At 41.2% G+C, this 72,089-nt stretch overlaps 2 protein-coding genes across 4 annotated transcripts in view; one reads left to right on the top strand and one right to left on the bottom strand.

Annotated features, from left to right (window-relative positions):
* LOC111155299 (proteasome 26S subunit, ATPase 2) overlaps positions 1–12,469 on the top strand; it is a 15,215-nt gene extending 2,746 nt beyond the window's left edge. The window contains exons 3-12 of the mRNA XM_022515439.1: positions 373–454; positions 1,188–1,287; positions 6,034–6,165; positions 6,554–6,626; positions 7,011–7,106; positions 7,958–8,122; positions 9,334–9,421; positions 11,668–11,870; positions 11,979–12,075; positions 12,164–12,469. Coding sequence (XP_022371147.1) covers positions 373–454; positions 1,188–1,287; positions 6,034–6,165; positions 6,554–6,626; positions 7,011–7,106; positions 7,958–8,122; positions 9,334–9,421; positions 11,668–11,870; positions 11,979–12,075; positions 12,164–12,321 — 1,194 coding nt within the window. The 3' untranslated portion in view covers positions 12,322–12,469. The remainder of the gene's footprint in view (positions 1–372; positions 455–1,187; positions 1,288–6,033; positions 6,166–6,553; positions 6,627–7,010; positions 7,107–7,957; positions 8,123–9,333; positions 9,422–11,667; positions 11,871–11,978; positions 12,076–12,163) is intronic.
* A 7,129-nt stretch (positions 12,470–19,598) lies between these two features.
* LOC111155272 (solute carrier family 26 member 5) lies at positions 19,599–49,152 on the bottom strand. 3 transcript variants are annotated; one of them, XM_022515398.1, is made up of 18 exons: positions 49,001–49,152; positions 46,643–46,782; positions 41,363–41,473; positions 40,086–40,252; positions 39,356–39,520; positions 36,821–36,973; positions 35,485–35,567; positions 30,692–30,839; positions 28,979–29,092; positions 27,579–27,656; positions 26,793–26,888; positions 26,464–26,570; positions 25,103–25,172; positions 23,819–23,911; positions 22,894–23,001; positions 22,029–22,229; positions 21,372–21,426; positions 19,599–19,783 (listed from the first exon to the last, which is right to left on the bottom strand). In XM_022515398.1, the coding sequence occupies exons 1-18, from the start codon at positions 49,150–49,152 to the stop codon at positions 19,599–19,601; spliced, it is 2,226 nt and encodes a 741-aa protein (XP_022371106.1). The 3 variants fall into 3 exon arrangements, with proteins under 3 accessions (XP_022371106.1, XP_022371107.1, XP_022371108.1); XM_022515399.1 differs by having other exon boundaries at positions 22,897–23,001; XM_022515400.1 differs by lacking the exon at positions 26,793–26,888.
* Positions 49,153–72,089: the final 22,937 nt, after the last annotated feature.

The following is a 72,089-nucleotide window of genomic DNA, read 5'->3' as shown; positions in this document are numbered from 1 at the left end:
GTATATTTTTTTATACTATTTGTAAGTAAGTATGGTCCTACATTGGAAGATACTTGAACTAACATACACCAGTGTGTACTACATTTAAAATGTATGCAACTGAATTAAATCTGAAATGGAAAGTTTAATGCATGGAAATGGACTTGTAGTTTTCGTTAGTTTCAGGCATGATTTTCGTTTGTTAGCCTACATAATGGTGTGTTGTTTGAGGGAAAATACTGGCTCAGGAATACTTCTGAAAGATACTCTCTATTTCCACTTCACAAGCTTTGGGTCAATAATAGCTATTAAGATTGTAACTGTTAACACTTTGTCTGCAGTTTAATACATTGATGTCTTAATGGTCTAATTCAAGTGATCTTTATCTCCTAGGGTCAAAGCACTTACTCCAGGCAGATAAAGCAGGTTGAAGATGACATTCAACAACTTCTCAAGAAAATTAATGAGCTCACTGGTATATATTTCATTATTCTTATCTCTTTAAATGTCCTGTATTAATTATATCAAAAGAGTGTATACAAAACTCTTTCATGAATTATAGATTAAAACAATTATTACTCTCCTGTTTAGAAATTAGAACTCCTTTAATAATTTTTCACTACCTTTTACAACCAAGATCAGTGCTTAAGCAGGTAAGCAACCTCATCCTTTAAGCAAATAATGTTTCTGTTGCTCAGAGCCAAGTTCAATAAACCATTAAAGAATTAAATGTTTCAAAAAAAAAAAAAGGAAGTAAATGTTTCTTAGTGAATAAAAATATGGTCTCCCAGGGTATTGCTTGAAGTAAGCACACTATTGCCCAGTGGTTGGAAACTTTTCTTCTCAGTAATTTGAGTGGTGAAGTTTTACAGTATTTGACCTGCACAAATTTGTGAAATATGGTATTGCATTTTGGCTTGTGACTGCTTTAGGGCAGTGGTTTTCAGATGGGGTGTTACCCCTGTGCCCTCTTCTTCCAGGACATTTGGCAGTGACTAGAGATACTCTTGATGCTCATGACTTGATGGGGAGGTGGTGCTGGTGGCATCTAGTGGTGAGCGGCCAAGAATGTTGCCCGCTACCCAGAAATGCACAGGACACCCCCCACAGCAGATTACTCCATCCAGAATGTTAGTGGTGCTGAGCTTGAGAATGCTTGCTTACAGGTGATGCATTACATTTCAGTGGGTTTTGTTCTCTTTATTTAGGTATTAAAGAGTCTGATACTGGCCTGGCCCCACCAGCACTCTGGGATTTGGCTGCAGATAAACAAACACTGCAGAGTGAACAGCCTTTGCAGGTTGCAAGGTATGCATAGCATGCTGGAAATTCATTTTTATCTGTACTTTTAAGCACTTTTTAGAATCTAGGTGTATGCAGTAGTTCATAAAAATTTCTTATTCCTAGTTTGAAGTAAACAAAGTTTTTATAGAAGTATCTGGGGTTAAATTTTATGCTTTCAACAATTACTCAAGAAGTAGGTGAAGATATAATCATATAAAAGATTCGAAAGATTCAGATGGTACCAAAAAGATCAGATGAAAACCGGAAAACCTCCCTTCTCATCTTTGCTGTCCCATATCCCCTCATTAGCTGTGACTGAAAATAGTTTGGTCCTCTTAGCCCTCCTGTGTATCTTCATATATATATTTGCATGCAAAGAAACATGTCCTGATTTTTTTTAGTACTTCTTTTTTTCTTTCTCTTGTTTTTTTAAAAATTACTCATATTCTGTAGATTTTGGTTTATTTACAATTTTGTTACTGTACAACTGTACTACTGTACAGTTGCTATACTGAACGTTCATGTTAAATATTTCTCTATGTGCATACACTTCTGTAGTATAGCTTACTAGCAGTGGAATTGGGAGGTCAAAGGCATTTACAGTTTTGAAAATCTGGAAAAAGGTAGTTTGACCAATTTATACTTCCTAACATGAGGCTTTGAGGCAAATATCTGTTTCCCTGATCAATACAAGACATGTGATCATCTATTTTTACACTTTTACTATTTGGGGGGAAATAAAAATCTCATTTTAATTTGCATTATGCTGATTACTAGTGTGACAGCTTCTTATACTGACTAAACATTTGTATTTCTTTAAAGATTATTTATTTATTTATTTATTTGACAGAGAGAGAGAGAGAAAGAGAAAGATCACAAGCAGGCAGAGAGGCAGGCAGAGAGAGAGGGGGAAGCAGGCTCCCCACTGAGCAGAGAGCCCGATACGGGGCTTGATCCCAGGATCATGACCTGAGCCGAAGGCAGAGCTTTAACTCACTGAGCCACCCATGTGCCCCAACATTTGTATTTGTGTGTCTATTCATGTTTTGTTCTATTGGGTTCTTTTTGTGAATTTTTAGGAGCACTTCCTATATTGTACATACTAATCTTTTCTTCAATATGCTACAATTATCTTTTTTCCCATTCTGTCACTTAACTTCTTGGTATCTTTTGTTGTACTAATGTGTAAAATAAATATAATAAATAAATAAATATAAAATAAATAAAATAAAAATTAAAAATTTAATTTAATTTAAAATTTTTAATAAAATAAAATTTAATTTTAAATTTAATTTTAAATTAAAATAAAAAATAAAATTAATATATTTTCACTATACCTCTTGGGTTTGATTGTTGCTTATGAAGGCTTAGCTTAATCCAAGATTATATTCTCCTGTGTTTTATTCTAATCATTGAACATTTTGTTTCAGTTTTAACTCTTTACTACAGCTAAAGGTTATTTTTCCTTTCCTCTTTTCCTTCCTCCCTCACTCCTTTTTTTTCTGTCTCCCCTTCTTTCCATTTATTGGTTTACATTTCCGTTTTATCATGGTTTTAAAGAGTTAAACAGTGCTTGGACAATAGTTGTCTCTCCCAATTCCTCTACCCTTAGAAATACCTATTTTCAAAAGTCTTAACTAGTGGTTTGGTTTCTACCTTCATGATTCTTTTTTTTTTTTTTTTTAAGATTTTATTTATTTATTTGACAGAGAGAGATCACAAGCAGGCAGAGAGGCAGGCAGAGAGACAGGAGGAAGCAGGCTCCCTGCTGAGCAGAGAGCCCGATGCGGGACTCGATCCCAGGACTCCGAGATCATGACCTGAGCCAAAGGCAGCGGCTTAACCCACTGAGCCACCCAGGCGCCCTACCTTCGTGATTCTTAAGGACACAGTTCTTGCATATTGTAGATTGTGTCTTGTTTTTTTAACTTTAGGTATTGTTTGCTGGCTTGAGGATTTTGTTTTGTTTCCTCTGCCTTCATCCCCAAAACATACCTGTCCTATCCCTACATCCTCCTGATGTAATTACAGTAAACTTTTGGTAAGGTCAGTAGTCACTGTTTTCATAACTGGCTAAGTAACGCTGTTCACTAAGAGGCAAGTAGTAAACCGTGATTATTTTCTTTCTTGTACCGTTTTTTGTTTTCCTTGTCATAATCGTCTTTTCTCATTTGCCGGTTTTCTATATATATAAAAACAACCCTCCAGGTTTTCCTGATTGTCTAAAATTGCTCTTCAGATGTGTTAGGTCCAGCAGGTTTTTTCTCACACATACCTCAGGTGTGTCAGCTGCACCTCAGGTTCTCTCGGGTCCATTGTCCTAAAGAAGTCTTTCCCAGCACTTGCTCACCTGCTTCAGTATTGCACCATGGCCCTTTGCACATGCTAAATCACAACCATCCTTGACCTCTGACCCTGGAGGTTCCCTTTGCTGCTCTCCTATTGCTTGCGTACCATGAGTTTCTCGTATTGGTTTATGCATACCTGCTTTAGGTGTAAGTAGCTCTGTAGTAGCTTCCTGGAAGAAGCAAGTTGGGAGGCAATATTTTGAGACCATGTATGTCCAAAAATGTCTTGGTATAATGTTCCTTCTTCAGAATTTTGAAGGCAGCATTCCACGGTCTTCCCCCTCCCAATGTTGTTGATCTGAAGCTCTTCTGATTCCCAGTCCTGTACATGTGACCTGTTTTTAATCTGAAAGTTGTAGAGTCTCCTCATTCTCAGGATTCTGAGATTTCATAATGACATGCCTCAGTATTGGTGAATTTTCATCCATGGTGCTTGGCTCTCATGGCCTTCACTATGGCAGTTTTTATTGAAATTATTTGTTAATTTCTTTCTATTTTCTTGGTCCTCTATTCCAGACTTTTGTTACTTGGATCTCCTGGATATCTCTGCTAATATGCTAATCTTCCCTGTGCAGTGGTTTTTTGTTTGTTTGTTTTGGTCTTTTTGCTCTACTTTTGAGATTTTCTTTTTTTTTTTTATTTTTTTATTTTTTATTTTTTTTTAAAGATTTTATTTATTTATTTGAGAGAGAGACAGTGAGAGAGAGCATGAGCGAGGAGAAGGTCAGAGGGAGAAGCAGACTCCCCATGGAGCTGGGAGCCTGATGCGGGACTCGATCCCGGAACTCCGGGATCATGACCTGAGCCAAAGGCAGTCGTCCAACCAACTGAGCCACCCAGGCGTCCCTACTTTTGAGATTTTCTTAATGTTAAGTCCTTTTATTCCTTTTTTGTTCCTTCCTGTTTCTCTTTTCAAGCTTTTAATTTCTAAGAGCTCTTTATTCTTTCAGTATAGGTGTTTGTTGGTTTTTTGAATGTCCTCTATATTTGAATCATGGTTATAAGATGTTCTCATCACTAAGGAAATGAATGATAACTGCAAGGTTTGTACTTTATCCAAGGTGCTTTTTTCCCCTTCACTTGTTTGGAGTCTATCTTTTATGCTAGATGTCTGGTAATCATACATTGATTTTAGGTGGAGACCTAAGAACTGAGAGAAACTCAAGTTCATTCTGAAAGTCGACGTCCTTACATATATGTACTTTCTCAGCTTTGGATTTAAAAAAATCCTTATTTGTGCAGACACTGTGGACATGGTTTGTCAGAGGAACTAGTGATCGGTACTTTATATGTAATCTTCCCTGATAGACCTTGACTGGTAACAGAAAACAGAGTCCTGTCACACAGTTTTGCTGTAGGAATAAAGCATTTTTTTTTTCTTTTTGTAAAGATTTTATTTATTTGAGAGAGAAACAGGGACAGGGAGGGAGAACATGAGAGGGGAGAGGGAGAAGCAGGTTCCCCACTTCCCCAATGATCAGGGAGCCCAATTTGGGTCTTGATCCCAGGACCCCAGGATCATGAGCTGAGCCACACCATGCTCAAGACTGGACAAAGCATTCTTGAGCTTACTTTGGGCTCTACCTTTACGTACACTCTAGACTATTTTGTATTTCCCCGTATTAGTGCTACAGCTTATGACATGGATTTGTCCTATAGTGAGTTCTGTTTTTTGTTTTTCTTCCATAGACAGAAGAGAAAGGGCAGTAGACTGCTTTTTACTATGATGTACGTGGTATTACACATTTGCCTTTACCATGTCACACAGAAAAATACATTTGAGTTAAAAATAGCTGCAATGATAAACATGGATTTGCAGTATAAACTCAGAAAAGAAGGTAAACACATTTATTACTTAACTTGTTATGAGACAAGATGACCATCTTCCTAAAGGGACAATAAAATGGAGAGTAACTTAAGATATAGAGGAGTATCACTAAGGAATGTACTTAAGAAAATCAAGAAATTGGAGCACGTGGGTGGCTCAGTCAGTTAAGCATCTGCCTTCGGCTCAGGTCCTGATTCTGGGGTCTTGGGATCAAGCCCTGCATCAGGCTCCCTGCTCAGTGGGGAGCTTGCTTCTCCCTCTCCCGGCTCGTGCTCTCTTCCAGTCTCTCTCTCTCTCTCAAATAAATAAATAAAATCTTTAAAAAATTTTTAAGAAATTAGAGAACTTCTTAATAATGAAATATTTGGGTTTAACTTTCTAGGGGAATGTGTCTTTTGAAAAATTTACAGCTTAGCTTAATTTGAGTGGACCCTTGGGTTTCTATAGTAAAGGATCATTAGCAGTGATCTAATTTCTGCAGTTCTAGTTTTTACTTGCTCATGAGTATACTGCTTGCCCAGGAGAGAATCTAGTTACTTGAATTCATTATTAGTAGTTTAGGTTCCTTACTCTAACCAAGCCTTTTGCTGTTAGGTGTACGAAGATAATCAATGCTGACTCGGAGGACCCAAAGTACATTATCAATGTGAAGCAGTTTGCCAAGTTTGTGGTGGACCTCAGTGATCAGGTAGCACCTACCGACATTGAAGAAGGGATGAGAGTTGGGTAAGACTGTATTTAAAGTAAATACTCTTCTTTCATTAAAGATACCATGTCACATCCACATCCTTGGCTTCTTTGGAATGAATGAACTGGGTTCCGTAGAATACGAAGCAATACCCTGTGGTAGAGTACTACCGTTGAACACCCTTTCTTCCACATCTGCTTCTTTCCTTTACCCCACTCGGGCTTTTTGTGAATGGCTTTAAACGTCAGACTCAAGTGCAGGATTTGAGAGTTGAGTTTGATGGTGTACTTAAGGTAACGTGGTGTGAGTGGAGGAAGCACTTGCTCTAAGATAGTCAGAATTAAGTAAGTTAATGTATATACAATACATGATGATTAACTAAGTTTTTTGAATGTGTTGAATGATGATCTTTTTTACAATCCTTAGGGTGGACAGAAATAAGTATCAGATTCACATTCCGCTGCCTCCCAAGATTGACCCAACAGTTACCATGATGCAGGTGAGAAAATACGGGAGGGAAAATGAATGGCATGACTCTGAATACAATTGCATCCATCTCAAAGAATTTTGAAACTTTGACTTGTAAACTGTCAATATGTGGGCGTATACTGGAGAGTTAAAAATGTTTTAAACAGTTTTTCAGATGAGAAAGTTTTTATCAGTCTTTTCTTTTTACTGGTTTGTCTCTCACTTAGTGTCATAGCAAGTAGTATTGCAAGTGGTGGTAGGACACTGGACAATGGATTCCATTTTTATGTTATTCTTATTTGCTATGAGTCTCATTTTTCTTTTTGGGTGTTGGGTCTGCTGTAGTGAATAGAACATTTGAACTAGTATTCAAAAGCCTATGGCTGTATGTTACACATTTTCATCTTTCTTTTAGGTGGAAGAAAAACCTGATGTCACATACAGTGATGTGGGTGGCTGTAAGGAACAGATTGAGAAACTTCGAGAAGTAGTTGAAACCCCATTACTTCATGTAAGTGGCTGAGTCTGTGGACTAAGTTACCTATTATTAGATAGCTTTGAAAATTTTATGTTTTCCTTAGTGAAAACTTTTGAGCGAGTAGAGGATAGAGGTGTGCTGAGTTGGTACATTCCAGAAGAGAGGAAGCAAAAGGATTGGTCAGACGTATTAAAAAACAGATCTGCTATCTTGAGTGACAGAGGAGATTGAGGTATAACTTTTAGCAATATGTTAGAATTTACTATAAGTTACTGTAGAAGAAACCACGTGTTTTAATGATACCAAGAGGATGTAGGCTTAAATTGAGTCAAAATAAGCTTGGGAGGATAATGGAAAACTGGAATATTAAACACCAGATAATACCTTTGTTTTTTAAAACACTGTAATTGGGCGCCTGGGTGGCTCAGTGGGTTAAGCCGCTGCCTTCGGCTCAGGTCATGATCTCAGGGTCCTGGGATCGAGTCCCACATCGGGCTCTCTGCTTAGCAGGAAGCCTGCTTCCTCCTCTCTCTCTCTCTCTGCCTGCCTCTCCGTCTACTTGTGATCTCTCTCTGTCGAATAAATAAATAAAATCTTTAAAAAAAAACCAAAAAAACACTGTAATTTTTTTAAAACGGGGGGAAAATATTTTGTTAAGCCTGGATAAGAAAAACACCGTTAAAAGCCGTTCAGTATTATATATTGATGTGAGTCTATTTAGATTTTGTGTCTTAGAATAAGCAAAATTCTTATTTAGATCAAGTGTATACATGTGGACTTAATGATTTTTGGTTTAAATAAATGATATTTACAGATATGATACAAGTAGTACTGTGTTTATTACACAGAAATGATAAATGTAAAAATCATGTCTCCCACCACAGCCAGAGAGGTTTGTTAACCTTGGCATTGAGCCTCCCAAGGGTGTGCTGCTCTTTGGTCCACCTGGTACAGGCAAGACCCTCTGTGCTCGGGCAGTTGCTAACAGGACTGATGCTTGCTTCATCCGGGTTATTGGATCTGAACTTGTACAGAAGTACGTCGGTGAGGTAAAGTACATTGATCAGAATCAACTATTACGTAGCCCTGTGAAAGGTTTATGATGTGGAATAACAGTTCCACACTGAAGAACTGAGACATGAAATTTCTTGACTGATGTAATTAGTAGCTCAGAAGCCACTGGCCTTCCCTTGGTCATTGGACAACAACAGTTGCCTAAAACTTGTAATCAGTGTGCTTCCTCTTCAGAAGGATGGCCTTTCTACAGATTTGGTTTCTGAGACCCCAGAAATGTAGTGAGTGCATTCAAAAGTGTACTTTTTCAGGGGCAGCATTTCATATGCTATTATGAAAAGAGAACATAATCGTCTGTATACGTATGAGGGTGTACACACATACACACACGTATACATACGATGTATTTTTTCATTACAATTAGGTCTAGGGCTGTGTATATCACATCTGAAACAGTAATGATTACTATACTTAGAATAAGACTCAGTAAAGGAGCTGCATGAGTTGATCTGTTCCTTGATCAAAACTTTTTAAAGCAGGGAGCCTGGGTGGCTCAGTTGGTTAAGCATCTGCCTTTGGCTCAGGTCATGATCTCAGGGTCCTGGGATCAAGCCCGCATTGGGCTCCTTGCTCAGCAGGGAGCCTGCTTCTCCCTCTCCCTCTTCTCCTCCTCCTGCTTATTCTCTCTCTCAAATAAATAAATAAAATCTTAAAAAAAAGTACACAGTGAAATTAGTGCTCACAAATGCTAATGATAAATCAGAAGCTTTCTTTCTTCAATTTTAACTGATTGTTATGGTGCCTTTATTCAAGTGTTCATTTGACCTCTTCAGATCTTGAAGTATTGGCTATTTAATAGGTATAGAATCATGAAATTAATACTGTTTGGAGGGTAATAAGATTAATTTGATGGAATAGGTACCAACTTCAGTTTTTTTTAAAAATCATGGGGCACCTGGGTGGCTCAGTGGGTTAAGCCGCTGCCTTTGGCTCAGGTCATGATCTCAGGGTCCTGGGATCGAGCCCCACATCGGGCTCTCTGCTCAGCAGGGAGCCTGCTTCCTCCTCTCTCTCTACCTGCCTCTCTGCCTACTTGTGATCTCTGTCAAATAAATAAATAAAATCTTTAAAAAAAAAAAATCTTTAGGTATTACTAATACTTAAGAATACTGTTAGGAATATTGAAAAGTTATTTACTGTGTTTAAAAAATGTTTTAAACCAACTCTGAATCATTTTTCTCATTAGGGGGCTCGAATGGTTCGTGAGCTCTTTGAAATGGCCAGAACGAAAAAAGCCTGCCTCATCTTCTTTGATGAAATTGATGCTATTGGAGGTATGTGGTTTTTTAGAGAGCTACTTTAGGATTGGTTTTCATGAGCATGCTAAAGTAATATGTGTAGAGTTCTCTTGATGGGTTAATCTTGTAGAGAATTTTAATTCCAGCTCTTCTGTGAGCTCTGGCATGTGTGAGCTACAGATCTAACAGACAACAGAGATCTGCCGTAAAGGAAAAAAAGAGATGGAGCATTGTTATTTCTGAAAGTCTTGATCTTTGTCCTTTCCTCATTTTGTTCACGTGACACACGTTTTCACACTTTAACAATTTCTAATTGGGGATGTAGCTTCACTTAATGTGGTAAGAAAGCACTAGGGCGTAATTTAGTTGGTGGCAGTTTTTCATAATGTATACATAAAGTAATGTTACTGCTGACTTTGTAGATTTTATGAAATACAGTATTAGCTGTGTGATTCAGGCAGGTTATTCCAACTAACTGAGCTACTGTTTGCTTACCATATAAAGAAAATGATAATTCCTGCCTTGTTTATTTCTCAGGTTTTTGAGAGATTTAAAGTAAGTCATAGGGGTGCTTAGGTGGCTTAGTTGGTTAAGCGTCCAACTCTTGATCTGAGTTCAGATCTCGATCTCAGGGTCATGCGTTCAAGCTTCACATTGGGCTCCACACTGGGGTAGAGCCTACTTAAAAAAAAAAAGTTAAGTGACAAGTGAGATAAACTTTGAAAACTAAACTGTTCTGTAGGCCTAGACTATTGTTATAGTTTATGAGAGTAGTAGTTCTTTTATTTTTAGGAGAGAGGAGGGGCAGAGAGAGAAGGAGACAGACATGGGCCTCGATACCACAATCCTGAGATCATGACCTGAGCTGAAATCAAGAGTTGGATGTTTAATTTACTGTGAGCTGCCAGGCATCCTGGGAGTAATAATTTTTTTTTTTTTTAAAGATTTTATTTATTTGAGAGGGAGAGCATGAGAATGGGGAGGGTCAGAGGGAGAAGCAGACTCCCTGCCAAGCAGGGAGCCTGAAGCAGAACTTGACTGTGGGACTCCAGGATCATGACCTGAGCCGAAGGCAGTCGCTTAACCAGCTGAGCCACCGAGGCGCCCCAATAATTCTTAACAGCTTGAAAGATGTCATATGTTCAGACAGTTACTTAATGAACTTAGTGACACAAATGACTTGAAAACATAGTGTACCTTCTAATGCTCTCTGGGGACTGCAGTTAGGTTACTTAGAATCTTGTTTTTAGACTGGTTGGATGTTAGGTTTGGACATTTCTGTGGTTAATGTCTTGGAGGGACATAATGTGACCACAGTGCATCGATGTAGTGTTGTGACTCTGAAGTTATTTGTATAGTAGTTTTGGAATAAGCTTTATGATGTCAGGATGCTCTGAAGCTGTGGCTTCCAAGGTACATTGTATATAAAATAGTATTAGGGTACAGGAAGGAATCTAGAATTTTTCTTTGTATTTTTAATCTCATTTAAGAGTTTTCCAATTTTTTTTTTGTTTTATACATAATACATTAATACAACCGTATGTATTTATACAACTTAAGAATGAGAGTATATATTTGGGGGTCTTTTTATTTTGGTTGCAAATGAGAGATTGACATTAAGCTCAGATAATACATCAGAATCAGTGTGCTGTATTATGGATTTAGCCATATTTTAAAGGAGAGTTTCTGAGAAACTTGGAAGAGTATGACCATTTCTTACATACAGACACCATCATAGCGCTCGAGTCCACATGTGTTCTGTCGCCTTGTGCCAATGTGTACTGTGCTGAAAGTGGAGGTGTTCTTGAGTCACTTAAAAAAACAAAATTCCTGGGTGCCTGGGTGGCTCAGTGGGTTAAGCCTCTGCCTTCAGCTCAGGTCATGATCTCAGGTCCTGGGATCGAGTCCCGCATCAGGCTCTCTGCTCATCGGAGAGCCTGCTTCCCCCTCTCTCTTTGCCTGCCTCTCTGCCTACTTGTGATTTCTCTCTGTGTGTCAAATAAATAAATAAAATCTTTAAAAAAGAAAAATTCCTTAAAGAGGTTAAAAAAAATACTTTAAAGAAGCCTCTGTTCCGTAAATCTATGACGAGTCCCTTTGAAAGATGCCCTCTCTAATCAGTTTTGTGTAAAGGAGGCTCTTCTCAGAGCGTGTGCTTCCCAGGGAGACGTTCACACGCTCTGGCGTCCTGACAGGAGCGGGCAGTGACAGTACCTCAAGTTATGCGTCGCGCTGTCCTCGAGAGGACGTCGAGGAGCTTATTTTTCCTTTTGTCTTCTCAGGGGCTCGTTTTGATGATGGTGCTGGAGGAGACAACGAAGTGCAGAGAACGATGCTGGAACTGATCAATCAGCTGGACGGTTTTGATCCTCGAGGTAACATTAAAGTGCTGATGGCCACTAACAGACCTGACACCCTGGATCCAGCACTCATGAGGCCAGGGAGACTGGACAGAAAGATTGAATTCAGCTTACCTGATCTAGAGGTAAGAAAATCATTTCGTTTCAGAGATCCCAAGAGTCCCCTCGTGTGAAATTTTTTCTTCCTGTGGTGTTTTTTCCATTTTAATATTTATCTATTCCCCCATTTTTAGGGTCGGACTCATATTTTTAAGATTCATGCTCGTTCAATGAGTGTCGAAAGAGATATCAGATTTGAATTGTTAGCGCGACTGTGTCCAAATAGCACTGGTAGGTTGAAAGGTCTTGCTCGTTACATTTGCTGGTCTGTCTGTTCAGGCTGCTTTAATAAGCCTGTCGTTTTCTGTTTGTTTGAAAGGTGCGGAGATTAGAAGCGTCTGCACAGAAGCCGGCATGTTTGCCATCAGAGCACGGCGAAAAATTGCTACCGAGAAGGATTTCTTGGAGGCTGTAAATAAGGTCATTAAGTCTTACGCCAAATTCAGTGCTACTCCCCGCTATATGACATACAACTGATCCTGAAGGCTTTCATGAAAACTTCCTTTCACTAACTTTATTAAGTAGCCTTGTTAATAACCAGGACACACACAAAAATAAAGCGTTTCAAATTGTATGTTTTCTTCAGATGTCTTTGTAGTACAATAAAAAGTGGTATCTGATGTCAGGCAGAAAAGCTTATTGTGATGTATATTGATTATGTTTTGATCACTACACTACCAGTGAAGGGTCCCATATCATAAAGTGCTTGCTTAGACCACATCCATTCTAGGCACATGCTGGCTGGGTGCCAGTGGTGTCCTCCCATCTGCCCAGTGCGGTGGATCTAATGCATTTTGATGTAACGCGTGCAAAAACTTTCCTACTTAATATACTTGTAGCCGAGCTGGGATTCATGGCCAACTTTGTCAGCTCCGTACCTGTATTTCTCACCTTCATGCTCTTCCGTCCCTTATCAAAGCAGCCCATCTAGGCACAGGACCATGTGTTTCAGTGGTTTTATAAAAATTTTTTTCCTGCCACACTGAATAATAAAGCTTTGGCCAAACTTTTTTTAAAGTGGAATAAGCATCTGATGTATTAGGTTTTATTTTGCCATTTGAGTTGATTTCAAGTTAATCAAGACGAATTAGTGACTTTAATGACCAGCAAAGTAGTAAAGCAGAAAGAAAAATATATACAGATAATAATCTAATTTAGAAAATCCAGAATTGGTTTCATACAGAGAAGTACTTATTTTCATCTTATATATATATATTTTTTAAAGATTTTATTTGATAGAGATTACAAGTAGTCAGAGAGGCAGGCAGAGAGAGAGAGAGGAGGAAGCAGGCTCCCCGCTGAGCAGAGAGCCCGATGCGGGGCTCGATCCCAGGACCCTGAGATCATGACCCGAGCCGAAGGCAGAGGCCTCAACCCACTGAGCTACCCAGGCGCCCCTATTTTCGTCTTATAAATTAATGGTTTAAAATATTGGTAAAGCTCCTGTTAGACTTCTGGTGAAGTGAGGTATTTCTAAAAATAAAGTTGTATTGGGATCCTCAGCAGATCTCTCAAATTATTATTTTTTCAAATTCTTTCTTGTGCAGACAAATCCTCTCCCATCTTGCACCACCATTAGCCTCCCTGCCCAAATACTGAGACCCAAGCACAATAAAGAATGTTTTTATTGCAGTTTAGTCATAAAAAAGTAATGCAAAATAGCAAGAACTCGATACATTTTAATTCACAGAAGAAAAAGTGACAACATAGAAAATGCTTTAAATGTTGTATTGAAATATTTAAAATATGAAAGTTTTCAAAGAGAAGAACGAAAGCCCTTCATTCATAAAATCTAACCAGCATTCTTTTCTTTTTCTTTTTTGTGAAATGGATCAGAACAATTTTTCTAAGCCTGCCCTGGTCTTTCATGAGCTATGAAACAGAGCAAGCCCTTTTTAGGTGTTAGGCTTATAATAAAATACACTCGAATAAATGAAGATAGATGTTTTTGTAATGTTTTAATAAATATAAGCATTTACGTCACACTCTTTGAATTTGAAGTCTAACCAGTTTTTCAGGGAGCCATATACTAGTATCATGCACCAATGTGGGATTACTCAAACTGGCTATGTTGAGCTCACTGAGGCCTAACATGTTGTAGGCTCTGGAGAATCTTAACAGCTCAATTACATGATGAAAATCTAATGCCACACATCAAACTGACAATTAATTGAAAAATTTGGGTGTTTCTGCCCAACAGCATTAACCCTATCTAGATTAGCATCTTTGTACCCTATTTTAAAAGAGAAAAATGAACACTTCATCAGTAACCCCCTCCACCTAATGTATGTACATGTGAGTCCACAGACATGTTTATGGACACACATGTATGTTCTACATGTATTGGGGGGCTGATAAATCAGAATACAAAGTTGATGACTTTAGAAAAATACTGTTGTGATCTTTAAAAAATGACTCTGTAAACATTTTAAAAAGTGACTGGATTTATAAAAACTTAATTTCCACAAAGCTCAGGTTTATCCATCACAAAGTGAAGTGAAAAGCCTGGTATGCTTTTTCTCAAAGGCAAGATAGATTTTTGAGATGCTCAGACTTGATTAAATCCAAGTCAGTAAGCCGGCAGATTACCTGCTATAGGGCTAAGCATTTGAACATGTTGGGATTGGAGGGGTTTCAAAGCCGTCGCATGCGTTTTGGTTGGCTATATGGAGACTTAAGGCAGTATTTTTATCAGTTCTCTAACCAGCTCTTACCAACACTCAAACTGTATTATCAAGAATCTAAGCATAGTGAATGCTCAAGATGTTCCTGAAAGATACACTAAAATGGACCAACAGCATTTTTGCACTCAAAGCACATAGGCTCACACCAGGGACGTTATTTGATTTTAAATTTTAAGTTGATTTACTATCTTTAAAGGGGCAGACATTATAGATAAAGCCTTCCCTATCCCATACTCTATCCTCCCTCTCCCTCAGCCTCTCACGAGGGCATATGCAAGCCCACCCCACCCACCCCCCAACACAGAAAAACACACCTACGCACTCCAGGGCAGGTTCTCTGCGTTTGTTACCCTCTCCTTCATGTACATGTGAGGGCAGACTCATTTTCTCAAAACGTACCTTTGGAGGCAGGCACCTCCTTTCTCTGTTGAACAATTAAGAATACAGGATCAAACCACATGGAATGGGTATTTTAGATGTTACCTGAAAACTACAATGAGCTACTCCCAGGGCTTGTAGAGAATTCCTACCCTTCCAATTCTCTTGAGTCCCACTGCAGATGAGACTGGAGAGTGGGATGCCACTGTAAGCTGCCAGATACTTTACATAGAGTCAATGTCTGTGTCATGAATTTGTTTCCCGGGCCCTGGTTCGTAATTATTTTTAAACATATTCCATCTACCCCCTGAGGCAGAAATCAACCACTGTTACATTGTGTAGGATCTGAGAAAGACAAAGAGCTTCTCTCTGTGGGACTCTTCCTGAAGGCAGGGCTTTCCCATATTGTTGTAAAATAAGACTAGCCAAGTCTGGTATTTGTCATTGTGGATTATGCCCATTTTGACAGGGCATTAAGACTGAATATGAACCAGGGCTGAGTAACACAAAGCATATACTAGTAGCTATTAAGATCCAGAAAGAAGAACCTAGAGGCATATTTAAAAGAGCTCAGGAAATTTTCTAGTATATTAAATAACTTTCAGTAAAACATGCCAACATATTCACATAGAAATAAAACATCTTGAAATGCACTCTTACATTCTCAGAGGCATACTGAAACAAAAACAGATTTCCCTTCAGTAAGACATGAATGCTTTTTATGTACATGGTAAAATTCTCAAAATAGGTTGAAAAAGAACAAAAAGTTAAGTACAAATCAGTTAGATACAGGTAAATACTATTTTTGTACACTGTTTTCAATCCACAAACAAGGCTGTTAATATCTACCGCACGCGCGTGTAAAGCATTTCTTGAAGACGGTTGCTCAGGTATATGCAATGAAGTATTTCATAACATTGTTTAAAATTCTTAAGTTCTGCTTTAGTGGCTGAAATGGTGCAGGTCCTTTTACAAAAACCTCCACTAAAGCTGATGTCCTACAGCTAAGTGCTCTTTCAGAAGGCAGTCTGTATCCGAATACAGATGTATCTGATCTTGTGGGGACTGCAAAAGAAGTTAACTGGATGCGAATCTGATTCACTCTAGATCTACATTAAGAACTGATTAGAAAGGAGGGGTCTACTTTGAATTAAATTAGTAAAGCTACTAAGAAACCCAACAGTTAAACCATAGGTTTTGGTTGGAGCAGACCCATGCTAACATAGTTCTTTCCTGGGATCTGACCACTTTTCTCCTGGCAGTGTTTTCTTCAGGGAAACTAAAACAAGAAGTCATGAAAACGTTAAAAAACCGACTATTAGGGGCGCCTGGGTGGCTCAGTCAGTTGTGCGTCTGCCTTCAGCTCACGTCATGATCGTGGAGTCCTGGGACTGAGCCCTGCATGGGGCTTCCTGCTGAAGGCAGGAGCCTGCTTCTCTCTATCCCCCTGCTCTCCCCCAAACCCTGCTCATGCTCTCACTCTCTCTCTCTCAAATAAATAAAATCTTTAAAAAAAACAACAACAACAACCCTGATTATCAGCAGGAAATCTCAGCAGAGGAGGCTTTAGGCATATTTGTGCTTTGATTTGGAATAAAGCAATAGTTGGAACTATAAGAGTAAGACCTTTTGATGACAAATTGGCTTAAAGTTCTCCCCCACTCCTTTTGACAACTTTAAGAGTGCTTGAAATAGGCATTTTACTCACTCACAGGCTTGGAAGAATTAACTGATAACTTGTATGGACTTCCGAGGAAGATATTAAATTATACCTAGGAGTTACCTCTCTTAAATAAATGGCCTTTAAGTTTACTTTACTGTTACCAACAACAAAACTTCTGGTCACAGCTGTGACAATTTGAACCCCCAAAAGAATAATTATAATGAACTGAAGAACATTAAAACTATAAAAATTTATGAGCCTGGGGCGCCTGGGTGGCTTAGTTGGTTAAGTGTCTGCCTTTAGCTCGGGTCATGATCCCAGGGTCTTGGGATGGAGCCTCCCCATCAGGCTCCCTGCTCAGCAGGAAGCCTGCTTCTCCCTCTCGCACTCGCCCTGCTTATATTCCCTCTCTGTCTCTCTGGCAAATAAATAAATACGATCTTAAAAAAAAAATCCATGAGCCTATAATTACACACAAAAAAAGAGATATAAAAGGACCTAATTTGTCATCATCTGTTAAACCAACTCCTTACTTTGAAGTTAATAATTAAATGGAAAAAATAAAATGTTTAACCTACCTTCCCAGTAAAAGATGCATTTAAGGATGACCAAATAGCTCAAGTGGAGGAGAGAATAGTTGTTGTTTATAAAGAAACAGGAACTAATAAATGCTGAAGAAATGAGAGAAATGGAAAAAAAATCAAACCTTAATAAAATTATTGATTCAGGCAAGGATTATTAGTAGATATTAAAACCCCTAAAGGGCTAATGGGGAACTGGGCATTCATTCAATACCGAAGGAGCATCATATAGGCAATTCACTAGTCACAGACGGTAAAGTGTAAGTGGGGGATTAGGCTGTCCTGTTAATCCGGTGATCTACCTTTGCGTTGTTAATGGTAGGTCAACTAGGTAGTTTGTGTTTTCTAATGTGAAGAGATTTAAAGCATATGTCTGATAACAGCAAAAAAATTCCAGCAAAAAAATGTTTTATTTCAATCCATGAAACTTTTAGATATAACTTTTAGATTACAGGTAGTTCGGGAAATAAAGGGTCAGGAGAAATTACATAATGAAAAAACAAGATGGGATTCTATAGGACAACTGCCCCAGTCTCTTTAAACAACCCAATGTCATAAAAGGGACTATGTTGGATTAAGATGGACCTAAGGGACTTGAAGGGACATGACCAGTTGTAGTGCTGGTCACAAAATGGGTAATAGGTTGGACAGACCAACTATAGTTGGTTAACTACAAATTTGAGGACGACCGGATATTTGAATGTATGGTCTGAGGTGAAAGTATTCTGGAATGAGAAAGCAAGGAATATTGATTGAAAACAATGGATTATAGAGCACTGTTGAATATGATCTTCCTTTGGTTAAAAGAGGAAAATATATATACACAGAAAAAGATGTGGAAGAAAGTGCATTAAAGTGTTAGTGATAATCTCTGAGTGGTAGCAATATAATGTGTTTCTTCTTTCTTTTTTTTTCTAATTTTTTGACTGTTTAATAATAAAAGGTTGTTTTAAAAGGACTTCTAGAAAATTGTGTGTTTGTTCCTTCTGTTAGATAAATCTGATTACAAAAGTCCTGTAAATGAAGTATAAGAGCAAGGAGCCACTACCCACCTGGGGACAGCATATCTGATTTGTAGGTAAAAAAGAAATAACTTCTTAAGTGTTCAGTTTATAAAGATAATACTGAAGAGTAACAGAAATGTCACTGCACAAAAAATGAACTATTAGGACTTCATCAAGATAAAAAGCTGCACAGAAAACTAAAAAGGCAACCCACGGAATGGGAGAAGATATTTGCAAATGACACTACAGATAAAGGGCTGGTATCCAAGATCTGTAAAGAACTTACCAAATTCAACACCCAAAGAACAAATAATCCAGTCAAGAAATGGACAGAAGACATGAACAGACACTTCTCCAAAGAAGACATACAAATGGCCAACAGATACATGAAAAAATACTCCACATCACTTGTCATCGGGGAAATACGAATCAAAACCACAATGAGACACCACTTCACACCAATCAGAATGGCTAACATTAACAAGACAGGAAACAACCAACGTTGGAGAGGTTGTAGAGAAAGGGGAACACTTATACACTCTCGGTGGGAATGCAAGCTGGTACAGGCACTCTGGAAAATGGTCTGGAGGTTCCTCAAAAAGTTAAAAGTAGAGCTACCCCATGACCCAGCAATTGCACCACTAGGTATTTACCCCAAAGATACAGATATAGTGAAAGGAAGGGGCACCTGCACCCCAATGTTCATAGCAGCAATGTCCACAATAGCCAAACTGTAGAAGGAGCCAAGATGTCCTTCAGTAGATGAATGGATAAAGAAGATGTGGTTCATTCATACAATGGACCATCACTCAGCCATCAGAAAGGATGAATACCCACCATTTACATCGGAGTGGCTGGAACTGGAGGGGATTATGCTGAGTGAAATAAGTCAAGCAGAGAAAGATAATTATCATATAGTTTCACTCATATGTGGAACATAAGGAATAGTGCAGAGGACCACAGGGGGAGGGAGGGAAAACTGAATGGGAAGAAGTCAGAAAGGGAGATAAACCATGAGAAACTCCTGACTCTGGGAAACAAACTGAAGGTTGGAGAAGGTGAGGTGGGTGGGAGGATGGGGAAACTGGGTGATGGGTATTGAGGACACGTGTTGTGATGGGCACGGGGTGTTACACGCAACTAACGAATCACTGAACACTACATCAAAAACTAGGGATGTACTCTATGTTGGCTAATCGAATTTAAGTAAAAAAAAGTCACTGCACGAGAAATGCAGACAAGAGGCCAGTTTATCTTTGAAATATTCAATAAAAAAAAACCCACAAGTAAGATACATCTTTCTATGCATCATTCACCCTCCAAATCAAGCCTTGACTACTGATATTTACCCTTAGGAAGAAAAAACTAGTGTCTAGTACTTAAACTGTGTAACGATGAGTCATTTCAGGAGAGGCGCCTACCCCATCCCAGCCGAGGTCTTCATCTATGCTTCGGCAGTGGCGTTGGGCTCCGAGTCCTCCTGGGGAGGGAGAGCCGAGGCCTCCTGCTCAGCGAGGGCTTCCCGAAGCTGGCTGCTGAGCACCGCATCGTGAATGCTGTGGAACAAAAGCTCCTTCAAGGCCGGGTTCTCAAAAAATCGATTCTGAGTGAGGTCGTTTACAACTTGGGCTATAAAAGAAGAAAGGAAAATCAGTCCACACTCTGGGTATCCGTCTTGACCATTAAAAAAAAAAAAAAAAAAAAAAAAAGAAGAGCACTCTTCTATAGTTTAAATATTATAATGATAGAGTAAAAAGTGTCACTCCAATCCTGTCCCCATGATATCATACCCCAGTAGTAGCAGGAAACTATTTTCCTTTTTTAAATTTCAAATTTTTAATTCAACTTTTTCTTTAAATAGTAGTTGTTAATATATATGGTAAAATTGGTTTCAGGAGTAGAATGTAGTGATTCATCACTTACATACAATACCTAGTGCTCATCCTGACAAGTGCCCTCCTGAATGTCCATCACCCAGTTACCCCATCCCCCTCCATTATGGTTTGCCTTCTTCTCTGTTTTTATCTTATTTTATTTTTTTTCCCTTCCTCTGTTTTATTTAATTCCACATGAGTGAAATCATATGGTATTTGTCTTTTTCTGACTTATTTCCCTTAGCATAATACCCTCTAGTTCCATCCACATCATTGCAGATGGCAAGATTTCATTCTTTTTGATGGCTGAGTAATATTCCAGTGTGTGTGTGCGTGTAGTACACATCAGTATATATATCACACCACACACATATCACATTTTCTTTATCCAGGAAACTATTTTCTTACATATTCTTTCAGTAGTTCTTTATGCAAATATAAGTAAACATAAATATATGTTTTTATTTTTCCCTTTTTTCTTACCCAAAGTATCTCCTTAGCATTTTACATATATAAAATTCTGGATTTTTAAAAATTATTATTTTTTAACCGCTACATGGTATTCTATTGTGTGGATATATCCTTGTTTATTTAAGTGGTCCCTTTTCTTTGACACTTTTTTCCAGCCTTTTTTTTATAGACAGTAATCAGTTTCTAGAACTGCTTTTAGATGGTCAACCACGTATGTGTGTCATTTTGAGCATGTACAGCTCATTGCTGGATTTGCTCGGTTAAAGGGTAAAGTGCGTTTGTAATTGGGAAAGATAACGCCACTCTGCCCTCCGCAGAGGCTGTTCCATTTTGCACTCCTGCCAGCAACATCTGGGAGTCCCTGTTCTCCACGGAGTGCCTACGGCGCATGCTGTCGGACATTCCTCCTTTTTGCCATCCTGGCGGGGGAAAAGTGATGCCTTTGTGTAGATTTCATTTGCAGGTACAGTTTCAAACAAAATTTATTATGAAGCAAAAACAGCAGGCATTGTCATGGAAAAACCTAAATGATTTTATAGAACTATGTTTAGGGCTGCCGTTAAAGAATTACTAAAAAATGTACCAGCCCAGAACAGTGGTTGATGAGCTCCTCCCCTCCAAGTCCAGGTCAGGAGGCCTGCCACCACAGCCCAGGAGAGGGGTGTGTGAGTGACTAATTCCAAAGCTAGCTTCAAAGTGATTTTCAGAAGAATAATTTTCTTTTTTTCCCCTTCCCTCCCCTGAATAATTTTCATTTCTGCCAGAAACTAAAATTCAGGGAAAATAATTCCAAACTTTTTAAAAGTTATTAAAAAAAGAGAGAAATGAACCCAAAATGTTAAAACTTCTCCCCATTCTAGAAGCATACTCACCGCTGCATCCTGCTAAATACACATAAATACCGACATCTCCATATTCTTTAACAATCTGTAATAATGTTGAAATAAAGTTTAGTTTCTCTCGGCTCTGGGCCCGAGGCAAGTCTCTACCAGTCTGTACTTAGTGACACAAGTCTCTAGTGCCTTCACCTGAGCTATTTCGCTTTGGTAATTACACATCTTTGAGCTAAACGTTTAAAACTAATTTTGTATTTCTCTTAATTTTCATATGGACGGTGATCACGAGGGCAATCAAAGAATTCTTTTTGGATTTTATGTAGGTGTAATAAAGGGGTTGGGGTACTGACTGGTAAAAGAATCTTCTTGTAGAGCTATCCCCTGACATATTCACAAAGAACGATGGCGGGAATGTGCTTTGGGTTGGGGAAGGGGCCAGCGGGTGGGGGGTGGTGGGAGGTTGGGGGGTTTGGATGCAGCATGACTGCCCACAGGCTGATGAGCTGTGGTGGTGGGCCTCGTTACACCATGCTCTTTACTCTGGTATGGTTTTGAAATTTTCCACAGACAAAAGTTGAAAACAACAACAACCTCAAAGAAGAATTTTAAGAGTTGAAAGGGGACCCTAGTTCAACTCTCTGATTTTACTGACAGCACAGAGCTACGAAAGGCCTCATCTAAGGGGATGCTTACCCCAGCCAGGGTTTTCACGCCAACAGAGTCAATAAAGTTGACCTGCGTGAAATCCAGAATGATGGTGTGAATATTCTCCCCGGGGGGCATAAATCTTTGCAGTTCCTCAGGGAATGTGCTCTTGATGACTATCGGGGGATATTTTACTTCATCATTCCCTTCTTCAGGCTTTGTGGCATCTTCTCCGTCTACTTCCGCGTCCTGTCAACAGGTAAACCAAACCAGAAGTCTATGAACAGCTCACGTGTTGGTTCCGAGAAAGATTTATATGGGAAAGTTAGTCCCCGCCCTCTCAAGCCACTGACTCCACCAGACCTCTTCTAAAATATCTGCCATATCCCCACCTTGTAATGGGACAGAAAAAGGATGTGTACATAATATTCAGTTTTGGCTCAGTTTCTTTTTTCTCTTCCTCCTCTTGGTTTTGTCCAATGAAATCCACTCTCCTTAGTCAGCATATCCAATTTCTGCTCACTTCTAGAACAGTTCCGTTAACTTCAGCATGGCCACAAGTTACCACATGCTTGAACAACAAAATCCAGCCTTTGAGGTTGTTTTGTTTTGTTTTTACTATCAGCTGACTGAATCTCTGATGCAGCACCTGGTACAACTTATTAAGGTACTATTGTGTGATCTGTATTTTTTTTAAAACAATGTTTTCTGGGGTTCATATCCCTACCTTTCTCAGAAGCATTCTCATAACTGACCTTACCATGTATCTTTAATATATAAAGGGTAATTCGATTGTTTCTAAGCTTTCCTTTTTTAGGGGCTTCCTGTTGCATTAAGACTTCAATCACAAATGAAGGTGGGGGGCGGTGCAGATCAAGGGAAGAGGGAAAGCTACAGCTAGGAGACCACTCACCACTTGGACAACGGTTGTGTTGGCCACATTTGCATTTCCAACTTCCTTAGCATACTTCTTCATGGCCTTTCTTCTCGCTCCCATTATGAGTGCTGGGTTCACTCCTGTCTTTACAGAAGAGCAATCCATGCAAAATCACTTCTTGGCACCCAGGAACCCACCCCAATGCAATACATTTCAAATCTCCCCTGTGACTGTTCTTGGAGCCAAGTTATCACCCCACCTCTCGCTCTATCTTTCCCTCAGGCACCCTGAGCTGAGCGACTCCTTCATTAAAGAAACATGAGTAACTCTCCTTATCCTAATGTGCATTTAGCAGGATGCAGCAGGGAACACCCTGAAGTATCAAAGAGAATTTTTATTTTTTATTTTTTTTTTCAAAGAGAATTTTTAAAGGAGTACTTTTCAAATGTACTCTCAGATACTTTTTAAAGATTTTATTTACGTATTTGACAGAGAGAGAGAGAGAGAGAGAAAGACAGACAGACAGAAAGGGAACACAAGCAGGGGGAATGGGTGAGGGAGAAGCAGGCTCCCCTGCTGAGCAGGGAGCCCGATGCGAGGCTGTCCCAGGATTCTGGGATCATGACCTGAGCCGAAGGCAGGCGCTTAATGACTGAGCCACCCAGGCGTCCTTTTCACTCTTTTTCTTAAATTTTTTTTTTTGAAAAGGTAGTAGGTGCCCATGATAAAAGAGAATGACTAGTGGTGTTAGTAGTGTTGGTTATACAACAGTGTGGATGTACTTAATTCCATCTGCTGAATGTTGAATTTACTGAAAATGGTAAATTTTATGCATATTTTACCATTTACAGAGAGAGAGAGAATGAAATAGTATAAAAGGTGTATCAAGACATTTAACTGTCCCTCACATTCCTGTCAATCCACAGGTCCCCTCAAAAATAACCAATTTCTTGGGACTCACCTTTCTTTTCAAAGCACTGCTATACAAGTCACTATTTGCATAATAAATTGGGGCATTTATTTGGAATATTTTTATTCCAGGAATTTCTTTCACCTGAGAAATAAAATGTTAGTGAATTTAACACACGGAAATATTTCAGAGTCAAAGCTGCACCCGCCTCCCTCCTCTAACCTGAAAAATCAATGCAGAGGTCCCTAACAGCCCTCTTCATGTTTAGATAAAATCCCATCCCTCTAGCCTACCTACTCGTGCCCTGGAGGAAGGAGGTCTGAGGAGAAAGCCTTTCATATGCACTTCTTCACATTTCTTTTAAGAGTCTTTGTTTCATATTCACCATAAAACGCAAAGAAGGAACCGAAAACTGTTACAGTGAAAAGAAAAGAAAGCAAGCGGGTAGGGAGGGCAGGTTCATCCCTGGAATGCAGGCAGGAGCTGAAATAGACCCAAGTTCAACAGAGTGAATGCTTTACCCAGGAGCCTGGAAAAACTCTAGAATGCAGCTTGGAAGTGACAAACCCACCACAGAATTCTTTAGAGGGAGGAAGAATGAACAATCTAAATACCGGTCTCATTTCTCAGTAGCTCATTGTGAGTCTGAGAATTTCTTCCCAAACATAAGGCAAACCAAAGAGACAAAGCTAATTTTAAAAAGGTTTTTTTTTTTTTTTTTAAAGATTTTATTTATTTATTTGACAGAGAGATCACAAGCAGGCAGAGAGGCAGGCAGAGAGAGAGGAGGAAGCAGGCTCCCCTAGAGAGCAGAGAGCCCGATGCGGGGCTCGATCCCAGGACTCTGAGATCATGACCCGAGCCGAAGGCAGCGGCTTAACCCACTGAGCCACCCAGGCGCCCCTTAAAAAGGTTTTATACAAGTCTTCTAGATGCCCCCTAAGGAGAGTCCAAATCAAGGAATTGCACAATTTTGAAGGTGCAAAATTGTGCACGTACAAACCATCCTCTTAGGTTCAGTATTTGGTAAATATATATTTTAATTCCAAGAATATCTATTTATCCTCATTAAAGAAATAGGGAAAGTAAATATTAGGAAGTTGAGTAATTAATGTAGAGTATAAACTCTAAAACTGAATCCAGAGAGTAAATTCATTCTAAATGCTTTTCATTCTAAATGCAACACCCCTCCTTTTCAGCCCCACTTTTTGTCCTTCGTAAAAATGATATTTAGTCAGCCAATACCATGACATGCTTACAAATATTTATTTTTTATTTTTTTAAAGATTTTATTTATCTGGCTTACTACCATTTAAAATGAGAAAAAAGTCCTACCTCTTCATATGCGTCGATATCGATGTACACATCAGTGTCAGGAAGCTGTCCAAGGACTTTGTAGCTGGGACTAAAGACAGAGGGACAGCGTATAAAAACGCCATTGTCTCCAGGCCCCATATGTAATTTAAACAGGAAGTTGCAAAGTTTACATGCCATGTATGGACTTGTTAGTGAGCTTAGGAGTATTCTTTGCAGAGAGCTTCACATGGATCACATTCCCAGGGCCTTTCCCGGCCTGCCTCCACAGCCTGCCCCAGACACACACGACACACACATCCACACACTCTTCACACACACACACACACACACACACACACACACACACACACACACAATCTGGTTAGAACAAAAGACCTGGGCATTTAAAGATGGGAGCAAAAGTGAATGGTGCAGAGTTCAAGCCATGCCAGGGAATGTGTAACTCCAACTCTCATCCACTCAATAGAATTGTCTTCCTACTCTCATTCTAAAGCAGGGGAGGAGATCTTTCTTTTGGTTTCTAATAAGAGGCTCTGACTCCTAGAGGTGGTAATCAACTGAAGGTATGGGAAAAACAAAAAACAAAAAACAAAAAAAACTCATTAGCTTAGAAGGAAGTTTTCTTAAGTTTGGTCTGAATAGATTTTAAACACTAATTTTCGAGATCCCTCCTCTTTTTATAGGACAATGTAGCTCAAACTGGATTCTGTAATAATGACATATACTAGTGCTTGAGCACCTTATATTCCCCTATTATATCCTACACATGAGGCTTATTTCTGCTGCTGTGTGGATGAGAAACTGAGACCCAGTGGAGTGAGTTGTTCAATGTCAGAGGGATGGGCAAAGCCAGAATATGGCTCAAGGTCTTTGATCTCACATCCATGGACTTGCCATAATGCCCTGGTGCTTCTTAGCAGGTATGCACCAGGGCTTTGTGCATTAGAATATATGGTATGACTGTGAACTGTTTTTCTGGGTGAATTCCTTCAACAAGCTTTCACAGAATACACCCTATATGTCAGGGATTGGACTCTAGGAATATCCCCTTCACAACCAAGATGCTCCCGGTCTAATGGCATCTATCAACAAATAGAATATATACATATATTTTAAAGATTTAATTAATTTATTTATTTGACATGCAGAGATCACAAGTAGGCAGAGAGGCAGGCAGAGGGAGAGAGAGGGAAGCAGGCTCCTCACTGAGCAGAGAACCCAATGCCGGGACTCGATCCCAGGACCCCAAGATCATGACCTGAGCCGAAGGCAGCAGCTTAACCCACTGAGCCACCCAGGTGCCCAACAAATAGAATATATTTAAAGTCAACACTGCAATTCTAGGCAGGAGAATGACATCCATCCCAATTTGTACTCACCTCTGTGTTCTGTAAATCACAGTCAGCAGAGCGATGATCACAGCTGTAATCAAACCATAGTCCAATCCCAGGAACAAGGAGGAAACAAAAGTGGTAAGCCAGATGGTCTACATGAAAGACAGAAAGTTTTATGTAGAATCATGTTAAAAATTTCCTAAGAGTCTCTCTCTCTCTCTCTCTCACACACACATATACACACACCTAACCTTGCCAGACTACACACCACATATAACAAATGACTATACTAACTTCTCTTTCTCACATTTTTACCAGCACTCATCCACGTGTCTCAATGACATATTAACCTAACAATCATCTTTGTTACTTACCAGTTCTATTTTGCTCGTTCTCCAGAAAAACGGGAGATCTGCGAATTGCATAAACATTCCTTTCAGGTTGACGATCACAATGGCCGACAGCACAGCCTGAAACAGAGCAGCACATCACACATGCATCTCCTCTCGTGGCAGCAGAGCCCCCTTTGCTGGTTCCTCACTGTCCTCTCACTGCCCGCCCCACGCCCTGCGCAGGACTTGCACGCAGCAGTGATGGTACTTTGGAGCCATGAACACCTGGATCTCCAGAATTTGGTTAGCTAAAATGAGCCTTGGAAAACCAGGCTTATAGCCTACTAGCAAACCTGCATGGTGGTTAAAAGGTTCAGAACTAAGCTTGGTACTCGAGGAATTATCTCACCCGTGGTCTTCTTACACTATGATTTTCTCCACTCTGTATCGTCCCTCATCTCTGCTAGATTAAACAGATTGGGAAACAATTGTCTTCAGAGTAAAGGTCATCTCAGATTTTTAATGGAAGTACAAGGTCATGGAAGATCAAAGGGAGAAGGGACCTTGGAGATGAGTCAGTCCAAACCCCCACTTTGCAGATAAGGAAGCTCATACCCAGAGATGTCAAGATGGCTTTCCCAAGGTACCAGACTGTGGGGCAGGGCTGTAGATTGTGGAGTGGGATCTTGGTCCCAGCCTTGGCCCTTTCTCATACCACTGTGCTAGGGTTACAGTAAAAACCCATGAGACGGCCACAAAAATATAAACAAACGAAATAGCAAAATCTCTACACATGGAAACACTTCACACCAAGTCCCAACTGTGCACCTGGGGTAATGATTCAAAGAGGAATCCGGTGGCTAATATGACCAGCAGAATCATTAGTGAGGCCAAACAACCTGCAAGCTGAATGAGAGAAGACACATGGAAGGGGCTTTTAGTCTTTTGATAATCACTGCGGGAAGATCAAGAAAATACGGATTCAGGCAACTCATCAAAGCCACTATATAAACCTCTAACTACTTCCCACACCCCTTTCTCAAGTTTTGTTTTCTCCTACAGCTTTTAAATAGAGGCTGAAATGATTAAAAACTCTGACAGAAATGCCCTTGCCTGGGGTGAGAGAAAGGCAATAATGACCTAAGACCCACAAGGACCAGAAGAGTCAAAGGAGACTCTGCTGTCCAATGTGGTAGCCAGTAGTCACGTGAATACTGGAACACCAAAAAAATTACATTTTTAAAAAATTTTATTTTTTCGGTGTTCCAGCATTCATTGTTTATGCACCACACCCAGTGCTCCATGCAATACGTGCCCTCCTTAATACCCACCACTAGGCTCACCTAACCCCCCCACCCTTCTCCCCTCCGAAACCTTTGGTTTGTTTCTCAGAGTCCACAGTCTCTCATGGTTCGTCTCCCCCTCCAATGTACCCCAATTTACTTTTCCTTTCCTTCTCCTAATGTCCTCCCTGTTGTTCCTTATGCTCCACAAGTAAGTGAAACCGTATAACTGACGCTCTCTGCTTGACTTATTTCATTCAGCATAGTCTCTTCCAGTCCCACTCATGTTGATACAAAAGTTGGGTATTCATCCTTTCTGATGGAGGCATAATACTCCATTGTATATATGGACCATATCTTCTTTATCCATTCGTCCGGTGAAGGGCATCTTGGCTCTTTCCACAGTTTAGCAATTGTGGACATTGCTACTATGAACATTGGGGTACATAAGTCCCTTCTTTTCACTACATCTAGCTATTACATTTTCAAAATCATAATTAAATACGACGCAAAATTCAGGTCTTGGCTGCATTTCCCACATTTCCAGTACTCAAAGGCCACATCTGTCTAGTGGCTGGAATATCAGCTGATGCAAAATAGTGAACATTTCCAAGACTGCAGAAGGTTCTACTGACGGTGCTGGCATCCTGACCATCCATATCCAGCCTCAGGCTCTCACGGCAACATCTCTTTCTGAACTCTGAGATTCACCAGTAGCAGGCAGTGTTGTGTAATTCTCAGTTTAACTGGAGAATATACCTCTTCCCTACAGATTCAGTACCTGCGACTCACTTCAACCATTCATGCCTTTCTCTGATTCACTACACAGCTCACTGGAACACCAGGCTTCAGACACAGCGGCTTTGTTTGGGTTCCGAATAGAATCAAGGGATTAAAATTTAGCACTCCAAACTACCAGTCCTCAGAGGCCAGTAGTATACACACCTGTGTCTTCCCTCCAGTTCCCTCCTGAACAAGGCTTCGAGACAAGGAGCATGAAATGGAGAAAGTCTGGAAGAGTGAGCCAATGGAATTGCACAGTCCCAGGGCAATGAGCTCCTTTTCCATGTTGAAACAAAGCACATGAGAGGTCAGTCACTCTTCAGGAAAAAAAAGGCATGATGGCTCATTTAAGATACATGCTCTGTAGTAGCTGTCTCTTCATTCTCTTTCCAGAGACAAGAGTTTTTTTTAGCATGAAAAAAACTTGGAGCTTTTATTCTGTCAGAGGCAAAAGCTGCACTCACTACCTACTCGCCACTTTCCCAAACACACTCTCTTACACAATTAATAGTTTTTTTGGTAAAAAGAAATCTGCAGCAAAAAGGGACAAACTATTTTTGTTACAGGAGAGTTATTGGTATCCAGAACGGTTGGCATCTTCTACATGCTTGGACTGTTGTTCTTCAAGGAGCACATGCCAGTGTCCTCTTGGGACCTGTGGGTGAGCCCTGCTCTCATGGCTAACTCTGGTTGTCCTAGTTGGATCACTGTGTCTGGTGGGAATGTGGAGCATTTCATCTTCTCTTAGAAATACACAGTTGTTAAAGGAGACATTGTCATGCCAAAATTATGGCTCATGGTATTCAGATTAAATATCTTCTCTATAGATAGATTATAAAAGGAGGTGGCAGGCTACCTGGGGGCCTCAGTCAGTTATGTGGCCAACTCTTGATTTTGGCTCAGGTCATGATCTCAGGGTCGTGAGGTCGAGCCCCGCGTTGGGCTCTGTGCTGGGTGTGGAGCCTGCTTAAGATTCTCTCTCTTACTCTCCCTTTGCCCCTTCTCCCATCCTTCTAAAATTTTTTTTTAAAAAGAGGTGGCAGAAAATATAATGTGGAGTTTGAGTGATGAATCACATATCCAAGTTTAATGAACCAAGAAAGTCTTCCCAGAAATGGTTCTAGAAAAACATTTGCTTCTCAGGCTGTGAGCTTTTTTTTTTTTTTTAAAGATTTTATTTATTTGATAGACAGATATTACAAGTAGCCAGAGAGGCAGGCAGGGAGAGAGGAGGAAACAGGCTCCCTGCTGAGCAGAGAGCCCGATATGGGGCTCGATCCCAGGACTCTGAGACTGTGACCCGAGCCGAAGGCAGAGGCTTTAACCCACTGAGCCACCCAGGTGCCCCTCAGGCTGTGAGCTTTAAAAAAAAAATAGGGATAACATCTGTCGGTGTATGGCAAACTGAAAGCCTCCCATCAAAGGCTACCTCTTCCTAGCAGGACCCCTACCCGTGATATGAGGTAGTATGGTACCTCAGTGCTCTGATGATCTAATGCACATAAATAATGAAAAAAACTGTAGTGTTTAAGAAATACACGTTTCTGGGGCGCCTGGGTGGCTCAGTGGGTTAAGCCTCTGCCTTAGGCTCAGGTCAGGATCCCGGGGTCCTGGGATCGAGCCCCATGTCGGGCTCTCTGCTCAGCGGGGAGCCTGCTTCCCTCCTCTCTCTCTGCCTGCTTGTCATCTCTGCCAAATAAATAAATAAAAAAAAATCTTTAAAAAAAAAAAAAAGAAGTACATGTTTCTAATACCTCCAACATCAAACTAGAAGTTCTTCTAACAAGACAGAGAAATCCAAATCGTTTGCCTTCTGTAGCCCAGCATGTGATTATACCATAATGAAACACGTGCAGGGAATGAAGGATTTTTTACCTGATTGCCATCAACCTGGTAGCCATGTTTACTTGCCAAGGTCTTGGCCATTGAGATGGTCACGGAAAAGCCAACAATGGCTATGGCGATGGCATCCACGTACACGAGGTGGAAGAGGCTGGTGTCCGGGTTGGCAGGAGGCAGTAGCCTGAAAGGTCAAGCTGACTTTAAGCCAAGAATTGTGACCACTGGGAAGAGAACATGCAGCTAGCGGGGGGCATCTCAGAACAGCATCATCTGCAAATGAGGTAATCAACACTTCGATACTTGTTTGCTCTGGTTTGGCAAAAAGGAACACCCTCTTTGACACACAGGGGTTCTTTTTAGGTCCCAACCCTGGAGTACGGGCTTCCTACCTAAATGGGTTATCAGCAGACATCAGATGCTGTTTTATTTAGAAAAGGAGTAACCTCACACCTCCTGACACCCTGTATGGCAGGTGTAAGTAAGACAGAGAACAAGAAGAAGAGAGGGTCAGCGAAGGGCTCGGATGGCACAAGACATCTGAACCAAAGTCTGAGGGCAGGAAGGGTGTTCAGCAAGGGCTGTCTTAGAGGAGAACTGCTGTCCAGACTGCTCCCCTGTGTTATTTCAAGTATAGACTCTGCTTCCCAGGGTCCCTTTAGGTGAGTTTCTAACATGGGAAAGGATCAATAGAAGATGATACTATTTGGGTTTCACCTGGTAGTTCTGGAAATCTGGAAGGACCAACGGGGAACCCAGTTTTTGTGGTCCATTCTCATAGTTTGGGACCCTTGTCCTAAAGGAACAGAATAGAGATTCCCTAGAATGGTACGGGAAAAGGGGCACTATTGGTTTTCAAGGGCACTTGATTCAATTTAAGGCATTGGGCTACATAGGAACGTCAATCAATTTACATACCATATTATTCTGTTTTTACAATAACAACCATTTATTAGGTGCTTCCCCTGTGCTAGGTTCTGTCCTTATTTATCTCTGACAGCCCTGTGAGCAATGTGCCACCATGTTCCCCAGTTTACAGAGGAGGAAAACAAGGGATCGTGAGACTAAGCAACCTGTCCAAGGGCCAATGGCTCAGGTACAAATGGGCACCAGTACAACAGAAACCATGAGGAACCTGCCTCCCTGGGCCTGTTTCTCTGACTGTGTCATGTCACAGTGACATAGGGGGTGTTTTGAGTTCTGGGGTTAGGGAAAGATAGGGGGAGAAGGAAAAAAAAAAAAGAACCTATATTAAGTTAAGCCTACGTCTCGTGCTGTATGCTTGCCATATGTCATCCCATCTGTCCTCACAGCAATCCTCTTTGCTAGGTGACATTGTTATCTTAATTTATAGGTGAAAAAATGGATATTTGCAGATGTTAAGTTATTTGCTTGAGGAGGAGCAAGGAATCCAGCCCAGGAGGTCTGCCTGCAAAACTTATTGTCTTTCCCTTGTACTTTGTTGCAGAAGTATTAGCCGGGAAGGAAGCCTGAGCAGCAGATTTGGAACCGCAGAAAAACAGGAGAAAAGAATGTATACTGGAATGAGTTAAGGAAAGTAAACCAAGAAAGAGGATGTACTACCATGACTGGCATCTTTAAGAGTCAACTGCCACTTTCTGGACACAGTCCTGTGTGTGTTATTTGTGTGTGTACAGATGAGTGTGGTAGTTTGCATTCAAATATGGCCGCCAACAGTTCCTCCCATGTATGTATGGGCTGCTCCTCCTGCGTCTCGGGGAGATCTGATTCTCCTCTGGAGAATCTGGGCTGGTCTTGAGATTTGCTTTAGCCAACTGAATGTGGGCGAGTGAGGCTGTATGAGTGCTTTTAGCCACCTGGCACCTTCTGCTTTTCTGTCTTGTTTCCCTGAGTCACTACATAAGAGTCTGGCTCTCCTGTCAGGGTCGCCATGTGAGGGGAGAAGATGCCAGCCAGCCCTCCACCTGACATATCTGACATGGGAGTGTCAACACCAGCAACACTGTCAGACATCAGCAGCGGCCCAAGAGACCCCAAGTGACAGCAGGAGACCACTCAGCTTCCTACCCGGATTGTGGATTGTGAGCAAATAAATGGATGTTCTTGTAAGTCGCCATTTTGGAATTACCTGTCCTTCGGCTATAAGCCTCAGAGATAACGGAAACGGTATGATTATATGTAGATAGGTGGTTAGGTAAGCATTGTATGTTTCCTGCTTGGTTTTGGGCAAAGTTCCAGAAAGGAGAGCCAGGTTACAGAAAGGTACAATTTTCTCGTTTTGTTTTTGTTTTTTAAAGGATGGCTCTCACACATGGAGGAAAAGAAACATATTTGGGTACAGTGCAATAGGGAAAGGAAGGTACTGGGTAGAAACTGTGGTGAATTGTATGTGAATTTTTAAAAGGAGAAATCTAAGTGTAAGGATTCACATTTAATCAAATTATTTGTGATTACTGAATATAACTGTCTTTTGGATCTAGTCAAAGACTAATGCTTGTTTAGCACATGACTAATTGTTAGAGACCCAGGTGTGAGGTAATGGAAACAGCAAGCAACTGAGCGTCAGAAGACTGTATTCTGGGTCCAGGCTGGGACTCACCGGTGAGCCACTAAGCTGCATCCCCATCTCTCAAATGTCACCTTCTCTGATAGCCTACCTCACACAGCAACCCGGCCCCGCCCTATCCCTTGCTGGCTTCCCTCTTCTTCACAGCACTTTTCACTGTTCATTCTCTCTTGTCCCCTCTCCCCCCAACCCCCCACTCCTCTGAGGGCAGACGTTATTTTGCTTGCATGGCTGCCTTCGTTTTTAACTGCCGCACTCCTGGCACATAATAGGCATTCAATAAACATATGCTTACATAAAAGAAACTCCTTATTGTGTAGAATGGAGATAGCATATATGTCAATAGTGTTATTATGAGCACCAACAGAGATGGCGGGTATAAAAGTATTTTATAAGTCCAAATTGAAAAGCAAGTGTTACTACTGGGTTATACTTTTACATGGAATCATAAGTAACACGTTCATGACAGGGATCCCTTGTTCTGAAGTGGAGTGCATGCTTCCTCCTTCAACACCTGCTCTGGGGTGGGGGTGACCTCTGGCTTCAAGGGGAACACCTGGCCCTGTGTTTCCCAGGAGAATCTTAGGGGCAAGGCTTGATGCTGTAGGTCAGGTTCATCCATGCCCAGCATCTGGGCAAATATCTGATTCTGCTCATCTGAAGAGAGAGAAGAGGGTGGCAAGACGAAGAGACAGTACAAGAGACAGAAAGACAGAAACACACAGAGAGATACAGAGATAGCCAGAGCATGTCAGAGAAGAACAGAATGAGGTGGGAAGAGAAGCTCATAGTTATTCTAGCTTCCTCAAACAGAGAGAGAATAGTAAAACATTTTAAAGGTAGAGTTAGATAAAAGGAGATCAATAAAGAAGAGAGGACTTGAAACTAGAAAATCTGTTGAAATAACGAGCCACAGAACATCCAACTGGCAAGTCTTAAACACTTCCAGGTGATCACTTCCAGCTGTAACTTCAAAGCTGCCCCCAGATAGGAGTGATTGCTGTGCTAACCTGATGGCGGAGGAGACTGGGGCTTTAAGAGGTTAAGTGCCTTGCCTGAGGTCACACAGATAACAAACCTCAGGCTAGATCTAGGTATTTTGGCCCTTAATTCCTATACCATCCGAAGAGAGATTTTAAAAACCACCAAGTGCTAAGCAACAGGAAACAAAAGAAAACACTACATACCACTGTTGGTGGAACTGTAAAACGGTGTAACCACTCTGGAAAAAAGTATGGAAGTTCCTCAAAGAGTTAAAAATCGAACTAGCCTATGATCCAGCAATCCCACTTCTGGGTATATATCCAAAAGAATGCAGGCAGGGTCCTGAGGACATATTTGCACACCCATGTTCACAGTAGTAATATTCACAACAGCTAAGAGGTGGAAACACCCCAGAGGTCCATGGTTGGGTGAATGGATACACAAAACGTGGTGTACAGACATTGGTGACATTTCATTCAACTTTGGAAAGGAAGCACATTCTGTCACTTGCTACAGCAGAGACGAAGTCTAAGGATATTATGTTGAATGAAATAAGCCAGTCGCAAAAAGACAGAATTCCACTTATATAAAGTACCAAGAGTACTTAAATTTATACAGAGAAAAAGAATGGTGGTTGCCAGGGGCTGGGAGGGTGGGGAAGGAGAATAGAGAATTCTTGTTTAATGGGTATAGAGTTTCAGATCTGCAAGATGACAAAGTTCTCAGGATCCATTTCACAAAAATGCAAATATACTTAACAGACTGAACTGTATACTTCAAAATGATTAAAATGGTAAATTTTCTGTTATGGGTTTTTTTTACAATTAAAAAAATTCCTCCCCGCCCCCCCGCCTGCCTACTTGTGATCTCTGTCAAATAAATAAATAAAATCTTTAAAAAAAACAACAACACTAGGGGCACCTGGGTGGCTCAGTGGGTTAGGCCTCTGCCTTCGGCTCAGGTCATGATCTCGGGGTCCTGGGATCGAGCCCCGCATCGGGCTCTCTGCTCAGCGGGGAGCCTGCTTTTCCCCCTCTCTCTCTGCCTGCCTCTCTGTCTACTTGTGATCTCTCTCTCTCCGTCAAATAAATAAATAATCTTTAAAAAAAAATAAAAATAAAAACAACAACAACAACAACAACACTAAAACCCCAAAAAACCCAAAGCCTCAGCTATTTGATATGTAGGGAAAAGAAAAAGAGATTTTGATTGTAAGAATACTAAAGCAGGAGTTAGAAACAATAGTAAATCTACTGATTATTCAAGTCACACTGTTAACTTAAAATGGTTTTCCTACCCCAGAGGAAGTGTCCCGACGACATCCACGTTGTACGATTCTTTCAGGTTAAACCCAGCTGAAATGCCAGTCCCCATCACCACCTAGAACAGACACAAATCTGAATGTGCCTTCATAGATGAAAAGTCAACTGCCACCACCACAATTTATTCTCACTTTCAACTTGCAGTTTTAAAGAACAGAATTATAGTTAGCCTCTAGCATTTCTAACTGCTCCCGATGGCCCTTCCCCCACAAAATTAGAATGGACTCTACAGCTGCCTTGTGGCCTGGCGTTCTTTCCTCTTTATTTTGTTCTGTTCCCTGCTGAGGTGTCTGGCCGGCTGACTGCAAACAGAAAGAGCCATAAAGCCTTCCAGAAGTTGCCTCTGCCTTTCTAAGATGGCAGGAACAAGGGACGCTGGAGAGTGTATTGTGAGGGGGATGTACCAACAGCGTGTCAATCCTTCCGCTGACCCTCTGTCCCCACCAGCTGTGGTTCGAGGCCTTGGCCAGCCCCACAGCGGTCTCCTACCTCAGCTACACTCAGGGTCACAGATTGCCGCTGTGCATGAGCCTTCCTGGACGGTCAGATTTAGTTGGTGTGTAAAGTATAGCCCTTACTGACATGCGATGGAAAAATAACAGAAGGAGAAGCAAGTTCCTTCATCTTTAAGAACTACTGATATTGAACTTTCTGAGTGGGTCATCCAGGGGAGGAGGGCTGGCCAGGGCAGCAAACCAGTCCTTACAGTAGTAGCAGCTGCAGGAAACCAATGATAAGGTAATGTTATTAATAAACCATTGTGGTCATTTAAGGACGTAATAGAATATACAGTAGTTCATTGCATATGCATTATTTTTACAATAGTTCCTAAATCGTAAGATCTTAATATGTGTTAAGTTGTAAATATGCATTAACTACTTAATGCATTAACTACTTAGTACTGTTAGGTATTTCTTTTGGCTTTGAAGAGCCAGGAACCAACCAAGAAAGTCTGGGAACTTATTTCTTGATCTTTTAAAAATGGAAATAGCCTCATTTTTTTCGGTTATTAATGTTGTAGGTGCTCGTTATAAAATAATTAGACAATAAAAATTTTGAGGAAGAATAGTCTCCCATAATCTCATCAAAGATAATTCATATTACAATTTTCATGGATGGCCTTTGCCTAGATTTTGAAAATCATCTCTGTCCACACTTTCCTTTTAGCGTATTTGTGAAGGTTTCCCTTGACACATTCTAACCTTCTCTTGACAGAACTGGGAGAAAAAACGTAGTACTCCCTGTTCCTCCCCTGTCCAAATCCCTCACCAAGACAGCCAGGTGTTTGTGGCCAAAGTTGACTTGACTTACCGCAAAGAACTCTAAAGGAATGGGTGCCGGCAATTTCTCTTTAAATCTCTCATTAAACTCCTTGCCACCCAACAGCAAACCAAAAACCATCAGCCCGACGCCTAGAGAACACACGTTGAGGTTTTTAACATTCTGCAACACAGCAACTGTACTCTGTAACACAGTGAACACTGGAGGTTACATCAAGCAACAGCCCCTGGACAGACAGACACACTAGTGTGCTAATCCACACCGGCCATCCCATCACCGTGTATTTCTAGTGAAAAGTTCTCAGACTGAAATCTCTCTCTCCCACCGATTAGGAGGCATTTTTACCCAGTCATACAACTTTATAGTTTTAATTCTTTTTTCTTTTTCTTTTTTAGAGAGAGGGCACGAATGAGCAAGTAGTGGAGGGGGAGAGGGAGACAGAGAATCCCAAGCAGATTCTGTGCTGGGCTCGGTCTCATGATACTGAGATCGTGACCTGACCTGAAATCAAGAAAGAGTCAGACACTTAACTGACAGAGCCACCCAGGTGCCTCTGTAGTTGTAACTGTTATCCAACAATCTTATATTACAATGTTCTGAGATTTGGTAATGGCTCAATGTAGTTTTATCATATTCAGAAAAGTACCCCTTAAGCTGAGTCCCGAGCATGAGGAACGATTATGAGTTGATATCAGCAAAATAATGCAAAGGTAAATATACAGAAAAGTTTTTTGGGGGCGAAAGAGGGAGAAAGAAGTCATGCGTAGCAGGTGAAAAAGCGAACAGCTCCACTTCAAAGGCAAGAGCATGCTGAAGTCTGGGTGAAGCCCTTGAGAGTTAGAAAAGAAAGTCTCCAAGGTGCCCGGGTGGCTCAATCAGTCAAATGTCTGCCTTCAGCTCAGCTCATGATCTCAGGGTCCTGGAAGTGAGTCCCACGTCAGGCTCCCTGCTCAGCGGGGAGTCTCTTCTCCCTCTGCCCCTCCCCACTGCTCATATTCTCACGCACTTGTGTGTGCTCTCCCCCTATCACAAAAACAAATAAAATCTTAAAATAAAAAAAAAGAAAGTCTCCTACTTTTATCCTAGGGTTGCAGCCTCAGCACTCCAAATGTGGTCAGTACTCATGTGGCCCCTGGGACAATGGGCTACACTGAGCCCAGGCTACACACCTTTGCCTGTAGATGCCTAGAACACACTCAGGGGCTTATCTGTTCTATTTCCTTTGTGACAAGGCACAGAGAGAAATTTCCGCGTAGGAAGCAGGTCATTGGCTACTATGGGAAACAAAGAATTTAGTTATTTAGGGCATGTTCCTACAGTTTGATCCCATTCTCAGCCATCAAGGACTCAATGTAAATGTCACTTCCTTATAGTGACTTTCTCAGATCCCTAATCGAAAGGTCTGCCCATTCACCTTTCACAGCCGCCTGTACCTTTCCTCCATAGCATGTAACACGGTTTGCAATTAATTACATATTTGCCAATTAACGGTTTACTTTCTGCCTTCCCAGGGGACCTGGGGTCCACGAGGGCAAGGGCCGTATCTGCTCACTCACTGTGCCCAGCGTGGTGAATGGCACACAAACACCTGCAAAGGCCATCGGTTCTTCTGCCCAACACTAGCTTTAGCAGCATCTCAGAACTTTTGATATGAAGCATTTGACGGTCATTTGATTTTAATTATTTCATAACTTCTTCTTTATCTGTGGAATATTTAGAATTAGGTTTTTTGTTTTCCACATGTATGGGGGTTTTAAAGCTATATTTAGTTATCAGTTGTTAATTCTACTACACTGTGTGAGAAAATAAGGAATTTTTAGAATCTGTGATCAGTTTTAACATCATCAGTTCTTATTATTGTTCCCTATGTGCCTGCAAATAATTTATATTTTCTCTGATTCGGGTGCAAGGGTCGACATAGACTTTATTAGATTCAAAGGATAACTGTGTAGGTTAAATCTTTTATAGATTTACTTTTTTTTTTCCAAGATTTTATTTATTTATCTGACAGAGAGAGATCACAGGTAGGCAGAGAGGCAGGCAGAGAGAGAGGAAGGGAAGCAGGCTCCCGGCTGAGCAGAGAGCCCGATGTGGGGCTCGATCCCAGGACCCTGGGATCATGACCTGAGCTGAAAGCAGAGGCTTTAACCCACTGAGCCACCCAGGCGCCCCTAGATTTACTTTTTTATTTTTGGGGGCCTGCTTGAGTGAAAAGTTTTAGAAACAGATGTGTTCTCCTGTGATGCCTTTAAATTATGTTAGTTCCCAAAGAGAACATAATTTGGTCTAAAGAAAAAGCAGTCTCTTCAGCTAATTAGGGTGAAGGTGAGGTCACCAAATAAAGGTCTGATACAAAATTCCTTGTGAGGTATCGCCTATTAATAAAACAGGACTTTAAGGTTCAATTCCCCTTGGAGGGTTCTCAGAAAAGTCTTAGAATAATGAGATCTTTTCCATTTTAATTTTTGGAAAAGTGAGCCTTGAAGGTGACAGAGGTACAGAAGAGAAGAGGGGAAAATAAGAAGGCAAAATGAGTACCGGGAGGTCAGGAAGCAGCTTACTTACATACACCACTGAAAAGATCCCACTGTACCGCTTTGTTTTCACTCCAAACAAGTACTTCAACATGGAGGTGAAGACGTGCACAGCTGCTGCGGTGGTAAAGCCCCGGACCAGGGGCTCGGTGAGATATATGGCCACAAATCCGAACCTACAGACACCTAGGCAAAACTTTTTTTTTTTTTTTTTAAATGACAAAGAAACAAAGAAGTCACATGATAGAGCAGGAGGTGAAAACCAACAGAAAACACACAAAAGTTCTTTCCGGACCGCTTTCTAACACTACAGTCTTGCCTCTACGGCAGTTAAGCAGGTCACAGGTGAAACACGGGTTAGAGAAAACAGTGGAAGTTTGGGGGCCGCTTGGAGCCTCATGGAGCACGGGGCACACTTGTACTTTCCCTGCTCCTCAGAACTGGGGGCACGCTGAATCAATGTCACCTCCCCTTCCTTCCAAGTGGGTAAGAGAGGCCTTCTTCCCATTACTAATCAATCCTGTTTTAAACTTTTCCTGCTTTTGGAATCTCTAAAGGGCCCAACTGAGGCTTCCTAGCTCCTAATAAATATGCACTTCAGGAAGGTGTGCAGCAGGACTGGTGTTCCTGGGTGCACTGAACCCTGAGCTCTGGACCTCTGCCTGCTGGACCCTGCCCACCATGTAGACCAGCCACGAAGGCTCAAGAGAGATTTATGAAATGGACAAATGAGAGTTCACTTCTCCATCTGTGAATATTACCTGGATGATTCCTGAAAGTAAGGTCACAGACATGGCGACTTTCACCCTCAAGGCGTCTCTTGCTTCCGTGCCGTTGGTTGCATTTACTCCTCCTGGGATGACGATATCATCTGGTACTAATCGGACAGCCACGCCGCCAATCATCAGGCTAATCACAGCAAATGGACCTGAAATAATGAAGCATTAGCTGAGGCAATCATTTCCAGCGAATCTCCCGTGGTTGTTGCCGGTTTTCAAGGAGACACAGGTGAGGCTGATAAAATTGCCCTGCTCTCCGTCAGCCTTCTGCCCCCGGGTTATGTGTGAGCTGTGTATGTACAGATTGTACTCTCTAAAAATGGCCACGATAATACTTCCATCCCATGGACTCTTCTAGAACCTGGACATCCGCCCATGAAGAGGTAGTCTGATTCCTCCCTCCTTGAATCTGGGTGAGCTTGTGACATGCTAGTCACCCAAAGAATGCAGCAAAAGTGATACTGCGTGGCTTCTGAGACTACGTGACAGAAGGTGAGGGGGCTTCCATCGGACAGATGCGACACTTGCGTGTGCTGCAGCCGAGTGTGAGCAAGCTCAATTAGGCCCCAGTGGAGAGAAGGATGGAGGGGGAGGAGGGGAGAGAGAGAGAGTAGCTGCTCCAGCTCCCCTCTCTCAACTACCTGACAGAGCCTGAGCGAGAATGGCGCAAGTTGAGCGCTTCCCAAATCCTGACCCACAGGAACTGTGCGAGGTAATCAAGCAAATATCTGAAGCTGCAACGTTTGGGGGGTATGTGTTACCCAGCACCAGACATCGGAAACCGTGTGCGTGTGTGTTGGTGGTAGCCTCGTGCGGCACCAAGGCTGTAATGAAGTCCATGTAAGTCTCACCCTAAATACACCGGGAAAAAGTCATGTATAATTCAGAGCCTCAAACAGGATGAAAATGCGACACATGCATAGTATCGAGGAACATGCAGTAACACTAATAAAAGAAAAACCAGATACAAACAAACCATGTTATGAACTAAAGTACTTCTTTCCCAGATTTCAACAATTGCTCTTTTTACACAAGAAAATTGTCTTTTTTTTTTCCCCCGTTATGCCAAGATTATAAGAAAGCTATTCATTCTGGAAATCTGGGGGGAGTCTATTTTTATAAAGCCCCTAGTGGGTGTCCGGTAACAAAAGTTTCAAGGAAGCGGATGTTCTGGTAACAGACATGCGATCTCTTTGGCACACTGCAAAGTTCGGAAATCCAAACGGAATGGCACTAAAAAGTCAGCTCTAAGCTTTTACCTATGGATACGTGTCTGGAGGTTCCAAAAAAACAATACATGATAACAGGATAAAATGAAGAGTACAGGCCAAACACGGGAGGCACAGCAGCCAGCATTGCAAAGGCTAACCCTGTGGGATGGAAACCAGCAGAAGTGGAGAGATCGTTAGAAAGTGGAGGGTTCTATGTGCTCAGCTCTTGGTGCTTTAGGGGACTCGGTGAGAGCCAAGTTAAATTAAACAGGTGGGTCTTAACCTGCCCACCCTTGCATCCCAATCCTACACTCAGGCTGAGACCATTCTCCCTGTCATCTCCGGCAAAGGGTGGACTTTTTTCTGTTTTATTCTTTTCCAACCTAAATGAGGGCAGAAAGTCTTACTTGACTGGTATAGCTACAATCTTTGTTGAAGGCAAAATGCCAGCTGTTTCTCTAACGGGGTGTTTTTGTGGGCTTGTTGGGGATCCCTATTCAATAAGGAACTCCCAGTTTCCAGTTCCTACACCTCTTCCAGGCTCCCTCCATGGACGTACATTCCTCTCCTCTGTAGGCAGTCCTCTTGGGCAGGTACCTTTCAAATGAGCCGAGCCTTGTTACCTTCCAGAGCACTCACTTATCCGACCGGAAAGCTTGGCACCTTTTACCCTGAGAAACTTTCGGAAGTGCAGGCCACGCCCACTGGAGGGCTTTCCATTCTGCCTGTGTGGGCGGGCAGTTTACACCCCTTTGTGAATTTTTTTTTCTTGCAAGAATTAGGCAGCAAAACAATTCCCCAAAACTCCAGAGGACATGTGTCTAGCCCTCTGAATGGTTCTCTTGGAGTCACTTCTACCTTGACTTTAAGTGGAGGGGACATGTACAGTGCTTTCACCTCTCTCTAGAAAATTCTCACTCCAAATTTACTGTCATCTCCCTGGTCCCCAAATACATCCGGTTGAAGTGATGCACTAAAGACATGGCTTGGTGTCACTCACTCATAGTTTTGCATAGATGGTCTGGCATCCTCTTCAGAATGTGGAGACAATAAACACCCTTGTTCTCGGCTCAGGGGGCTCAGCCCAATATCTGGGACAACTAGAAAATTCACTTAATGCGTTGTCATGTTGTGAAGAAAAAAATTTTAGTCCCAGAACAGTGGGGAAGCATCCCTAGTCCATATATAATAATAGGGTCATTTTCATGGTTTTCTTTTAAATTTCTATTTTAAAATTTTTATTTAAAAGGAATCAATGCATGCCCATAGTTTAAAAAGCCAAACAGTACTTTAAAAAAAGCTCCAAAGAAAAAGTGAGCTCTCTCCTGCCTTACCCCCAGGTTCTGCTCCCCAAAGGCACTTACTTCCAACTTGTTCAGCTGTTTTTCTACCATTTATCTCATTTCTCTAAATCAACAGTTCTCAACCGAGAGGATTTTTTCCCCCTAACCCCGCCCCAGGGACATCTGGCAATGTCAGGAGACATTTTTTATTATCATGACTGTCTGAGAATGGGGGCTGTCCCGGCAGGGTGCAGGGCTGAGAAACCCTGCTCTAAATAATGTGTTGGCATTATTATTCTGTTTATCAGTTTCAGATATTAAATAGCTACTGAGTCCTATTTTCTCAGCTTCCACTTAGTTATATCATAATTATGTGACTTTTATTTCCCTAAGAGGTTTTGAGATCTTCTCTTTATCCCTGGCATTCTGATATTTTATTATGGTGTGCCTCTTTTTTATTTCTTCTGCTGGAAGTCGCTTCTTGCAGTCTGAAAACTCATGTATTTCAATTCTGAAAATATTCTTTGATAGTCTCTTCCCTTTAGTTTAACTCCTTTCTGGAAGTGCAAGTAGATACATAACGGAACACCAGGACTAATCCTCTGGTGTCCCCGTCTCACCTTTCTTACTGCTCACGTACTCACCTATTTCTTCCATTTCCAGATTTCCTCTATCTTCCAACCCTATGATGGAGTGTTTTGTTCCAACTATCATATTTTTAATTTCTATGAGCTCTTTCTTGTTCTCTGAAGGCTCCTTTTAAAATTGGATCCCAGGGCGCCTGGGTGGCTCAGTTGGCTCCTCTGTATCTGCCCCCTCTCCTGTTCACACGCTCTCTCCAAATAAATAAAGTCTTTAAAATCACATCCTGTTCTTATCTCATGGATTCAGTATGTTTTCATAACCTGCTGAGAATATTACAGAGCAAATAGATTTTATTTTGCCCTCTCCATTATTTATATGCCCAACGAGGTCCTTCTTTCTGTTTTTTTTTTCTTCCTTGAAGGTTCGTGTGCATCAGCCCCTTTATTTACTGATGAACTCTACTATATGGCAACTGGGGGACCAGTCAGCATCTTGGTTGGGGAACCCCCAGTTGTCACTTTGGTGTTTTTTCTCTGGGGGTGGGCCGTCGTTTGCCTTGGGCTGTAAGTTCTTGCAGGCTCTTTGGAGATGCGCAGGGCAAGGAAGAGCCCTTGTTAGTGCACAGGTCAACATGCAGACTTCATTGCTCCTGACATCTTTCACTGTTTTCACTGCCATCCACTGAATGGTGTCAGTGGGGACTTGGGTGTCCATGTACTTGCTACTTATTATACGGAGTTTCAACCAATCCTCTCGCTTCTAGCCATCTGCCTCTCACCTTTGACAATCCTTGAAGCTGCCAATTTCCCAATGTTCCCACAAGGCAGACACTCAAATACCAGCTTCCCCCACACTGATAATTCAGATGTCACTCGTCCTTCACTTGCCATTTTTTTTTTTTCCTACTCCAGGGAGTCTGCTCTCCCATTTTCTTTGTCCTTGCTAGTTTACACCATTTTCTTCTCTTTTACCATCATTTTATAGGGATTTTAAATGAATTAGAGAGAGAATTCAACTAAATTCATGAATCTATTAATTCAATGCTTAAAAAAGTCTTTTTACTAATAATTTACCAACCACAAGAAATCAACTTACTATCTCTTGGATCTCTGTCTTTGTTACATTTTGTTTTTCCTATTTAATCTATCTTCATTGACTAGTGATGGGCAGAAAAATGCCTTTTCCATATGAATTTGATTGTGGGGTGACTTACACCTGTTAGTGTTCAACCTACTGGATCATTCCTTCCTCCTTTCTGTAATACCACAGTCTCCTGGTTCTCCTTCCCCCTTTCCAGATGCTTCTTTTTTGGTCTCTTCTGCTAGTTACTCCTTCTTTAATTGGTCTTTAATGTTGGGCAAAGCTTGATCCTGGCTCTCTTTCGCTCCACATTCTTTTCCTGGGTGGCCTTCCATTGCTTAAATGTTCCCTGTATGTCAAAGATCTCCACACTGACATCTCTAGCCCACAGCTCTCTTTAGCCCATCATATTTTAAATATAAACATGAAATCTCCATTTGTCTATTTCACAAGAATTTCAAATTTAACATGTTCAAACTTACCCTTCAAAGCCATTCCTCCTGTAGTTTTTATTATGTCTGCCACTGACACCTCCAAACCTCAGAGGTGAGAACCAGAAATCCGAGAGTCATTCTTGACCATCTTCCCTCCTCGGTGTCCCCATGTCCAACTCATTAGCCCAGAAACCTTAAAGCAGGTCTCGACATGCCTTTCTTCCCCATTCCCCCCTCAATCAACCCAACAGCCAATATGGCTGATTTCACCATAAAATATAGTGTGCATCTTTATAACTCTTTCCATTTCTAACACCACCACCCTAGTTCAAGATGGAAGATGGCTAACAGGTCAAACATAAATCTGCAGAATGGCATTTTAACCCAGTTAGGCATGACCCTGCGGATTTCGCTGAAGTACTAGTTTACACAGGTTCACTGCAGTCACTCCCTGCTGCTTTTTCTGTTCCACTAGACTCATTGACGGTTTCCCTTGTTTCCTATTTCAGAGGCTGAGCCTCTGGGTGTCCTCCTCTCTGTTCCCCATCTTTTCTGTGCCCTTGGGGTGTTGGTGCCAAAATGGATGGGAAAAACCATCCTAAATCTGGTATAAGGCTTTTGTTTAAAAGATCTGGTAAATCAGTCACTTGGAAAATTAAAAATGTAGTTAACTGATCATGAGGGAAAGTGATTTTTTTAAACAAATTGATCATTTTGTAATTAATTTTTGGGAAACTGGAGAATGGAACAGATTCTTGCCCTACTGATCTAGAGGCTGTTCAAGCCATTATCTTTTTATCTTTTTATCTTACCTTTTCCCTATACTGAGTCCTGTCACCTCTGATTGGTCTCCCCGCTTGCATTCTGGTAGCCCTCCCACCAGGCAAGTCAATCCCCACCCCACTTCCCAACAGCAGTCCTGGCGACCTCTTAGAATGAAAGAAACCCTGAGTGAAAGCATGGTGATAGCTTTCAGTGCACTCAGAGTGGAATCCAAAAAGAAACCCCGAGTGAAAGCATGGTGATAGCTTTCAGTGCACTTAGAGTGGAATCCAAAAAGTGGCCAACAAGGTTCTGTAGACCTAGCACTGCCCACCTTGCTAGCCACTGGCCCCTAACCCGCGTGGCAAGTTGCTTCTCTGTGAATTTTTCAAACTAAGTCTTCAAATACTCAACTCTTTTCCTGCTAAGTGTCTTCACACATGCTATGCCCTCAGCTGCAATTGTGCTTCCTCTCATTCCTTACCTGCCCCCGCTCATCCTTCAGGGCTCAGCTCAAATCTCTCAGAAGTTTCTGTGACTTACCTACTTAAGTTCTGTTCCCCTATTATTATCTTCTGGTACTCTGTGTTTTCCTTCATTGTGTTTGACATTGTTTGTAGTTAAATGTAGTTAAATACAGTTAAATGTGCTTTTATTTGCATCATACCTTTCTGCTTGATTGGATAGTTAATTCCATAAGGATATGGAGGGCTGGGCAGATGCTTGATAAACACGTATGAACAGATGAATAAATGAATGAGCATTTTCTTAAATTCTTATATCACACATAAAATCACACATATGTAAAGGAATTCAACATATCCTTGTCCATTGTAATTAGAGTATGGACTTAAAAGTCAAGAACCTTAACAATGACAACTCCAACAACACATTCATTAAGTGACTGATTAACTTAGCAAGAAGTTAGGCCACGCCCAGCCAGTTCCTAGAAATATAGTGATCTGCAAACTAAAATCATCATAGTCTACTACTACTGTCTCTGGGCTTTTTAAGGGTCAAATGTTTCTGAAGCATTCCTTTAGACCGGAAAAAGTTACTAGTATGATATGATAAAAACTATGAATTTGCAACCATGGTCAAAGAAAACAGGAAAAAAGGTCAACAATTTCTTGAAGAGATGGTGGCAAGGGAAACAACACAAAGAAATAAATAGACCTACTAACCTTGAGGAAGCTGAAGGACCCCTGTGCTTATGCCTGAGACCAAGTCACCCAACACATACTCTTTGAACTTGTATGCTGGTAACCATTTTGTTATGGGCAGGAACATATAAATGATATTTCGTATCTTCTTAGGAGTACATCTGGGAGGACAAAGAACAAAACAAAACAAAACAAAACCCCAGAGATAAAATGAGGAACACTTCTATAGAATTCACACCAAGGCATTTTCCCTTCCCTGTATCCTGGAGCAATAAGGAAAAATTCACATTCTGTGCTAAGAATGACCTCTCCACTCTACAGAGATCAGAAACAAGAAGATCTGCATGTAACCTTTTTTAAAATTTTTTAATTTATTTTTTTTTAAAGATTTTATTTATTTATTTGACAGACGGAGATCACAGAGAAGCAGGCAGAGAGAGAGGAGGAAGCAGGCTCCCCGCTGAGCAGAGAGCCCGATGCGGGGCTCGATCCCAGGACCCTGAGACCATGACCTGAGCCGAAGGCAGAGGCTTTAACCCACTGAGCCACCCAGGTGCCCTAACCTTTTTTTTTTTTAAATGGCAACATCTGAACTGGCTCCATAATGATGCTCTACAACTTACCATGAAAGATAAGAAAAATTTAGCTTCAAAATAAATGAGATATACTGGAAGCTACTATTTTAGCAGATGAAATCCTAATATACTTTCTATGTGGGTATATAAACAAAGTGGGGGAATTACTTACTGATTTAGTAAGTTTGTGAATGTGGAACCACTGACCAGCAGGTCCATTTAGTCTTCTCTGTCCTTATAAAATGAAGGAAATTTATACAAGTACTTGAGCTTTATGGATATGTATTCAATGCTTTAGGGTCTTTGATTAGGTAAACTCAAAACACCATTTGTTGGGTCGCCTGGGTAACTCAGTTGGTTAAGCGACTGCCTTTGGCTCAGGTCATGATCCCAGAGTCCTAGGATCGCATCTCGCCTCAGGCTCCCAGCTCCACAGGGAGTCTGCTTCTCCCTTTGACCTTCAGCCCTCTCACGCTCTCTCTCCCTCCCTCTCTAATAAAAATAAATAAAATCTTAAAAAAAAAAAAAACAAAACAATAACCAAGACACCATTTGTCACTGGTGTCCAGTAGCGGATTCTGTGTCTGGTTGTCTTGATTAGGTGCAACGTAATGCTAATAAAACCCAGGCCTTGTATTTAATCCCCATGTAGTTCAATTGATTTTGATATGTAGACTATGTTCTGGGCCCTGGCCAGTCCTTTTGCCAGTTTATGCCAGCCATCAGAGACATCACTGAATAAGAGATGGACAGATGGGTTCCATCACCACCAGGATAGCCCCAAGTTCTCTGGGTGACAAGGAAGCAATTTGTTCCATTCAAAAGACAATGCATTCTTGCAGTATGCATGGTACTTTATATCATGTCTTTACAAAAGTATCTGATCATCAGCTGAAGGAAGATATTGGAAGCAGATCTGGGCCAACTGTGGCAACAGCCATGAATCTGAGTGAAACAAATTAGATTACATGTGTCTCCTTGTTTAGAAAATTAAGATATTAATAATAGCTACACTTCTGTACTGCTTGCGACATGCCTTGGACTTTGTATATATTAAAAGATTTTAACCCCCAGTAACTCTATGATGTAAGTGCCATGACTGTCCCCATTTTATAGAGCAGGATCGAAAGCACATGGTTGGCAGGTGGTTGGGACTAGGATTAAAACTCAGTCTTACTCCGGTGAATACCTTTAAAAACTCTCCTGATGATCACACCTAGAGCAGAGGGTTCCTATGAAGCTAGGTGAACACAGAGCATGGACATGTGGTCCCAAGGGTCCAGAGGCAGCAGTCAAACCTAATCCCGGGAGCTCTCGAGAGACACATGTCAGGCACACACGTATTACCATTCCCAGGCCTGCAACATGGCCGTGTAAACGTCTCCAAAGTGAAGAGTCCTAGGACACTGAGTGTCCCTGACAGCCTGCATTGGGACTTAAATTTAGGGTGGTGCCAAATGGGGTAGAAGTCAGGGTGGAAAAAAAGACAGAGTGGTTGGAACATTCCTGAAAGACGAAGGGAAGAGATGGGTATTTCGAAGGTGGTGGAGTTCGGGAAAGCAAGATGTTTAGATAAACTGTTAAATGGAGGCAAGTGTAATCAGAATTTAATAAATAGGGTAAAATATATAATGAAGCCGGGGTTTAATCAAGTACCCATCCCTCAGTTACCATGTGGACAATCTGCAAATCCTAAGTGCTCACCATTTTTTTCCCCACCGCACCAGATTTTCTTGATATATTTGACCTCGCTTCTGTCATAACTGAATGATGGAATAAAGAAGTTGGTTAAAACACAACATACGTGAATGCCTGTTTCAACTTATCCCCGATGGAATCCGAAATCTTGTCCTTCTTGTGCAGTCTTTCCTGGAGGATGGGGTGACTAAAGATAGGCCTTTCCACATAGTACCTCTGGCTTGCTGCGAGGATTTCATTTTCTTCAGCATGATCCATAGTACTGGGAGATGATGTGTCAACAGCAGGAGACAAGCATTTCCTGAGTGTCACTAAAGGAGAAAATAAAGAGCCTACTTCAGACGCCAAAATCTGACAGAGGACTGTTCCTAAGCATCTCTTCTTTGGGGAACTGTGAGTCTCTTGGAGGACTTCTTCATCCCTGGACGTCCCAGAGCACCTGTCATACAGCTCAGTAGCTAGCCACCACTAATAAATCAAATGAAGTTAAAATCAATTAAAAAAAACCCCACTTGTGACTTCTTTCCTCCCAGGGCAATAAGTGGTAATGTGCGTGCTTTTAACAACAGCTCGCATTAAATTCAGTGGCTAAATTCTGCAGGCAGCTGGCTTTCAGTCCATATGAGGGAATAGTGATTCGGGCTGACACTGACCATTTACATGTCAAGGAATCAGGAAAAGGGGCAAGATCTGTCCTTAAACGGACCCCAAGTTTCTTGAACGTATATTATCCTCCTCTCCAATGCCGTACTCACATTTGATTACTCCTTAAATTATTCCACGGTTCAGAACATCTCCAGGAGGAAAATTCCTGATGACCAGTGAAAAGTCAAAAGTTGAAAATGTCAGTGCAATATTATAATACACATGCTGCATAGTAAATGCTATTAATATAAGTAAATGATCAAGGAATAAAAGCCTAGTACATTTGTGCACATGAAAATGTGTGCAAAGATGTTCACTATGGCTTTATTACATTGCAAAATTGGGGGAAAAACCCTCAAATGTCTACCTGTACACAATAAAAAATAAATTTTGATAGAGTGATATATTGCATGCTATAAAGTAGTTTTTTTTATTTAAAGATGTTATTTATTTGACAGAGAGACAGCGAGAGAGGGAACACAAGCAGGGAAGAAACAGAAGAAGTAGGCTTCCCACTGAGCAGTGAGCCTGATGCACAGCTGGATCCCAGGACCCTGGGATCATGACCTGAGCCAAAAGCAGACACTTAACGACTGAGCCACACAGGTGCCCCTATAAAGTAGTTTTAAAAAGCAACCTAAATCTATTTGTGTCATCATCAGTAAATCTCAAAAACTCAATTTTCAATAAAAATGCAAGGCTCAGATGGATACTTCAAGGATTTGAAGCAGTAATTTAAACAAAGCTTAAAAATGTATAAAGCAATGCTATATGTTCTTTATGGACACATATATGTAGTAAATGTATAAAACCATGAATGATAATGAGAAACACTAGGATCAGGGTGGTGGTTCCTTCAGAAAGAAGGCGAATCAGACCGAGAGGAGACAGAGCTTTAACTTACAATATCTACAATGTTTTAGTTTGTAAAAACTGGTGCAAATAGAGAAAAATGATTAGACCTGATTAAGCCTTGCAGTAAGTGAATGGGAGTTGGTTACATGATTCTTTGTATTTGTCTGTATATTTGAACTATAGACCTTATAATAAAAATTCAGTGCACGACAACTACAGCCAGTGTTCTCACCTGAAGGAAGGTAAGAGCAGAGGAGATGGCGGCTAGCTGAGCTAACAGGTGTTTGTGTGGGAACCATAGGGATGTGTGGGATTACTGACATTGCTTGATGTAATCCCTGCGGGGTGAAAAGTTAGTTCCTCACCAAACTGCAATTACACCACAGCGAACTCAGGGTTGTGTGATCAACCACAAACACAACACACAAAAACAAGTGCCTATGTCCCAGGAGGTTAAAAATTCCAGAGTATAGAATAAAAAGGAAGCCTAACCATAAATCCAGGCAAGTACCAATAAGGAAGATATGAGCAGATTAGTCTGGAGAAAGAGGATTTTGCAGCAGCATCGGACAAATAGAGATTGCATGTCTTGTATTTCTTTTTATTTCTTTTTAAGATTTTATTTATTTGACAGAGATCACAAGCAGGCAGAGAGGCAGGCAGAGAGAGAGGGGGAAGCAGGCTCCCTGCTGAGCAGAGAGCCCGATGCAGGGCTTGATCCCAGGACCCTGAGACAATGACCTGAGCCGAAGGCAGAGGTTAACCCACTGAGCCACCCAGGCACCCTGTTATGTCTTCTGTTTTAGACTAGCAAGGCTGGTTGCCCATCTCTCAGCAAACTTTTTATGGCCAGTCTAGGAACTCATCATAATACCCAAGAACGATGGGCTGATGTATGTGAGTGGAGTCTGACCACAGGGCAAGGTGACCTCTCTGCCTTCCACCTGCCCCAACTCTTCCAGAAGGTTACACGACAGTGTTGTAGAACCACCCATATTTCAGGCAACACACCATGCATGCTGCTTTAAGCCATGGTGTCCATGCCTACAGTTCCATTCACTCTTATAAGAAATGCTATTTCCCCCCTCACTCGCCTTCCATTCTCCCTACACCCTGATCATTGTATCTTTCAAAAGCCTGGTTTTGTCTCCTGCTTCTCTAATCTCCTATGGACTGGGTCTATACTTACCACCTAGGTAATTTCACATTTTTCCTCCCACTGATGGTAGTTATTGGTCTCTTCTAGACTGTGACTCCTGAGGTCTTACCACACCCTGAGCTCTAAGGACCTAGCTCAGTCCCTGTCTCTTAGTTGGCACTCGGTATTTGATGAATGAATGATATCTTTGGGTTGGAGCTCATGACTGTTCTGTAGATCATGCTTCCTCTCTGGTTTTTATAGTATAGGAGAGTAAGCCTGCTTTAAAATGTATTGTTATTCATTTCCTCTGTACACCTCCTTGGTCTTCTAATGTCCTATTTCAGAAAGGTTGTATCTTCCTTCATTGAGTCACTTAAAGAGAAAAAGATAAGTAGATCTGAGGGAGGCCTAATAAGAGTCAGATTTTCTTTTTTTCCCTGTTGCAAAAACCCAGTTTTGCCATTGATGTTATGTTCCCCAACATCAATTTGCCCAGATGTCAATGGGATAGATTGTGATGTTGTGTCATCTACAATTGGTGGGGCCAAACCTGGCCACTTGGCACAGTGGCCTGGAGAGGGTTTAAAGCACTGATGTCAGGGCCTCACTTTGAACCTCCTGAAATAGCATTTCCAGGGGCGGGGCCTGGACAGTGTTCATTCGGTTTGTGTGGGTGTGGGCATGCGTTGCTGTATGCACATGGGACGGCCTTCTCTAAAGGGTTGGGAGCAACAGAAAAGGTGTTTACATTGAAACACAGCAGAAGAAACAAGATATTTCTTTTTTTTAATATTTTTTTATTTGAGAGAGAAAGAAAGTGCAGGTTCTGGGGGAGGGGCAGAGGGAGAGGGAGAAGCTGACTCCCAGCTGAGCATGGTGCCCAACGCAGGGTTCCATCCCAGGACCCCAAGATCATGCCTTGAGCCAAAGTCAGAGGCTTAACCGACTTAGCCACCCAGAGGCCCCGGAAATAAAATATTTCCAAAATATTAGACATTCTTATCCTTATTCTCAAAAGTCCTTTGGCTATCCTCGACAGGATTCCTCATTTACACCTATTACTCTGAAGGTCATTTGTCAACCCCTCATTTCTCCTCCTAGCACCTCAAAATTCTTCCTACTTTATGAAGCTGGGCAATTACATGAGTGCTTTAAAAGTTACCTAGGAGACACTGGCTCTTGTGTGCCAGCAGGACCTGACCTTGGGGAGGACAAGGACAGCTCTTCTCTGTCGACAGTGGGAAGGCAGAGTATGTGGACACAAATGCACTTAGGCTGGTGGACGTGGTGCTGGAAAGATGAGTTGTTTCTCTTTTGTGAATTGTATTGGAAGTGAGAAGTAGGGGCGCCTGGGTGGCTCAGTCGGTTAAGCATTGGACTCTTGATTTCTACTCAGGTCATGATCTCAGGGGCACTCGGCAGGGAGTCTGCTTCAAATTCTCTCTCCCTCTCCCTCTGCTCCTCCCCACTGCTCTCTCTCTCAAATGAAGAAATAAATGTTGGGGCGCCTGGGTGGCTCAGGGGGTTAAGCCTCTGCCTTTGGGTCAGGTCATGATCTCAGGGTCCTGAGATCGAGCCCCACATCGGGCTCTCTGGTCAGCAGGGAGCCTGTTTCCCCCTCTATCTCTGCCTGCTGCTCTGCCTACTTGTGATCTCTCTCTCTCTGTCAAATAAATAAATTCTTTAAAAAAAAAAGAAATAAATCTTAATTTAAAAAAAAGTAAGAAAGAAAGTGAGAAGGAAAGAGAGATGGTTGGAGGTCTGAGGGAAGAGAAGTTAGGCCAAGACTGACAAGGGATTGCCAGGCACTACTGTGTCTACTTGATGTCTGTGACCCAACTTGTAAGTAGAAACGAATAAATACATAAACGTGTTTTCTTCCATAAATAAATAAATAAATTTTAAAAAGTACCCCAGGAGACTCAGATGACCAGCTAGATCTGTATTTGACATATTAAAAAATACTGGCTTTCAAAAAATTCTGCCTAAACTCAGAATCTCCTCAGGTGCTTTCAAAACCCAGAAATCCTGGGCTCCATACCAGACCAATTAGAGCCCAACCTCCAGGAGGGGAGCCCAGGCTTTTTCTTTAAAAAGCATCCTATGATGATTTTAATGAGTAGAGGACCACTGGTTTAAAACCAACGAGAGACAGAGAAACACACATGAAAAAGACATTAAAAAACCACAAATAATTTGAAGTAATTTTGAAGATGAGTTTGAAATATAAGGACACGATTCAGCAGTAATACTACTTCTTTGATTCCACCATTCTCATCTAGGGAACTAGTTCTCAGCCCTGGCCGCTCACTGGAATCACCGGGGCAGGACTGGTGTCTGGCTCTCCTGCCAGGGATTCCGGCTTAATTGGTGTGGGAGGCAAGCAGGGGCTGTGAATGTAAAAAGCTCTCCAGGAGAAGATAAGGCACAGGTGAAGGTCAAAACCACTGACTTAGGGAATGGCAGTAGAAACACCCAAATCCCAACAAAAAGAAAAAAAAAACTGGATAGGGTATAAATAAAGTGTGGGCAATGCATTATATCATTGTCTTTGCTTATGTGTGTCTTTGAAATAGCTAATAAAAAACTACAAAACAGGAAAATATCTAGCTTAGGTTTTTCAAGTCTTGTTTCTATTATGTTCTGAAAACAAGAAGGAGTTGTGTGTAGTTGTTAAAATTTACATAAATAAAGTCTCAGTTGTTTCAAACATTTCATTCTAGGTTTAAATTAGGAGCAAGTCTCAAAGGAAGTTAGATTTCAAAACATTAGGTGGATTTAGGATATCATTAGGGTATGTACTCTCTCTAGCGTTGCCAAACAAAATATAGGCTGTCCATTAAATTTCAATGCAGACAAACACCAAATACTTTTTGAGCATATTGCATGGAGCATAGTTATATTAAAATTTCATGCTTTATCTCAAATTTTACTGGGTATCTTATATTTCCCTTGCTAAGTGTGGCAACTGTAACTCTCTGTAGGTTAGGAAGAGACAGAGGTACATGGGGATTCTCAAATATTTTTGAGGTGTTAGGATTCTGGCTATGGTCTGTGCCTCCTTGAGATACCTGTTTGGCAGTTTTTTCTTACTGGGAAAAGAAAGGAGTTCTTGGAAGGGTAAGGACAAGAACGGAGAAGAGGGTGTTATAAAGACAGGCTGTCGGCTGTCCTTCTGGGGAACTTTTAACACTCATCAATAATGATTAAATAATTAAAGCCACGAAGGCTATCAATAACTCCCTTATCAGGAGAAGAGTGGCAAAGACACCAAGGGACCAACACAAGCAGATCAAATGACCAGACTCTTATCTGACAGATAATGAGCTTCCAATGTGCTGATTAAAATATAAATCACCAAGTTGTAAAACCATGCAAGCTTTCACTCTAAGATGGTCGAAAGAGACAAATCTTTTGACAGGTCCTCCAACAAAAACACTAGCCACAGAAAAGCAAAAAGACCTAGAGGTTCAAATCCTGTTTTCCACAGCTACGAAAGAAGGGATTTAAAAACAGTTTTCATCATAGATTTCTAGGTTGGAAAGTCATCCTGAAGATGATGCAATTTAACCCCCACCCCCTGTAGGCCAGAAAACAGACCCATCTATACTCACATAGGGGTAAGTGACATCTCCAAAAAGATTCTCAAGACACAAACCTTGTTCCCTATTTAAAGGACACAGATATTTATAAATAAAAACTATGACAAAACAGTGGCACCATTTTTAACTTCAAATTAAGGCAAGGATTAGTTGCTTGCCGATAATGAAGATTCACGCTGGTTCTGTGGGAGATGCTCCAACATGGAGGTCAGGGTCCAGCCCTAGGTCTGCTTCTCAAGCATCTGAGCCGTTCAACATCGTTATGACAGGGCCAACTACACCAGCAGATTCCATACTCAGAAAGTGTGTCTGAATCATCCAGGGAGCTTGAAATGACAGATTTCCAGGTCATTTAGAGATGCTGATTTAGTAATTCCAGAACCTGCATTGTTTAAAGCCCATGCAGAGAGAGAAAGGAACAACCTGTTGGGAAATGAAACTGAGCGGAAACCCAGTGCTGCGGATTTCTGTTCAGTGATGGCTACACAGGGCTCAAAAATGCCTGTTGAATGACTATACAAAAACAGCTTGCCTGAGTCTTAGTGTCCTCCTCATTCTTTTTTTTTTTTTTTTAAGATTTTACTTATTTATTTGACAGAGAGATAGAGAGCACAAGTAGGCAGAGGTGCAGGCAGAGGGAGAGGGAGAAGCAGGTTCTCCGCTGAGCAGGGAGCCCGATGTGGGACCCGATCCCAGGACCCTGGGATCACGACCTGAGCCAAAGACAGCCGCTTAATTGACTGAGTCACCCAGGGCCCCCCTCTTCATTCTTAAATTGTATTTCCAGTGACAACATTCTGAGATCAATAATTGGCATGCTTATTCAAAACACCAATAAAATCTCTGTGAATTTAGCTAGAATGGATTCAGTTGTCTGAAACTAACACACCCCACCCAACCACCACCACCACCACCACCACCACTCACTCTCTCTCTCTCTCTCTCTCACACACACACACACACACACACACACACACACACACACACACACACACACACACACACACACATATATATATATCCCGGTTCAGTAATGTTTTTCAGTTTGTGAGTATTCCTCACTGTGGACTGGAGGGATCAGAAGAGAGAGGGTTTCAGGGCATCTGTTCGTCTTTTCAAAGTAATCAACTTACATATCTATAACTCTGATTATAATTCTATAATTAATTACGTAATAGTTGAATTAGCCCTAATGCATAGGTTGATCTTTTCCTTCCAATTATGCAGCCACATGCCCAAACTTACTATATCTTTCACATAATTTCTCTAAGGGCATCAGCATGAACCACTAACAAAAATAAATGTTATTTATTATGAAAATTTTCTAAACTTACTAGGTCATAAACTTTTCTATAATGGGCATAGCATATAGGAAAGGCTTCGTGAGGGCGCCTGGGTGGCTAAGTGGGTTAAGCCTCTGCCTTCAGCTCAGGTCATGATCTCAGGGTCCTGGGATTGAGTACCGCATCGGGCTCTCTGCTTGGCAGGGAGCCTGCTTTCTCCTCTCTCTCTCTGCCTGCCTATCTACCTACTTGTGATCTCTCTCTGTCAAATAAATAAATAAAGTCTTTGAAAAAAAAAAAAAAAAGAAGAAAAGGCTTCGTGAGTTGTAGTCCAGAAAATGATTTTTCACTCGTGACTTTATCAGTCTTTTCCTAAAAGCAATTTGAAAAAGCTGCTTCCTTTTCTCTAGTCTTCTGGGACTCTTAGCATATATTATCTGCTTTTCCTTATGAACAATCATTGATGAACTGCGGTGTCCAATACTTACAAAGAGCCAAAGGCCCCAAAATCTGTGCAAGCTGTTCCTGAATGTGGATGGGAAGCTCTGTGAGGCGACCACCGTCCCTGAAACACTGGGCACACACCCCTGCAGTCAGCAGTCTCCCAGACATCTGGCGACTGAATGCTCTCTAGGGGTCTTTGAATGGGGGGCGGGGCAAATGTACCAAAGGACTTAGCTTGGGGCTCTGCCCATCCTTTCCCTCTTCTTACAGATATATCATCCTCCTCTTAAATTCCTCTGCCAAAGAATTATTAGATTTCTAACCAGAGACACATCACATGGTATAGGCTTTGGGTTCAGAAGGACCACATTTGGAGGCTGGAACTGGCACTTTAACAGCTGTGTGCATTTTGCAAGTGACATCAGTTTTCTGTCCCTTTGTTTGCGTATCTGTAAACGGCAGTTAGGCGTGCAGGCTGTGGAGCGACACAGACCATGTTCCGATTCTGCCGTGATGACAGGACATCTGGCACACTATCTGTCTTCTCTAAGTGGAGTGACCCTGGGTCCTGGCTTATGCTCACTGTCCCAGAGTAATTATCACTTCCAAAAGTGTCCAGGATTAGAAAATAGATTCTTTGTTTCCCTCAGGTTCTCCAGCTATAACACTGAGATAAACATAACACTTCAACACAGATCTGTGAGGAATAAATTAAAAATGTTTCCCAAGTACTGATCGTGGGGCGTGGGACACAGTACGTGCTCATGCTCCGTACGTGTGACTATTACTACTGCTGCAGGCAGGGAACCTCATTTCCTTCAATCTCAGGTTGCTTATTTGAAAATGGGGATAATGATTTTCCTCCATTTTCATTTAATTACCTTTTGGAATCCCTAATATATTCACATGGCTCAAAATTCATGTATAAAAAGAATTAAAGTACAGTTTCACTTCCATTCTATGGCTGGGAGGCAACCATGTTGTCCACTTCCTGTGTGTCTTTCCAGAAGTATTTCACACAGGCAGGCATGAACACATAGTCTCCTTCTATGAATGGCAGCATAACTTAATACTGTTCTGCTCCTTGCTTTTTTCACTTAATATCTCTTGGTTATCTTTCCATATCACTATAAAATAGAGTCCTCATGTTTTTAAAGATTTATTTATCCACTTGAGAGAGAGAGCAAGAGCGCAAGTGGGGAGGGGAGAGGCAGAGAAAGAATCTCAAGCAGACTCCTCACTGACCATGGAGCCAGATGTGGGGCTCAATCTCATGACCCTGAAATCATGACCTGAGCTGAAACCAAGAGTCAATACCCAATCGACTGAACCACCTAGGCACCCCCTTTTTGTTTTGTTTTTTTAAACAGCTGCATAGCATGCCATTATATGGATGCTCATAATTTGTCTAGCCAGTTCCAACCGTGCTGTGTTGGGGATTAATGTAAGAATTATAAAGCACTTAGAATAAGGGACTCCATACATACTTATGATTACCTTTTAAATCAATCTCACACTTATTTCCTTTTATCCGTTCCATTTCTCAATGTCTTGGGTCTCTACTCATGCATTCAATATGATTCTACTGAGTTTCTACTTCCATGCTTGGCTGTCACATCCAAGCTGGCTTAGAGATCAATAAGCTATGGTAAACGTCCTCAGGGCACTTGTCCTCCAATGTCTTTGCAGCATTCCACCCTCCTTTAAGGTGGGAAGAAGCATATGAAATGAGAGAGCATATAGGGGAAAAGAGAAAGTTCTGGGAATGGGAGAAAGAGATTGTCGGAAAGAAAATATCACTTAGGAAATGAGATCAAGGGCCTTTGATATATAAATCATTATTTTTTTCCTTATAAAATATATGAGCAGTGTGGAAATTTGGAAATTCTTCATTTTTCTCATGCATAAATAATACATATTGAGTGTATATTATAAATACATACATTTGTGCATATATAATGTATATTCACATGATATTGACTTCATAGTTTTGCATTAAAACTTTTTGTTTTATTTTTGGTTTTTTTTTTGAGATTTTATTTATTTGACAGAGAGAGAGACAGCAAGAGAGAGAACACAAGCAGGGGGTGTGGGAGAGGGAGAAGCAGGCTTCCTGCTGAGCAGTGAGCCTGATGCGGGGCTTGAACCCAGGACCCTGGGATCATGACCTGAGCTGAAGGCAGATGCTTAACGACTGAGCTACCCAGGTGCCCCTAAAATTTTTGTTTTTGAAGACTTTATGAATTTATTTGAGAGGAAGAGAGAGGGAGAGAGAATCTGAAGCAGACTCCACATTGAGCATGGAACCCAGTGCAAGGCTCGATCTCAAGACCCTGAGATCCTGACCTGAGCCAAAATCAAGAGTCAATGCCAAATGACTGAGCCACCCAACACCCCTGCATTAAAAATATTTTACTTAACATGATACCATAAGCATTTTGCCACATTAATAAACAACCTCAGAAGCATAATTTTTAATGGTTGCATAATATTTTCTAATATACATTTACAATGATTTAGTTAACCACTTTCCTTATAATTAGATACTTCAGCTACTTTAAGTAAGCTCTATGCCCAATGGGAGGTTTGAAATCACAACCCTGAGATCAAGAGTCACATGCTCTCCTGACTGAGACAGGCAGGCAACACCAAATTTTCGCTATTCAAGTGGAATTCTGGTTTTGATCTGTGTGAGTTCATATGCGATAGTAATTAAAAAAAAGTTCACCTTTAAACCATGTCAATACTCATTTTAAGCACTGAGTAACTTACAAAGTGAGTATACAAAAGGTACAGGTTGACTTAAAATAATATGAATGGTAGACATTCAGTGAGCTGCTTCTTTACACACAATAATAAATGTAATTAAAGCAGTTAACATTTACTGAGACTGTGGGATTAAAGACTCACAGCATCCATGGGACGTAAGAATTATCCACGTTTTTCAGATGACATATCTGAGGCTCTGATAGGATAAGAACAGCCAGGATGGGATTCAGGTCTGATTTCAGAAACCATGCGCGTATGCAATGTTGCCTCATTAACGGCATGTCCAATTGGTCATGCCCGAATGTTTACCTGATGTTGTTTAAATATTAATTATAGGCATGTATTCTCACTTGTCATGATTTGCTGCTTATGTATGTATGCTTAAGTATGGTGGTTTTTGAGCACATTGGAAGGCTTCAAAGAGGATACTGGATTTGAAGCCACTCTTGAATAATGGGTAGAAGGCGGAAGGAAGGGCATGTGATTCTGCACAGAGATGTGAAAGGTAAAAATTAATACAAAATGTTCATAGAACACCAAAAGCACCAGTAGAAATCCTGTTTTGAGTGGTTACGGAAAATGAAACTGGAGAGGCTGAAGAGCCAGGTGTTATAGGACTGTAAGGGCAGGCTAGTTATTTGACTCTACTCCCATCCTACTTTGTTCTGTATAGCACCACGCTGCTATGGAAAAACTATTCAGTTCCATTAAAAAGTGAAGTCCCCTCTAACACTGATTTGCTGTGACTCCATAAAGTGATAAATTCTAGGACTTATTTTTCAGCTGGAACACTTGAAAGATCATTAATAGATATGCTTCTGGAATCTTCTTTGGGGTAAAAGGCTCAGCAATTCCAATTGGTGATTAGGTTTGAATGACAGATATTTTAATAAGAAAAAGTTCTGAGGCGGGGGGTGCCTGGGTGGCTCAGTGGGTTAAAGCCTCTGCCTTTGGCTTAGGTCATGATCTCAGTGTCCTGAGATCGAGCCCCACATTGGCTTCTCTGCTCAGCAGGGAGCCTGCTTCCCCTTCTCTACCTGCCTCTCTGCCTACTTGTGATCTCTGTCAAATAAATAAATAAAATCTAAAAAAAAAAAAAAAAATTCCAGGGGCGCCTGGGTGGCTCAGTGGGTTAAGCCTCTGCCTTCGGCTCAGGTCATGATCTCAGGGTCCTGGGACAAGCCCCACATTGGGCTCTCCGCTCAGCAGGGAGCAGCTTCCCCCCGCCTCTGCCTGCTTATGATATCTCTGTCAAATTAAAAAAAAAAAAATCTAAAAAAAAAATTCTGAACTTTAAGTAAAAACAGAAGAAGAATCTACTGGTTTACCAGTCATTTCTTTTTCTAAAATGGTAAATTCAGGTCATAATAATACAGACAGGATAAAACTGCAAATACTACAGGAGGGTTAGTTCAGAAAAGCAGCAGTATCCCATCCCTATTCTCCCCAAAGGTAGCCTTATTCCTTGAAGCAACTATTTTCTTAAAATCATTTTTTTCCTAGTTCCTCTGGTGGATTTATTTTGAACTCTACATCAGCATTTTAATAAGTGCTATTAGTATTCTGGGTGGGACTTGTGTTGCATGGAACTCTCCTGTGCATTTAGCATCTCTGTCCCTGATGCTAAATGCTAGCAGCATCCTTTAGTCACTTTGACACATTTCCAAATCTCTAAGATAGAGAACTACTTCCTCAAAAAGTTAAAAACAGGGGGCACCTGGGTGGCTCAGTTGGTTGGGTGTCAGCCTTCAGCTCAAGACATGATCCTAGGGTCCTGGGATCGAGCCCCGTGTCCAGCTCCCTGCTCAGCAGAGAGTCAGCTTCTCCCCCTCCCTCTGCCTGCCACTCCCCCTGCTGTGCTCTTTGACAAACAAATAAATAAAATCTTAAAAAAAAAAAAAAAAGGTTAAAAACAGAACTACCCTCTGACCCAGCAAATGCACTACTAGGTATTTATCCAAAGGATACAAAAATAGTGATTCGAAAAGCCACATGCACCCGAATGTTTATAGCAGCAGTGTCCACTGTAGCCAAACTATAGAAACAGCCCATGTGTCCATCGGCAGATGAATGGGTAAAGGAGTTGTGTTATATACATACACAACGGAATATTACTCAGTAATAAAAAAAATGAAATCTTGCCATTTGCAATGACGTGGATAGAACTAAAGGGTATTATGCTAAGTGAAATAAGTCAGTCAGAGAAAGACAAATATCATATGATTTCGCTGATATGTGGAATTTAAAAACAAAAATAGATGAAGGGAAGGAAAGGAAAATAAAATAAGATAAAAAACAGAGGGAGGCAACCCATAAGAGACTCTTAACTACAGGAAACAAACTGAGGATTGCTGGGGGGGATGGGGTAAGTGCGTGATGGGCATTAAGGAGGACAGATGATGTAATGAGCACTGGGTGTTACACGCAACTGAGAAATCACTACATTCTACTCCTGAAACTAATAATACACTGTATGTTAACTAAATTGAATTTAAATAAAAAATTTAAAAAATATATTAAAAAGGTTTGAGAACTACTATTCTAAGTAAAAGAATGATATAGCTACTTTAAAAAATCATTGAATTTAGACATCTGTGAATGTATAACCATTAAAGATGAATATTAAGTTTTCTTACTTCCCATTATTTTTGTTAAATTGTATTACTATTTTTTAAAAAAATTTATTTATCTATTTATTTATTTATCTATATGAGAGAGAGAGAGAAAGCATGTGTGAGAGAGAGCTAGAGAGAGCATGAGTAGGGGGAGGGTTAGGCTCCCTGAGCAGGGAGCCCCATGTGGGGCTTGGTCCCAGGGCTCCTGGATCATGACCTGAGCAGAAGGCAGACGCTTAACCAATGAGCCACCCAGGCCTCCCGGTATTACTATTTAAATTTGTTTACTTATGGAACAAATAAAGGAAAATTCCTTCCCTACTTCTTCTGGAATTTCTATTAGATATTTGCTGGAACTTCTCATTATATCATTGTGTTTTTTAAGCTCTGACATTTCCCATCTTTTTATCTCAATGACCTGATTCCAGACAATTTTCTTAGATTTCACTTCTAATTTACTTAATTCACCTTTGGCTCTAATATGTTGTTTAGCTAGAACATTAATTTAAAAAATTCAGTGTCTGGATTTTTTATTTCTATACCTTCTTTTTGAAATATGCTGTTCTTTTTCTCATAGTGTACTATTTTTCCTTGTTTTGCATTCTTTTTATCTCTTTAAGAATTTTTAACACACTTAAGATTTTGTTACTGTATTTCCATTATTTTATATTCTCGAGGATCTAATTCTTCTATTTGTTTTCTTTGCCGATACTTCCTTGTGGTTGTTGGCAGTTTTTTCTTTTTTTTAATGGACCATATTTCATCTTATTTTTATTTTTTTAAAGACTTTATTTATTTATTGATTTATTTGAAAGAGAGCATGAGAGCGAGTGAGCATGAGAGTTGGGAGGGTCAGAGGGACAGGGAGAAGCAGACTCTCCGAAAAGCAGAGAGCCTGACGCAGGGCTTCATCCTGGGACTCTGAGATCATGACCTGAGCCAAAGTCAGACACTTAACTGACTGAGCCACCCACATACCCCAGTTGGCAGGTTTTTAAAATAGTGAGCTCACATTAAATGGTAGAAGGGGTGGTTCCTTGTCTCTTTAGGCCTGAGGCCATGTCCTCTTTCCAGGGTACAACCACATCCCTTCACCCTAGGATCTATAGCCCACAGAGAAACTCCTATAGGTTGTGCTGACAATAAGCTTGCACTCGCTGCTCTTACAAAATATTTTTCTGCATTCTTCTGCTAGTCTTTATTTAAAGTTAAGTTTAACTTTATTTATTTATTTAAGATTTTATTTATTTATTTGACAGACAGAGAGATCATAAGTAGGCAGAGAGGCAGGCAGAGAAAGGGGGGAAGCAGGCTCCCCGCTGAGCAGAGAACCCGATGCGGGGCTCTATCCCAGGACCCTGAGATCATGACCTGAGCCGAAGGCAGAGGCTTAACCTCCTGAGTTACCCAGGTGCCCCTAAGTTTAACTTTATTTAAAGTTTATCTTTTGCTTTTATGTGTTTGTACATACGTGTCAGCTTAGTCCTTCACGTTGCCAGAAGTCCCATTATTATAACTACGTTAAAATTGTTCATTACTGATTCTATCCATTGAATAGAATTAAAGTCATTCTTCCTGGAGCTCACTGGTTACTTGACCTAATTTGTATTAATTTCTTTCTAAGTTTGGTGGACCTCTGTCAGCATAGGATTTATTTTAATTGCACTTGGGGAGTTACACTCTTATTCACATTTTCCTCCTTCTCACTTTCTAGCCTCATTTTGCTGAGCACATCCTTAGGTAATTGATCAGAAAGGGTCCTCTGAATCTTCGAATGCCCAAAAATGTCTTCATGTCATCCTCACACCTACTGGATAATTTCACTGGGAATAGAATTTTAAGTTCAAAATCATTTTCCTCATAATTTTAAAATTTATTTTATTATTTTTTAGAGAGTGTGTGTGACCAGGGAAAGGGACAAAGTGAGAGGGAGAGAGAATCTTAAGCAGGCTCCATGCTCAGCACTAAGCCCAAGGTAGGGCTTGATCTCATGACCCTCAGATCATGAACTGAGCTGAAATCAAGAGATGGTCCCTTAACCACCTAAGCACCCCTTCCTTATAATTTTGAAGGCATTGCTTTATTACATTTTAGTGTCCAGTTCTTTGATGAGAAACTTTATGTCAATCTTAAGTAATTTCATCTTCCCTTTTAGAAACTAATTTTAGGAGACTTGCTGTATCCTTGACTCTGAAATTATATAATGACTGTATGTCTGTAAGGATGTTTTTTCCATTCACTGGATGGATCTTTTTTATCTCCTCAACTACAGGAATTTTTTCCTAGTAGTTCCTTGTCAATCTCTTTCCCTCCATTCTTATTTTGATTTTTTCTTTCTAGAGTAGCAATAGGTTGATATTGGACTTACGGGACTGCTTTATGTTTTTTCATCTTTTCTAGCATATATATATATCTCTGTCTCTTTTTAACTGATTTCTTAAACTTTTAAAAATTCCAGTACAGTTAACATAGTGTTATACTAGATTTCTATTTTTTTTTAAAGATTTTATTTATTTATTTGACACAGAGAGAGAGAGATTACAAGTAGGCAGAGCAGCAGGCAGAGATAGAGGGGGAAGCAGGCTCCATCCCAGGACTCGGAGATCATAACCTGAGCCAAAGGCAGAGTCTTAACTGACTGAGCCACCCAGGCACCCCAATCAAACACACTTTTATTATAAAATACATAGAAGTATGGAGAAGGATTTGAAAGCATTTACCACAAAACTGTAAATAGAGGTTACGTTTGGATGGTGGAAGAGTGAGTAATTTTATTTTAATCTGTACTTTCTAGGATTTCCACAGCACACACTAATATTTTTGTAACAAACATAATAAAACCAAGCTGTAAGTGCTGAAGATAGGAGTACACAGGACTTTTTGAATCCTCTCAGAGAAAGTATCTGCAAACACAGGAGACTCTTGGTTGAAGAGAGTCATGTTCAGAGACCTCTCAGAACCCCAGGTTTGAGAACACCACTAACTGAGAGATAGATGTGGATACTCTGCTTGACTGATCTAACCTATCAGGTTTGTTTTTGTTACCTGCTTCACGTATAACCCTAGAGGCAGGTACTATATTTTCTGTTGTCAATTAACATACCAGGTCCCCACTGACAGCTGAAACCATAACCACTGAGGGTCTGCTGTGGGAATCACCCTCAAGGGGCCTGGTGGGTAATGACAAGGACTGAAGTGACCCAGAGAGCCTGTGCCAACCCAAAGTAGTTAGCTCCCACCCAGCTCTTGCTGAATACTGGCTTCCATTTAAGAATTTTCTTTACATTCAGGTTCAATTTACATACAGTGAGTTGCCCACATTAGTATGTGGTTTAATGAGCTCCACTGTGCATTTCAGACTATTATAAATAGAACCTTCTCGTCAACCAGAAATTTTCCTTGGGCTCATATCTAGTTAATCCCTGCCATATCCCTAAAATCACCAAAGATTAGTTTTGCCTATACTATAACTTTTATTTATTATTTATTTGATATACTTATTTATTATATAGATATATATATTTATATATAATTAAATGTTATATGTAAAATATAATTTGATATAAATTATATATAAATATATATTTATATTTGAGATACTTATGTATTTATTTATTTGAGAGAAAGAGTGTAGGGGGAGGTGGGGAGGCAGAGAAGCAGAGGGAGAGGGAGAGAGAAACTTACGCAGACACCACACTGAGTGCAGAGCCCAAAGTGGGGCTGAATCTTAGGACCCTGAATCACAACCTGAACGGAAACCAAGAGTTGGATGCTCAACTGACCAAGCCACCCAGGCTCTGCATTTCACAACTTCATATAAACATCCAATTTTTTTAAAAAAGATTATTTATTTATTTATTTGACAGAGATCACAAGTAGGCAGAGAGACAGCCAGAGAGAGAGGAGGGGAAGCAGGCTCCCCGCTGAGCAGAGAGCCCGATGCAGTGCTCAGTCCCAGGACCCTGGGATCATGACCTGAGCTGAAGGCAGAGGCTTTAACCCACTGAGCCCCCCAGGCGCCCCAGAACATCCAATTTCTAAAGAGAACTTGAAACGACATTTTGACAAAACTATCACCTTTTCAATGTTACACAAGTATTTATAAAACCATGTGCAGACCCAACAAAACACGCAGACTAAATTCAGCCAACCAGCAGTGCGGCCCCTTTCTGCCTGGGCTACAGGATAAACCAAGATATATTTTGCATCATTTATGAACTTCTCTCCCCATTGTTGGCTTTGGTATTACCTGACAGTTTTTATTCTTTACCAATTAGTAGTGCATTCTTTTATTTTTTATTTTTAAAGATTTATATTTATTTGACAGAGAGAGAGAGCAAGCGAGCGCGCACAAGCAGGGGGAGGGGCAGCAGGCAGAGGGAGAAGCAGACTCACCTCTGAGCAGGGAGCCCTATGCAGAGCTTAATCTCAGGATCCTGGGATCATGACCTGAGCTGAAGGCAGATGCTCAACCGACTGAGCACCCGGGCGCCCCCTAGTAGTGCATTTTTTTAAAAGGAAGGGAGAGACTCACCTGAAGGGTACCAAGCCTGAAAGGAGAATGGGAGGCTGAATCCCACTTCGTGGCCAGCCTTGGGGAGAAAGGAATCCCAAGGGAAAGAATGGGTTGGGGCTGATTGGTGAGGAAGGGAAAACTGGAGACAACCAGGAGGGTGTAACAAAGAAGAAACAGAGAAACAGAACACAGGGCTGCTGGAATTTTGACTGAACAGTAAGAAACTTCATCTTCCTATCACTTCACAAGAACCCCTCTGAAAAGGTCCTAAAAGGCCCCATTCCATCTTCAGCATTCTCCCAGGCTCCTGCCCCACACCCGCCACTTTCATTTCCTCCTACTCCCCACCTTGTCACTCTGCTCTAGCCACTGGGACGTCCCTGCTGTGTGCCAGGCATGCACGTAACTCCTGCCCCAGAGCTCCCCAGAACCTTCTCCATCACCACCTTCAAGTCTGTGCTCAACATCATTCTCTCAGCTGAAGCTTTTCCTAACTATCTTAATTTAAAAATTGCCCAACCAGCCCCTCCACTGCCTTCTTCCCAGCTTTAGTTTTACTCATAGCACACATCACTCTCTCACACTATACATTAATTCATTTTCTGTCTGACCTCTTCCCTTCATGAGAATGAAAGCCAAAAGGGGACAGGCACAGAACAGGAATTCAACGGTCATTTGTTGAATGAAAGAGTGAACTGAGGAAGAAAGGAAGAAATGAAAACCCCTGCTAGCTTTAGACTCTGTTGTTAAAAGTGTTCGATCAGACAGGGTCTAGTTAAGAAAATTTTATCATTTCTAATTACCTTGCAACATTTCCACTGGAGATTCTTTTCAGATTACCTTGCAACATTTAATTGTTTTGAGGGAGTAAAGATTTAAAAAGCAAATGAGGTGCACGTGGGTGGCTCAGTGGGTTAAGGCCTCTGCCTTCAGCTCAGGTCATGATCCCAGGGCCCTGGGATGGAGCCCCATGTCGGGCTCTCTGCTCAGCGGGGAGGAGAGGAGGACTCTCTCTGCCTGCCTTTCTGCCTATTCGTCTGTCAAATAAATAAATAAAATCTTAAAAAAAAAAAAAAAGCAAATGAATTATTATCCTAGGGACCAGAACAACCCTAACAATACTTACTAACTTCAAAAATTAGGTTTGGGGACGCCTGGGTGGCTCAGTTGGTTAAGCAGCTGCCTTCGGCTCAGGTCATGATCCTAGCGTCCTGGGATCGAGTCCCACATCGGGCTCCTTGCTCGGCGGGGAGCCTGCCTCTCCCTCTGCCTCTGCCTGCCATTCTGTCTGCCTGTGCTCGCTCGCTCTCTCTCCCTCTCTGACAAATAAATAAAAAATCTAAAAAAAAAAAAAATTAAGTTTGTGGGAGGAACAATGCTTAAACACATAACTGGACATTTGAGTTAATAATTAAGACTTTTAGAGTTTCAACTTAAAGTTATGAGGACAAAACCCATCTTTTCAGAGTCCATTTACTCCTCTATCTTGCTTTTATTTTTTTTTAAAAGATTTTATTTATTTATTTGAGAGAGAGACAGTGAGAGAGAGCATGAGCGAGGAGAAGGTCAGAGAGAGAAGCAGACTCTCCGTGGAGCTGGGAGCCTGATGCGGGACTCGATCCTGGGACTCCAGGATCATGACCTGAGCCGAAGGCAGTCGTCCAACCAACTGAGCCACCCAGGCGTCCCCTCTATCTTGCTTTTAAAGATTTTAAGTAATCTCTGCACCCTATGTGGGGCTCGAACACATAACCGTGAAATCAAGAGTCACAATCTCCACCTGAGCCAGCCAGGCACCCCACATTTACTCTATCTTAATTAATTTAAGAAGGTAAAGAATAAATTATGAAATAATGAAACAGCATGTGCCCAATATTATTACATATTTGAGAATAATGATCAGCAATAAACATATAAAAATGAATCCAATACAAGATCCTTTTTTTTTTTTTTTTTTAAATGGCAGGGATGTAATCAGCTCTAGGCAGATGGAAAGAGCTGGGGGCTGAGCTGATTCTGTAGGTCTCCATTAGATTTTTGATACCAGGTAAGGCCCTTTCCTGTCAAACACAAAGGTAAAGCACTCTGGTGTCAGTAGCTTTCCTAAGCTAAGAAAAAAATACATTCCCCAACCCAAGACATTATTTAGAATTAGCCCAGGCCCTGGGATTGGCCAATGCTGGATGAGACCAAGTGTGTCCAGCCTGCCAGTTCGCCTACAGAGACACGCTCTATCCACCACATTTGGAAGACAGCAGGGAACATGCTGGAATCACGGGCCATAAGTCCGTATTTTTCAACACAAAGCATGTGAAATACAATGATTTGCCTGAATTTTGGAATGCCTGAGAATAAACTTGGAGCAGCTCTAAGGTGAAGAGTAGAGAAAAGAAAGAAATTAAGTGTAGCTCCTTGTAATCCATGGGCCTTCTTACCCTTGTTCGAGGTTTCCTCCTTAATGCCTGTCTATCTTTTGTCAACTCATGTCCATTTCTCTTTTACTGCTCTGACAGTCAAAAATACACAGTTTTTATCTTCTTCTAGGTGTTTTGGGATGTGAAGGGGAGTAGGAGAAAAAAGAGTAGGATAAAATAAATAAATTTCATGGATTACAATAAGTTATATCTTTAAGTCTAAGAATAATTTTCAAAGTGTGAACCTCTACAGAATTAACAATGTAATGGCAACAAGACTGGGTCCCAAACAAATGATTAAGGTAAACAATATGCTCTTTTTTTCCTGTCCTGCTTCTGGTAACTGGAGAGTCTACAACTACCTGAGAAGGTGTGAGGATCACCTTTTTTATCTTAGTTTGGACACAGAAGCTCACATCTCAGCAACAATCAAGGTCATCATCTTTATCCTTTGCTGACACTTTTCTCCCATACCCCTACCAGTCACAGATCACTTCTAGGAAAAAATTTCAACAGGCTATTGAACACTGGCATGGATACCCAGAAGAGGGAGATAATCGTCTCTGGGGACATTTAGGAACAGTTAATCATCTTGGATAGGCAGAATTACACCAAGTTCAGTCCATCAAAACGTACTGGGTGTTAAGGACTCGCAAAGCATTGTGGGAATACTGAACCAGTGAGAAGGCACAGCACCTTCCTGCATAAACTGAAGTCACCTGACAGGGATTGCTTCTTAGGAAGGCATGTTAGGCTTGGTTACCACTGAGTCTATGTAATCCTGGGCCAGGCTATGATAGAAGGGATTTTATGGGGCTGCTTTCTATCTTCAGGTGACATAATCTTAGAATCAGTTGTTGCTGATTATTTAACCCAGTGATTTTCAATCTTGGCTGGACATTAGTGTTTCCTGGTAGGGGGACGGGGAGGCTTTTGAAAAAGAGAGTTGTCTAGGCCTGCCCCAGTCCAGTTAAATCAAAATCTCTGACCCAGCACTTTTCTTTTTTATAAACTCTCCCTGTGATTCAAATGCACAGAATTATACTTTAGTAGTTGAGAATCACTGATCCCATATCACACAGAAAAAAATGAATGTCCAAAGAACCTAACTGACTTGTTACTTGTCCAAGATCACATACCTAGTTAAGGTCAGAGCTTGGATTAAAATCGTGATCTCAGGGCACCTGGGTGGCTGGCTCAGTCGGTTAAGTGTCTGCCTTCAGCTCAGGTTATGATCCCAGAGTCCTGGGATCAAGCCCCATGTTGGGGTGGGGGGAAATTCCTGCTCAGCAGGGAGTCTGCTTCTCTCTCTGCTCTCCCTCTCTCTCACTTTGTCTCTCTCAAATAAATAAATAAAATATTAACAAAAATAAAACTATGATTTCCACCAGTTTACTCATCCAATTAATGTCTACCAGTGGCATTCTAAGGTTGTGACCAACTCCATAGCTGTCACTCAGTAAGATAAGTCAAAGCTGCTTCATATCTAAGGATCAGTTAGGCTGGTCCTGACCCAAGTTAAAAAAAGAGAAAGTAAGCTGTGCTGCTTCTGGCATCTTCTCTCTTACCCTTTTCTTCCAAATTGTGGTGTACGATTCAGGACTCTGGAAGCATTAAGAAATCCGTGCTCCTCATCAAATCCATCACAACCTGTGACCCACTTTCCCAGTTTCCTACTGCCAGGTGGCTCTCTACCTACCCGAGTCCAATGTATAGCACAGAGGGCAGGTGACAGGTCCCCAGATGAGAGGTCTGGTACAGTTCAGTGAAACCGTAATTTGTAGGGCTGAGAGCTGGAGCAGGGAGAGCTTGCTCCTCGGCCCTAGGACAGAAGAAAGGAAAGTTAATCCAGTGGTTGCTGGTTTGTTCTTTGAAAGAAGTTACGTCCAAAATGTTTCCTGATGCTGATTCCTAATACCAACCAACTCTCTCCCAAGACGCAACTACTGCTATCACAGTGTTTGTTTTTTTTTTTTTTAAGATTTTATTTATTTGACAGAGATCACAAGTAGACAGGCAGGCAGAGAGAGGAAGGGAAGCTGGCTCCCTGCTGAGCAGAGAGCCTGATGTGGGGCTCAATCCCAAGACCCTGTGATCATGACCTGAGCCGAAGGCAGATGCTTTAACCCACTGAGCCACCCAGGCGCCCCTCTCACAGTGGTTTATACTGAATATGATAGTTATGTAATAACACACACACACACACACACACACACACACACACACACACACACACCCCTCCTTCCCAGAGGTGAACATGAGTATATGTGCGTGAGAGAGCAAGTTCAAAGTTTGAATTGAACCATTCCCATCTTGAACAATTCGTGGTTACAAAAGTTGGTTTGTGAGAAAGTGCCCTGAATGGGGCATCAGCACTGGGAGAAAAGTCTCAGAAGCACTTTCCTTGAGAAGGACAAGAAAAAATTTAAAAATGGGATTCATAACATTTAAGATACAATCTGATATTGACTAAGAAATTAATAGGACTACTATCTTTAGCTTTTTACAAATAATACAATTATTACTTCCTATTTACAGAACTCTTATACAGAAGACCAAGTACTTATTCCATTCCAAAATAAATTAAGTCCTAACCACTCAGTTTGTGGATTTACCCATATCCTCACTTCATTTCCATTTCCCTGACTAAATCACTGCCCCTGTTCTAAAGGGAGGTCTTATTCATTTGAAAAATATGCAATATTTTGAGTGGTATGTGTTTTTTCTAGGGATAACGTAGCTTTGGCCAGATTTTTAAAAAGACCTGTTGCCTCCCCCCACCTCCTCCCCCAATACAGTTGTTCGCAAGGGTGAAGTTGAAGAGATGGTGTACTTGATGATTGCTCATATCCACAATGGAAGACTTCCTGAGACTGGTCTCTGGAGCTGTCTTCCGAAAGAAGAATTGAAG

The sequence above is a fragment of the Enhydra lutris genome, unplaced genomic scaffold (genome assembly GCF_002288905.1).
Source record: "Enhydra lutris kenyoni isolate GAN:26980312 unplaced genomic scaffold, ASM228890v2 scaffoldscaffold40, whole genome shotgun sequence".
Classification (NCBI taxonomy): domain Eukaryota; kingdom Metazoa; phylum Chordata; class Mammalia; order Carnivora; family Mustelidae; genus Enhydra; species Enhydra lutris.
This window is presented reverse-complemented; position numbering and strand designations above follow the sequence as displayed.

Coding starts and splice junctions, on each gene's coding strand:
- LOC111155272 (XM_022515398.1), bottom strand. CDS start 49,152: ATGGATCATGCTGAAGAAAATGAAATCCTCGCAGCAAGCCAGAGGTAC. Junction 41,474..46,642: donor GGTCCTTCAGCTTCCTCAAG/GTTAGTAGGTCT, acceptor TCCATCCCACAG/GGTTAGCCTTTGCAATGCTG. Junction 19,784..21,371: donor GTATTTAGCAGGATGCAGCG/GTGAGTATGCTT, acceptor CTTCTTTTATAG/CCCAAGTTGTAAACGACCTC.